This window comes from Apodemus sylvaticus, chromosome 7 (genome assembly GCF_947179515.1).
Source record: "Apodemus sylvaticus chromosome 7, mApoSyl1.1, whole genome shotgun sequence".
Lineage (NCBI taxonomy): Eukaryota > Metazoa > Chordata > Mammalia > Rodentia > Muridae > Apodemus > Apodemus sylvaticus.
This window is the reverse complement of record NC_067478.1, coordinates 45,113,576-45,184,944: the sequence shown is the minus strand read 5'-3', so window position 1 is coordinate 45,184,944 and position 71,369 is coordinate 45,113,576. Positions and strand designations below refer to the sequence as shown.

The window sequence follows — 71,369 nt, the reverse complement described above, 5'->3', positions numbered from 1 at the left end:
CTGCCATGTTCCTACCTTGATGATAATGGACTGAATCTCTGAACCTATAAGCCAGCCCCAATTAAAAGTTGTCCTTAAAAGAGTTGCCTTGGTCATGGTATCTGTTAAGAGCAGTAGAATCCTAACTAAGACAGGGCCATATCTCAGGAGGTTGACTGCTGGGTGCTTCTAATAGGGACACTTTCAGGGCCTTAGTGCCTAGGTTGAGTAAAGAGCATGTAGTAGGTGTAGAGTCAACAGACTTCCCCCACTTTGGGAATCCTAGAGCAATGTGGACTGAGTACTCATGTCCTAAGAAACTTGGCCTTTAGAAAATGTCTCAGTTAGGGTTTGACTGCTGTGAACAGACACCATGACCAAAGAAACTCTTATAAAGGACAACATTTAATTTGGACTGGCTTACAGGTTTGAGATTCAGTCCATTATCATCAAGGTAGGGAGCATGGCAGTATCCAGGCAGGCATGGTATAGGAGGAGCTGAGAGTTCTACATCTTTATCTGAAGGCTGCTAGTGGAAGACTGACTTTAGGCAGCTGGCTGAGAGTCTTAAACCCATGCCCACAGTGACACACCTACTCCAACAAGGCCACATCTCCTGATAGTGCCACTCTCTAGGCCAAGCATATACAAATCATCCCAGGAAGCAGACAAGCATAGAAGGGGTTCTGATAAACACTCATTGAATGGTGATTGACCTTAAGAGTTAAGATTTGAACTTGTGCTTCCTACAGGAGTCAAATGCAGGAACTTAGCAAAACTAGAACTTCATTTTAGTACATCTTAGTACCACACTATTAGTTTAAAATAATCGTGGCTTTAAGGAGAACTAGATATCTCATGATACACAACAGGAAGGGAGAAAAATCTACAGAATCATAATATGATTTTGGAGAAAAAATATTAATTCTTTCTCTTTTTATTCACTCTTCCTTCTCGGTTTATGTATGTTTGGTGGTGATGGTGGTGGTGGTGATGGATGGTGGTGGTAGTGGTGGTGGTGGTGGTGGTGGTGGTGGTGGTGATAGTGGTGGTGATGGTGATGGTGGTGGTGGTGGTGGTGGTGGTGGTGGTGAGGGGTGGTATATATATGTGTGGAGTTTTTTGTGCATGGCCAAAGTTAATGCTGTCTTTCTTCCTCAATCACTATTCACCTTATTTTCTTGAGTCAGGATTGGTCTCTGAACCTGGAATTTGCCAATTTGGCTGAACTGGCTGGTAGACAGGTAAGCCCCAGAGATCCATCTATCTCTGTTTCCCAGTGTTGAAATTACAGGCCTGGGTCTCCACAACTGGCTGTTTATGAGAGTGATGGGAATCCAGACTTAGGACCTCTTACTGGTGTGACAAGCACTTTACTGACTAAGCCACCACACCACATTACACCACACCACACCACACCACACCACTTTCTCCTCCTCTTACCCCTTGTGGTAGTTAAATAGGTAAGTCCCACATAGACCCATATGTTTGAAAGCTTGGCCAATAGGGAGTGGTGCTATTAGGGGTATCCTTGTTGGAGTAGATATGACCTTGTTGGTGGAAGTGTGTCACTGTGGGGGTGGGTACATCCAGTATGGTAGACAACCTTCTTCTGTTTTCTATGGATGAAGACGTAAAATCCTCCAGCACCACATTTGCCTGATGCTGTCCTGCTTCCTGCCATGATGATATGGGATGAACTTCTAAAACTGTAAGCCAGCCCCAATTAAATGTTTTTTTTTTTCTTTATAAGAGTTTCTTTGTCTCTTCACAGCAATAAAACCCTAACTAAGACACGCCCTTGCCTCACCTTTTCTTGCCTTGGAATATATGTCATATTTGACAAGGAGCTTCTGCTCACAGGACATGTTCAGGCCCTAAAGGACTTCCTATAGCCCCAGCAGACAAAGATACTGAACTAGACACTATGTCACCTGTCATCATCTTGTGACAAACACTCTTGAATTGAGTAAGTACACCATAAAACTGCTTCATCAGCTGGATCTGAAGTTGCTGGTTGTTGGTGTGAATCTCTTTTCCTTACAAAATATCATTTCCTGCTCATTCTCAACTTCAGATTTGAAAAGAGGAGCCCCAAACAGTTCACATTTTTTTTTTAAGTTCTAGAGCTGGAAGTTTCTTTGAGAAGAGTTTTAAGTGTTTCTACCACCAAGAAGAATATCCACATAGGATCCCCCCTCATGCCAAGACCAAACCCTAATCTCTATATGTTCTCTTGTCTGTTGTTTATAATTCTTTAAAAAATGCATTTGTATGTATTTTGTTTGTATGAAGCGGTGGCTGGGTCCATATACCAGACAGTGCCTGTGGAAGTCAGAGAACAACTTGGTAGATTCAAGTTATTTTCTTCCACCAAGTGGCCGCACTCAGTGTACTCCGTGGGTCTTGCCTCAGTACATGTCTTGCTTCAGCACGCATGTCTGTCTCAGCTGACATCGCTCTGCCAGTCAACCAGAGTCCGAGGAAGTGGCAAGAAACTGCAGCACACCACCAAGTTTTTTGGTGTGTTTCTCTCTATGGAGTCCTGACAAATGCGTTCAACTATGAAATATAAGGCAGATCAATACATGTGTGTCGTTAGCAAAAAATCCCTCATCATGTGTCCTTTCATGTGCTTGGTTTAGCAGAACATCCTCTCTCCTGTGTCTGCTTCAGCCAAACGTTTCTTCACAAGTCTGATTTAGCCTTCTAAGGTACTTCAGCTACATGTTTCTTTACGTGTTTGTATCAGCAAAACACCACCCAACACAACTGACTTTCCAAAGAACCCTTAAGTTTCCACTTCAATAGTTGAATAGACTTAATAAATCTAGAAAGATTTCCCATAGTCAAGTGCTAAAGAAAATCGGCAGCTTGCTTGACATAGTTTAGGCCAGTGTTTCTCAACCTAAATCTAAGAGCCCTTTAGAGATGGAAAGTCCCTTTCCCTGGGGTCACCTAAGACCACAGGAAAACACAAATATTTACATCCTGATTCATAACAGCAGCAAAATTACAGTTATGAAATAGCAACAAAGATAATTTTATGGTAGGGGTCACCACAACATGAGGAACTGTATTAAAGGGTCACAGCATTAGGAAGGTTGAGAGCCATTGCTTTAGAGCAAAACCATAAAAAAAAAAAAAGTGGAAAAAACAAACAATTCCTAAAAAGGAAGAAATAAGATATAGTGGAGAGAGGCACTGGGGGTGGTGAAGAATGAGATCAGTGAAGTCAAAATATCAAACACCCTATGTGCTATTCTGCCTTACATACACAAATGCCCTATCATCTTTGGAAGTACAGGAAAAACCTCCCCATTCTGTTTATGCTTCAAACTGTCTTATAAAAGGAGAAAGTTTCCCTCAAAGGGTTGTCATCAGGATTAAGTGTGACTACACCAGCCGAGTGCCTCTTCTAGTTTCTGACACTCATTAAACATTTGACAAATTATTTTTAACTTCAGAAGCCCTTGGATCTTCCTGTGTGGGTTGTAGCTCACAGTTACACTAAATGTCAAATTTTTCTGGGTTTGTATTTCCTGATATTTTGTATTTGTATAGGAAAAAAAAAATCTGTTTTCTAAATATCCCCGATTTCTTCGGGGTTTTATTTGATGACTATGTGGACTACAGCCGCCTCCTTCTGTTGTGCTTGGAAGGCAGCAGGGCCCTGAACAGCTGTTGGTGACATTTTTTTTTTTCCTCAGCAGAATGGCCCAGCATGGCTCCCATTAGATGGCAAAGCCTGAACAACCCAGGAGAAGCGGGAGAGCATTCGCATGGCAGTTCTGCACATGGTGTGACTCCTGAGTCCTCCAGGGAGAAGGATGCAGAAAAGGTTATCTGTAGGAAAAGCCATGGAGGCAGGAGATACAGGGAGACTGCAGAGGCCCTGGGGGCCAGTTAACGAGGCCAGGCAATGTGGCAGATCTCCTCTGAGTCCTTTGTACACGTTTTCTTTCTCGGTTTATTCTCATAATGGCTATGTGAGAATCGTTTGCCATCCTTGTTAACTGATGAGGAAGATGCATCTCAGTGACGTTAATTGCCTTGCCCAGGATGTGCAGAAAAGCCTTGCATCTGTGTCTTCCTCATTCTGGAGCTCAGTCTCCTGGGAAGAACAAAGCTTCAAGGAAGCTAGGCCTGACTCTCTAACAACCTCTGTGTTCAGGCCTAGCTCTCCTCCCTTGCCGCATTCTGAAGGAAGAGAATATAGTCCCCACACTCCCTTCTACTTCTTGTGTATTGCCTTGTCCCATGGGGTGGGGAGAGCTCTGTTTCATTTTTCAGAAAAGAAAAAAAAATGAACAGACTGTTTAGGTGACTCTCAACCTGTAAGTCACAACCAATTTGTGGTTGAACAGCCCTTTCATGGGGGTCTCCAAAGACCATCTGCATATCAGATATATATATCACAACCATAACAGTAGCAAGGACAGTAATTTTATGGTCAGGGGTCACCACAACATGAAAAACTATATTAACGGGTAAGCAGCATTGGGAACGCTGAGAACCACTGATCTGTTTGTTAGGGACCAGATAGTATCTCTGAATCTATTTTGTATGTGAATTTTCACCAAGCATTTGATTATGAAAACATCACTTTGATTCAATAACCATTAATAATACTTTGCCATTTTTTGATTCTTTGGTATGTATGCATTAACAAGTAGGTTCATTTTTTTTTTACATTAAGTAGTAGACACCACCCTGCAAATTCCATCATGAATTGTAATAGACACTAATAAGCTGCTTTTGCTATAAGCCATGGACGCCTCCCTTGGGCTCACGCAGTCACTAAAGCATGCGAACACCTGGCGTGGATGTCTTCATTTCTGTGTCTTCATTGTTTCAGGCTCCTGCTTCACTTTGAACAGGCTTGTCAATCACCAACGTGTGTCCGTTTTAAAACACGTAATACCTACCTTGTGTCGTTTCTCTTAGGCACTGACATTGTCAAGTTAAGAGTCATTGTTCTAAACCTACACACACCTTAGAGTACAAAAACGCCAAAGCTTTGCAATACAGATCACCCCTAAAAATGAGTTAGATTTTCTCTGACGGAGAGGCAGAACCCTAGAGCTGAAGTGTCATCTCACAGGAACCAGATTGCCCTTCCTGCTAATTCACCCGGTGAGAAAAAGATCACTACTACAATTTTGAACCATATTTGGGGCAAGCTCTGACCAAGTCCATCCCAGAAAATGGCAACAAATCACATTTTGCTGAGGCTTACAAAGGCAAACCCATAAGGCCACATATTTCCCACCAAGTCCAATCAGTGGCAAGCATCTGTGCTGACGTACTTCCTGCCTACACACGGCCCCTCTACACGGGATCAAGCACATCCAGTATAGGTCGGTCAAACAAACTTGTTCCCGGGAGCTGAATATGCATCGCTTGTTATCTTCCATAATTGCCTCCAGCATCTCAGGAAGTATTTGTCCCCGGGCAAGGGGCTTACAGGTTAAAGCATTTTGTTTTACGGATCCCTTAGGCACAGTAATTAAAACTTAAAATATAACTGTAGCTCTGACACTCCCAAGGGAGGACAATGATAACACCTTCTTTGGACCACTTTGATGACCAAACCCAGAGATAACCAGATGTGTTTTAATTAAGGCTGCTTGTCTTTACATACCTTGTGCCCAGACACATCATCTTTAAATCTAAAGCCTATGTCAGTAGCTCACAGATGACAGAATCTCCTTACCTGTCCTTCTTGAGTTTGCATAGATTAGACCTAGAAAACACTATAATTCTTCCATCATTAAACCACTGTTTTGTTTTGTTTTATCACATTTATGTGTATTTTTAACAGTGCATGCCGGTCTTTTGGTTACTGTGTCAGGGCTCAACAGTTCTGTACTCTTGCTAATCTCTGAACAAAGCAGTTCAGCCTGTATCACTTTGCTGTGGGCCTTTTGCATTTATTTCTTCCCCTCTTGTCCTCTCAGACATCTGAGGTTTGGACTCCAGCTAAGGCTTTCCAGATGGGCTGAGCAGGAAATGCCAGGCACACCAGCCCCACTTACCCTTGGAGGAGATAAAGGCAGAAAGGACCCTCCGGGCTGCTGCTTCCCCCTCCCCCCTCCCCCCCTCCTATCAGACCATTTTTAACCTTAGGGCGGACCCTGTTAAAATGGACAGATTAGAGGTGGAACTTTGGTGCAGCCTCCAGTGGGTACAAGTGGGAAGTACTTTCCTCTTAGGTGATCTTCAAGTTACAGTTTGGGCTTTATGGAAAGTGAGGAAGGATGATTATGTCGCACGATGAAGGTGAAACTCCCATTTTCAAAGGAAATGCTTTTTATTTCTCAGAGGAGTATTCGGCGCATGCTTATCAGAGTGCTCTCCGATGACTTTTCCATGTTTCTCTCCAAAGCCCGCAGCACACAACTCCCCACCCCCACCCCCGCTTTCCTCTTCCTGTCTTTGGGTTTCTTTTTTTTTTTTTTTCTTTTTTTAAATGGGGAAGTATGATTTTTTGTTTGTTTGTTTGTTTTATTAGAGTGAAAGAAATTGAAGTTTGGTGAGTCTATAATAACTTTCTCAAATTCATAGTCACAGAGCTTGTAAGCAAAGACACTTGCAAAAGATTTAAGCAAAGCAACAAACGCAGCCGAACTCAGAGATTGTACTGCTTTTAAAGAGGAGCGTTGTGCTTCCGCCATGCTCTGGCTTGGCTGTGGGTTCTCCTTCAAGGGTCCGTGTGCTGGTATTCAGGGTGGGCAAGCTGAGAGATAGACTGTCAGGAGACTGGGCTGGGGATGCGGCTCAGTGGTAGACTGAGAAACTCCGGTCTCTCTGGGACCCGTTTTATCTTGCATTCTCTTGTTCTCGGGTGTTCGTGTGCTACCGTGGCGCACCATGAGGCCTTTTCTGAACTGGTGCAATTGCCCTGGACCCTCTAGACCCGTGAGCTGAATATCCCTCGTCCTCCTAGTTATACAGCCTCGGGATTTCACAGTAGACACAAAACAACGGACTAATGGAACGTCGATCACTAACTCATCTTAGACGCTCAGTGTAATGGGTGGAGTCGTGTCCCTGTCCCCCAATTTACAAGTTAAATTTCTAACTTTCGAGCACCTTCGCTGAGACCACCTTCGCTGAGACCGTATTTCGAGACCAGGCTGTTGAAGTGCAGATTAAATTAAGTACATGCAGATGTGGGCCAGAGGTCCAGCCTTGGAGGGAACTTCTCAGGAGGTTTGTTTTTTTACTTTTTTGTGTTTTGAGAAAAGGTTTCTCACTGACTGGCCTGGAGACAGGCTAAACGGGCTTCCCAGGGAATCTCAGGAATCCATCTGTCGCTGCCTCCTCCAGCACTAGGCAGACAAGTCTCTCGGACCCTCAGGCCTATCTGTTACCTGAACTTCCTCTCACTCCTTTTCTCTACTGGCAAAAGAAAAAGAAGAGGAAGAGAAAGGAGCAAGAGAAGGAGCAGGGAAGAGGAGGAGCAGGGAGGAGGAAGAAGAGGTGTGCTGGTGGTCATTCTTTGGGCGGCTAGTGGACCCCTACATCTCTGTAAGGTCAAAGTGATAGAATCTCATCATGAAGCGGGAAACAGGCCTTCCACCACTGGACACGGAGGCTGCTGGTGCTTTAATTGGGACCTTCCAGCCTGCAGAACTATGAGAAATAAGTTCCTCCTTCTTGGACACGTGGGTCTTGTTTTTTATTTTTTTAAATAATAATTAGATGTCACTACTGTTGCTGGAAGCTTGTCAGGTTTAGCCAGGTCAAAACCTGACCTGAAGCATAGGTGGACGGGGAACAGAGAGGCCTGTCTTTAAGACAGGTGCTCAGGACTGAAAAATGCCATCTCCCTGGCACTGGCCATCTCCTGAATTTGACTCCCTGGCAGACAGGCAGGCAGGCAGGCACACACACACACACACACACACACACACACACACATCCCTAAGCTACTCCTAACAAAAACAAAGGCAAAATGCAGCAAACAGTCGGAAGCAAACACTGGGATGTTTTAACCATCCAAACTATGACTTTTCTATTGGTAACTTTGTTCATACCACAACCATTTTTTTCAAGAAACTCACCTATAGCTTTCTCTTTAGATAAGAACACAGAAACATTATTAACATTTTCCTGGACTTGAAAATTATTAAAAATTGCTGAAGAGAGGGGAGTTTGATGGGTTACTAATGGGGAGCAAGTCTTCAGCAAATAATCTAAACAAAATCAAACAGGCTGATCTGTTTCCAGCAAATGTACACCTTGAACAAGATGACAAACCACTTATTTTACTATGTTGTTCTCTGAAGAAGAATTTAATGAATTTTTCAAACATGTCAGGTTTACAACAAGAGAGAGATTAACACCAGATGGCCTGCCCTCCATTAATGAGTACTTTACCTTGTCAAGGACTTAGTGAGATCAGAGGCTCAGAACACAGGTAAGCTACACTCATAGAGAAACCTTCCTCAGACTTCATTGTTAAAGGAATTCCACATGATGCAGGAGCTCTGGCTGCAATTTAGGAGTGTTGGGCGCTGCACTCTGATTAGACAGGTAGATACCAAGGGCTGGGACGGAATGATGAGTTCCTGTCAAGTTGTTCTTTGTTCTAATTTACCCTTCGCTTTTGCTTTTAGGAAAGAGTTGAGGAATTAAAAGAAGACTGTTATTCTTTCCAAAACCATATGTCTTCTGGTATTAAAAATCAGGAAAAATCCAGGCATGGTGGTACATGTCAGAAATAGGAAGATCAGTTTGAAGCCAGCCCAGGCTATATGAGACTGTCTTTAACAACAACAACAAATGTACTAACACCAAATGTTCATACTTTTCATTTAGCAGGTCTTTCAAAGCTTCAGATAAAACAATAAAAATATAATTGCCGCAACAATTTGATTTTCTATAATTATGCCTCTATATAAACATCTTCTTACACTTTTGCTGTTGCAATTGTCATAAATGGCCTTTATAAGCTTGGCATAATGAGAAATTAAATTGAATTCTGAAAAGTCATTAGGAATGTATTTCAGAGGAATAGAAAATAGTTTCTGAATTCAACTAGAACCTAAATGTAAAATGTTATGTTTATTGTAACATGGGAATTGTTTACAAGACTAGTAACTAAAATTTAGAGTATTTGAAATTTCTATAATCTGCGTCACCTAGAACTACTTAAGCAATAACCAATTTTAAGAGACTATTTTTATGTCTAGTTATGTGTATCTGTATGTCTGTGTGTGGGCGTGTGCATATGTGCCTAATGAAGACAGAGGATGGAGTTACAGACAGATGGTTTAGTCTCTGTGCATCAGCAAAGATCAAGATGACTTTGAAAAATCAGAATATTTCAAAGGAGTAGGTAAAGTAGATGCTCTGTACAGCCCATTCTGCTCCTCACACGGGAGGGCAGCAATGCTGTATGAATATATATGCGTTGAGCCCTGCCTCGCCTGCCCTGTTCATGTCACTGGCAGAATCCCGAAGGAGCCTTACTAATTGTGCATGCTCTCTCCTGGATGACCTGCTTTGTTTCAGGTGGAGGGACCTCCTTACACCAGTGTAAGAAAAAGGAGAGGGATTAGAAAGCGGCAGCTCCTGGGTAGGGACTGACAGACGTGGATCCGTGAAAATAAAGACTGGGAGTGAGGCCAGGGCAGCAGTCCGTCCCTTAGCTCGCATTTCTCTGTCATGGCATCTCCTACCCTATGCCAGCTCCCTCTCCTTGCCCATGTTTTAAATCTCTTATTACCCCAACGTACACAAGGCTTCTCTCTCTCTCTCTCCTCACAGCATCCCAGCATCCTCTATCCGGTTTCCACTACCTTTTCAGGATCACTACCGTAACATCCCGAATGAGGAACTTGGTGGATCGCGATGGCGGTCCAGCTCTGCCATCCATGACATCCATGCCATAAACTGCGATAGGCCATGTGGGACCAAGACAGAGGTGGGGCCCAAACATTTCTGACTACACAGATTAAGAGGCTCAAGTGTGAAGTGAAGTGACCTGATCAGACCAAATCAGCAGCAAACAAGCGCAGGTTTATTGATACAGCTCTGGGGCGATGTTCACCCGTTCCAGGGCATGGGGACTTGGGGGCCAGAGAAATTTCAAGAAGGACCCAAGATGGCTGGTTCTTATAGTCCCAGGCAAGTGGAAGAGTGACGTGTCAGGCAAGAGCTGGCTGTTTTCCAATATAAGGTCCTTGCTTGAGTGGTTGTTCAGGAGGGGCTGGTGCTACTGGAACTCTTGGGTTAGAGGCTTTACAATGTGGGCGGGGCTTTAGAGAGCAGCCGGGCTTTCCAGCTCTTAGCTCAACCCCGAGGAATAGCTTAGTATAGGTTGCTTTTAGCGTTTGACTATCCCTTAGCTATGATCACCTTTCTGAAACCTAAACCTTTTGGGTCTAGTGTTATTATGCCAGCTTCCTCTTCTTCTATGCTGTTGTGATTGTGCCCCGCCCCATCCTTTTTCAACGCCTTGTTCTTTTTCCAATTCTCTTGTCTCCTTGTATGCTTTCTTCCTTTGCCTCATCATAGGCTTCTACATATTTGGATACAGCCAGATGCCAGGACTGCTCAACCTAGGATTCCTGGAGCCTCTTCCCGTCCCAGCCTAAGGGCCTTATAGGTGGAAGTTAGAAGGTCCATGAACAGGACTGAAAGAAAGGCTTCCATCTTTGCTTTGTCATTGAATACTAACTAAAGGACACCAGTGCCTTGTCTTAAGCATCTGAGCAGACTGCGGTAGCAACACTTGTGGTTTTCTTACCAAGAGAAGTCGCATTATTTTCATGATTTCAGATCGTTGCAAATGTCTTAAGTGTTTCCCCATTATTACTTCAAACCCACGATGGCTACCTGATCTGTCAGCAGAACTTCTTCCTGAACGCAGTAAGAAGGAAGCATACACCTGAACCAATGTGTGCTTAAGATTGTGACAGCCTTTTGTGATAGTAGCCGTTCCACTGTATTCTGAGTTTGGTTTCTAAAACACCATTAAGAACATTTCTTTTTGTGAAAGGATCGAGGGACCCCTGGTTTTCTCCTTGAAATGCTAAAGATCTTGGCAGATGATCTAGCATGAGTTCTGGGGGAGATCAAGGCCAATGTGACACCGTTGCAGCTCTGACATATTTGGTTTCTTGAGTCTTGTCATCAAACACCTGCCTGCTCTCTCCAGAGATCAGACTCTAAGGAGCTCCAAGGTTCCTCTCCAATCTGTTTTCTAATTCTGGGTCTCTACTTTCCTCACTTGGTTCCTGGATTGAGAACATATTTAGTGTTGCATGTAATCTCTAGAGATCATTTTTTAAGCCGAGGTAGAAAAAAAGAAAACAAAACCAGCTAGTATCTCAATGATCTTTAAATCATCCTTAGACTGTTACAGACTAAGTATGTAATTGTTTGGGTTCTTTGTGCAAAACAAAAGCCGCTTTTGATGGCTTAAGTAAGTCAGAGAATTTATGATATAGACAGAGGTGTGTCACCAGTCTGTGATAACAAAACAGGCTAAACCAGAAATGGATTGGCAAGCTTTCTTTATAAAGGGCGAGTAGTGAAAGCAACAGACCAGGAGGACCATGGAGTCTTTTCCTATTCCATAAGCAATATGGAATGTGTGCCAATAAAACTTTATTTGTAAGAATGGGCAGAGGGCCAACTTGACGGGTTGTAGGTTGAGAACCCCCGTAACTCACAGCACTGCCAGGGTTGCTGTTGGTGCAGCTGTCAGTCTCTGTCTGCTTTATTGTCCTCCTCTTATTGGCTTGATCCTTTAGAACCTCTGGCCCTTATGAAGCAGGCAACCAGACATGGCTTCAGTTACAGCTAGGACTATGAACATCTCCCAACAGCTCATGTGTTGAAGCCTTGGTTTCCAGTCGGTGGGGACTCTACTTGGATGCAGTGGGACTTTTAGAAGATGAGGCTTAGTGGAGGGAAAGCTAAGCCACTATGGACATGACCTTGGAGGCACATTGAGATCACTTTCCTTTTCTCTTCCTTTGCTTTCTGGTGCTATGAAGCATGCGCTCTCACCTCCTCCAGTCTTGGTCTCCCAAGTGGTGGGACTGCAGGCCTATGCTACCACACCTGGCTGACCTTTCTCCTCTTTAAGTTATCCCAGGTTGTTGAGAGCTTTTGGTGCCACTTCTAGGAATTGGGCATTTGTCACTAGACTTGGACAAGGAAGTAGGCCTAGATAAGAACAACGGCGACCATGGGCTTTGCTTACTATTTTGATGAATTATTTCCTTAATGCGATCTACTTGCTCACTACTCTGCTTAATTACTTTCTTGTGTGATCTCTTGATTACTTTTCTTTGATCTAAGAGCTGACCATGTGTTTTGGATGTACCTAGGATGATATATAAGCAGGCTGGGGAGAACTAAAACTGCTTCAGCCTCCGTCCTCCGGACTGGAATCATGTTATAATTTTGTCTAATTGTTTTTCTTGTTTTTTTTCAATCCTCACTCCCTTGCTTGAGATCCTGTTGCCTGACTGAGCTGGCTTGGTCACCAGGTAATTTGTCACAGCAACAGGAAGATGACTAACACAGTTCCTCAGAGCTGTGTGTTCTATGTCACAGCTTCCCGCTGCCTGACTTCCCCAGTCCCAATTCCAATTTGCTGACTGAGGAAATGACTTAGTCAATTTCTTTTATCCATTTTGCTCAGAGTGCTTCTGAGTTCTGCTGTTAAGCTGTTTATCTTCATTGCTACATTAATTCTATACTGCAGAGAAATGGCTCCCTTTGTAAAGATCCATGTTTATACAGGAAATAATATATCTCCTTCTGTGGAAATTATTTCACATTTTATATGCCTTCATTTCCATGTTTGTGATAGCAAAAGCTAAAGAACATTTACAGAGTGTTATAGCTACAACAGAACTTATAATTAAGTTTTTACCATTAAAAAGAAATAAAGACACACTAGGATTATATACTCTTATGCTACTAAGTTTAAAGAGGTCTAGGACAGAAATAGATTAAGCAATGAAGGGGCTGGGTGAGATGGCTCAGTGGGTAAAGATACTTGCTGCTAATCCTGGCCCACCAGGTGGTAGGAGAAACTCCTACAAGTTACTTACCTCCTGACCTCCACAAGTATGCTGTGCTGAATGGATCTACACAAACAAAATATAGATACATACATACATACGTACATACATATAAATAAAACTATTTAAAACATAAGCCACAGGAAAGGTTGGCAACTTGAAATATCAGTAAGCCTAAAAAAAACAAAATCCTTCAAGCAACCATTTGTGCCAGAAACTTGCAAACATGGGAGACTTCATCACGCAATTTCCTTCTCTCTAGAATTAATTAGCAGCGTTCCCAGAACGCTGCTAAAGTCCCTTGCTGAAATGAAGAAAGTAAATACAGTACTGTGAGGAAAACTGGTTTACTTCCACCAAACTATGAGCGGCTTGAGCCTTAGCCAAGTCAATACAATCTGCTAAAGCACTGTTCGTAACCTATTAGCCACTTCGTGAAAGCTTTCTCTTTAATGGTATCCTCCTGGGATACCGCGCTGGAATGCACAGCGAGTTCGAAAAAGGCACAGATTTGGCTCAACTGTAAATATCAGTAGGTGCACAGAGGCAAAGGCATTGTGTGGGGTTGGGGGTGGAGTGGGTGGGTTCTGATTCCCAGTGTTGATAGGAGGATTTTCATTTCTATCGGTACTTATTTTTTTCTACTACAATTACAGGTTTATAAAGAAAAAAATAAAATATCGGTCTTGTTCTCATTTGGGTTTTAAATTTTCAGTGTCTTTAAAGGTTTCATTTAACTAACAGATTCCCTTTGCAAATTAGGCATGGTGATGCATGCTAGTAATTCCTACTAGGGAGGCTGAAGGAAGAAAGTGAGTTCCAGGCCAGCCTGGGCTACACAATAAAACCGCTTCCAGAAAAAAAACAAAAACAACAAAAACCCTCTTTCCCACAGTTTTTCAGGGTTGCAGGAAAAACCAAAAGCTCAACCAAATGCCACGCCCGTCCAGCCCCAGAGCTGCCAAGGTCTCTGTGGGTCTCCGTAGCTCCAAGACTGTTTCTGATGGAGGATGCTCCACCCATCTCCACCGCAAACAAAACTCAAGCTTGGACTATGTACCACCCAGCCCTTTGTCTAGTTTACTGTTTCCTCGTAAGTTGGCTTCCCGCCACATAGCTTCTCCTGCTTCCGGATCCTTCCTAAGCCACCTGCGTGTACGATTAATTCACTTGAAGCAGGCGCGGGATGGAAGAAGCGCAGTGCCTGGTCACTCTAGGCGCTATGGAAACTACAACTCCCGTCAGTCCCCGCGGCCGCCTGGCCCCACCTGCCTCCCGCTCAGCCCGCGGCGGAGGCGCTGGGCTTTCATCCGCGGAGCGGCGGGAGCCTGACGCGTTGCTTGGGTCGTCTCCGACGGTCGCGCGGGAGTCGGCAGCAGCCTCAGTCGCGTTCAGCTTCTGTGACCGTGTCAGCGGCGATCCCTGACGCAGCGAGAGGATGGTGGTCCGCGTGTTCGTCGCCTCAAGCTCAGGCTTCGTGGCGGTGAGCCGAGCGGGCGGGATCGCGGGAGACGCGCGGCGCGTGCGCCTGTAGGAGACGCGCGGGCAGGTGACCGCCGGGTTCGGACCCGGTGGACGCGCAGGGGTCACACTTCCCGCACTGGAAGCTGGCGAGGGGAGCCAGGGGAGCCAGTCCCCTGCCGCAGCTGTCGGCTCCTGGGGCCCTTTGCTGAGTTTAGAGGTTCCGGACTTGGGACACCCCGTCGGCTTATGTTTTCTATGGGAGTTTAGACTACTTTGATTTGCTGGGAAACACATTTTTTAAAATTGCTCTTCATCCTCTGGTCCCCAGCAAGTCCTTTTTAGTTTTACACCTGAGCAAAGAGAACAGTAAATCATACTTGTCCTGTTAAGTCGGAGTGAATTTGTTTTCTTTGTAGCTTTACATTTTTCCTTTCCCTAGTTCCTTCAGTGCTGTGGTAAATTTCATTTAAGAATAAATTGTGTTTTCTATTTTTAGCTATCCTGTTTGTTGAGTGTTGGCTTCTTTTAGGAATATTATTCTTTAAAAGAAGTTAAATAACTAGAGATGTCACACTTTAAGAAATAATGCACATGTATGCTGGAAAGTCCACTAAGACATATAATGCACATGTAGTGTGTCAGTCATGTTTTATGTGATTATTAAGACTTGGTTTCCTTAGTTAAGAGTTAAACTACATCTCCAAAAGTCTGCTTTGCCAGATACTTAATCAGATCTAGAAGAAAGTACAAGAATGATTGTGTTAAAGTTTAGTCTGGCTGGTTGCCTGCCCAGTAGGCAGATTGTCTTAAGTGGGTGGGGTAGAGGGTGGAATAAAATACTTGGAAAATCCCCGTAAACTACTGAAACGCTTAACCCAATCTTTTTTGCTACAAGGACTCTCCTTTTTACCAGACACACTAGTTGGGGAAATGCTGGCTTACCTGTATGTGCAGGCATATTGTGGTTCTCAGACTCCTTGCTTTTGCTATTGCTTAGTCATAGGTGCCTTGTAAGGATTTTCCCCTGTTAAAGCTGAGCCCCTTGAAATGTGCTATCTCCTAGGTAGATTTATTTAAATGGCTTCCTTCCTGTAGAGCCTTTGGTCTTATGATGAACTTAGCTGCTTCACTAATTATTTCAAAGGCAGCTTATTGATTTCTGAAGCGATAAGCTCTAGTGTTGTGCTGGGAAAGTCACAGGTAAATTACTTGTCTTCTCCATCAGGTATCCAGACCTGCGCCCTGTAACCTGGTTTCATCATTTCCGTAAACACGTGTGTATTTAGTGCCTACCTACTGTCTGACTTGAGTCTTGGGTTTAGTGTTTGGTACATGAACCTAAGTTCTAGTGTGCATTCCAATATGGGGACCAGCAGTGCCCTAGCCCCGCCCTTCTCTCTCTCCTGGACCACGAAGGCTTTGTGCTGTGAGCTTCCGTCAGTTGAGGAAATGTGGGTGAAGCCCATACCAGCTTATTTCATTTGAACTGTAGACTGGTTAACTTCAAAGTGCACTTTTTCCACTTTGGTTTTTTAACTGAGTCTCAGATCCCCATGGTCTGATGTGGTTTCATTTGATTGGAAGGTTACCCTCAGTTACCACATAGACATAGCTTGTAAACACTAATTATTCACTTGGTCTGCTGTTTGAAAATGTACACTTTTCAGATCTTAGAAACGCCCATCAAGTCTTCTCGTTTTGTAATATAATCTCCTATTTCATGTACAGTTATTCTGTACAGCAATATTGATATTTTACGTTATATAAAGTTTATGCTTATCTGCCTTCAGAACATTGACTTCTTAGCTATAATGAAGGTATGTAGGTGAACTCTTGGTTGGAGAGGCTAATGGTACTTACAACATTAAGCCATATTAAGGTTTTGTGGGGATGCTATGATTTTCTTCTGCTGGTGTTGGGTTGACTGGTGGCACTTTTTTTTTTTTTTTTTTTATTGTGTACCCATCTGAGACCAGCAGGTATATAGAAGAACAAACAGCGTTAATTCCCACCTCAGTTTGGTTTTTGCTAAAGTGTATTAAACTATAAGGAAGGAATGTGACGGGAATAAGACATTGCTAAGTAAATCCAGGCAGCAGGGCATTTACGCAGAGTCTTTAGAGAAAATCCTCTTCCCCTCTGGTTCCCTTGGGCTGTGGAGCTTCCACCGTCGGAGTGACTAATATGAAGGGGTGGGTGCCTCTTCATCATCTCCAGCTTCAGGCCGAAGCCTGCTTGTACTGGGAAATAAAAATTATACCACATTATACCATGGGCATGTTACTGTTATAGTGAGGACATTTTATTCACCTCTAAAAAAATAGAAAGGTCATTTAATATATTCATTTATTATGTATGTGTACCTGACAGAGGAGGTCTTGGTAACTTTGTCTAGGAAATATATTAATGCGACTTTTAAAAAAGGTTTTTTTCCACTCTTGAACTAAATAGAATTTACTTTGGTCTGCCGCTACCTTGATCTTGGCAGGGAGGGAAGCCTAGGAGATTATAGGGTGTGGTTTCTGTTCTTGAGGAATCCACAGACCAGGCGAGGACGGCTGCTAGAAAAGGTGCAACCTTCAGTAATAACTCTAGGCTCAAGGATATGCCTCTTATGGGAACATTCTTACAAGGCAGAAATGCTACAGGATGCATCGTTGGATGGAAGATTCGGAGAGAATATGCCAGGATCATAAAGTATGCATGTGGAGGCAGCCTGTGGGGAGAGGAGTGTGGGAGAGAGCTCCTCAGCCCATTCTCTTAGGCTGGGTGTGGAGGAGCATGGGGAGGAGGGGTGAGCAGCAGATGCCCCTGTGGACATCTTCGGATGACTAGGTGGACTCTTCAAGTTCCCAAAGGAAGCCTGTGAATTCAGACTCCACAATGCTCAGCACCTTGGAGATGTTTTTAGCATATGCAGCCTGTCTGCTGCTTGGAGCCTTTTAGGTAGAAGGCTCCTTTCCTGCTTGCCTTGCACTAAAATGTATCAAAAGCAAATAAAGTCGTCATTGAAGCAAGATGTATGCTTTTTGCATGGACATCTTTTTACCATTTAATAAAGTTCTGTGGCTCAGTTGAGAGTTGGCAAGAAACCTAAATCTACAAAAGTGAAATTCAACCGCACAGTTTCACACAGAAGGAAACTTCAGCACAGAGTTGAAGTGATTTGCCCTAATGTCATTTATGAAGTCAGTGCACAGTGACATGCAAGTGGAAGTCAGATTCCTGCACTGATTGGTTGATTGATGCGTGTGCTTATTTTAAGCATTGAAACCTCAGTACTGGGCTCTCTCTCACTGTGTGTGTGTGTGTGTGTGTGTGTGTGTGTGTCTGTCTGTCTGTCTGTCTGTCTGTCTGTCTCTGTGTGTACATGTGTGCTGCTTTATGTGCCAGCCTGCACAGGCCAGAGGTGGATATCAGGTTTATCTGATTGTTCTGTTTTATCATTCTCCACCTTATTTGTTTGGGACAGGGTCTTTTCCTCAGACCTGGAGCTAGGCTGGTGGCTAGCAACCCTCCTATCTCTAGCGCCCATAGCACTGGGGTTACAGGTATCTGCATGGCTTCCTTCCTTGGCTTTTTAGGTAGGTGTTGAAATTCAAACCCAAGTCCTCACGGTTGTCCAGCAAGTACTCCTACCCACTTCCCTAACCCTAGTACCAAGTCAGGGGGTGTTAGGTGCTGTATACTAGGATGGTTGGAAGAATAGACCCGGCCCACATCATTGCTGTCTTCATCAAGCTCAGAGACTTGGCACGCAAGGGGTGGCTTAAGGGATGCTTTCATGAGTCGGGGAGATGGGCTAGGTGGCAGTATACTGTACATCTCTGAATGTTGGAGAGTCACCATTTGGGAACAAAAGAGAAGACACTGGAAAGGAAACTTGGAAGTGGAGAGCTTGCTGTAGCCTCATATTAAGGTGAAGTGGGTATGAAGGGGAAGGACAGACAGACACCGTTCAGAGTTGCCAAGTTCTTTGCAGTTGTGCAACATACTCTTGTTTCTGTGTACAGCTGATTATTATCTTAAGCATGCAATTAGCAGTTCAAGCTGTTGCTTCCCTGTAGAGTGTGTTCACTGAAGCTTTTCAGTAAGAAAGTCTCAGAAAGAGTTCTAAAGAAGTCAAGGTGAGATCAGGTTCTGCCCCATAACAGGCTCTAGGCTAATTTGCCTGACTCTCATAGGCGCTAACAAGAAGATACTTGGGCTCTCCAGGACCTTTACCTTTTTAGATCTTCACTGTCCTATGGCAAGATAGTTATTGACTTGTCATAGATAAAGAGGCTGAAGAGAACTGACTTAAACCAGATCATGTTCAGTTGCTGTCCTGACCTGGAGTCAAACCCTTGTTGACATCTAGTTTGAGAGCAGAAAGTTTCCCTGTGGTCTCTGTCCTCGTGTGCATTGTAACATTGGAGGGGGGGGGGGGGGAAGGGAGGGAGGGAGGGAGGGATGGATGTTGACATCCTGCAGTTTTCAGGTCAGTCTGCACCAAGAACTGCCCTATGGTCAGTGGCTCCCTGGCCAGAAAGGATGCCGCAGGGCACTGGTGGAGGAGTGAGGAGCAGGCTTCAGGATGAGGTTGTACAAGAAGTGGTCAAAAGAGGCAGGAATAACTTGAGGGCCCAGGGGCGTGGAGGTAAGGAGAGACTGCACTTGGTTCCTCGGGCTGGGGCTTGATTTTCTCGGAAATAGGTTTCATTCTTCTTGCTGCTGGAGTTTGGAGATCCAAGTGTTGATCTTCTGAAAACTGTAAGGAAGAATCTGCTCGGATCTGCTGGCAACTGTTGGCATGTCCTGGCTTGTAGCCATATCACATATCACCCGGATGGACGGCCTTTTTAGGTATTTCTGTGCTTATGTGCATTGTCGCTGTGTGCATGCCTATGTCTTGGTGTTCAAACCCCTTTATTTTCCCCCTTCCTTTTTTTTTTTTTTTAAGTTAGCTATGTTGCAGTAGGGCCTACTCTAATGACCTCATCCTAAGGCCCTCATCTGCAAAGATCCTACTTCCAAATTAAGTCACATTTACAGGTATGGGAAGTTGATACTTCAGTATCTTTGAGGTGCATTTAATTCAATCTAGAGCCATATCCAGTCTGAGGGTTGAGCTATACCGCCTGATAGTAGGATTGTTCTCTTTCACTGGAAAGATTCTGGGCAGGCTTCTTACACTGTAAAGTTAGCAGCTAGATAGCAACTTGCATGGACATGTAGTCTCTGTGTGAGGTTTGCAGCTTGGAATGGAGATGTATTGCCATCGAAAGGGAGCTCCTGGCCTCAGGTTTTCTGTACATTTTAATGCTTCCCGATTTTGACCATTCTACGAAAAGCATTTAAGTTTGTCCAAATGAGTATAACCAAGAGCATGGATTCCTTTGTGTTTTTTTTGTTTTTTTGGGTTTTTTTTATTTGAATTTTTTTTCGATACAGGGTTTCTCTGTATAGCCCTGACTGTCCTGGAACTCACTCTGTAGACCAGGCTGGCCTCAAACTCAGAAATCCGCCAGCCTCTGCCTCCCAGAGTGCTGGGATTACAGGCGTATCCCACCACCGCCCGGCTATGGATTCCTTTGTGAAATTAGGGACTTTTAAATCTACTTGCGTTTCGATACTTAAAGAGTCAGCATTTCAAACCATCTGGGGAAGCTATATTTTGACCAGTATCTGTCATCTGAAGTTCAGGTTGGTTTCTGCACTCCAGGCAGAATGTAAGACTACATCATTCTTGTTCTCTTTTTCAATTTTTTAAAACTAAAACACGGCTGGAAAGATGGCTCATCGGTCTGTTCTTCCAGAGGTCTTGAGTTCAATTCCCAGCAACCACATGGTAGTTTATAACCATCTATACTGGAATCTGATGTCCCTCTTCTGGCATGCAGGTACACATGTGCAGATGGAGTACTCATATAAATAAAATAAAGAAATCTTAAAAACAAAACACAAACAAGGAGAGCTAGTGTGAAAAAGACTCAAAAGTTCAGTGGGAGCTTCTAAGAAAATGGGACTTCCTTGTGTGGATGGTGTGTGTGTGTGTGTGTGTGTGTGTGTGTGTGCATGTGTGGGCTCACATGCCCAGAGTGCACAGGAGTTCACACACATGAATGTGGAGGCCCCAAGGCATCCTTGGGTGTCTGCCTTTATCACACCCATCTTACTTTTTGAGAGAGGATCTCACTGTGAGCCTGGCCAGGGAGGGTCAGGGTCCCCTGTCCTCTCTGGACTCCCATGCATTGCTTTAGGATTACAGATAGTAGTCAGATTACCTGACTTTTTTGATTTTGTCTTTAAACACAAGTGCTGAAGATACAAACTTGAGTCCTCATATGTGCCCAATGAGAACTTTGTCCACTGAGTAATCTCTGTAGCACAGTTGGTTTTCTTTTTTAATAATTTGTTTATAAAAAAAGTTTTGAAATTAATTATAGTTTTCTCAGATTAAAACAGCACGGCAGAATAGAAAGTCTATATTTATCAAGAGGTTTGGCTGCTTAAAATGAAAATTGGCCTGATTTACCGATCAGAAATGTTAAGTATTATATTTTGAAATGCAGATTTTAAAAATGAGATCAAGAAGTTAGTCACCTGCCAAAAGTCAGTTTATAAAACCTCCGCAGACTATTGGGGAGAGGAAGCCATTCTCTTCAGTGGTCTAGCTACTGGTTAGAGGCCCGTGCTTCAGTAAATAATCTCCTCCAGATCATTCAAGAAACTCCCATTAAATCCAGTGGAACAGGCAGACAGACAGACACACATGCACACGTATGTATATACACATGTATATCTGTATATACACTTTGCTCTCACAATGGGAAGTAGAAATATATATGCAAAAGAGTAAATTAACACTTAAGGGAAAATTTCTGCTTCTAATTGTGGACATTGCCTTGGGGATGGGGGTCTTCTTCCCAGTTGTAGCTTGACAACCTGCCACTAAGTTTGTAGAAGTGGTTTTTGATCAGTGATCACTGTGTGCCCAGGCCTGGGTTTTAGGGATGCCTGGTGTTTGGAGGAAGGGAGGAGTCCTAAGCTATCTCACTGTCTACTGAGTAATCTGTGTTCCTACAGCTCCTCTCCTTCTCCTCCTGTAACAGGCTTATCTGCTGGTACTGGCTGCTGACTTAAGAGCTGGCTATCATTTGAAGGATTAGAAGTGTTATCTCTTGTATTTTAGTTTATTTCCCCCCCCCAAACGCTGCAAAAGAAGTCAGACTAGGAAAAGCATGCAATTGAATGTTTCCTTTCTGGACTCATGACACCTTTTGTACTAGGACCCAAAACTGGAATTACCAGGTCCGTCTACCTCTATAAAGGCACTTTGAGAGTCTGTGTTGTCCTGTGATGTCACGTGCTGCCCCCCTCCCCCAAATCTGACAGTTTGGGTTGTCCATCTGTCACCACTGACAACAGCTATTCCTGAGGGAATCTGTTCAGGACTGGCTCAATGCCTGGCAGACATTAAGGAGGGGTTTCCTGGAACTGATCCCCATACCTCCTACCCCACCCCCACTCAGGCACAGGGCGAGGTGTGCATCAGGGTGTGTCTGCATTGTTGTAGACCTTAGTGGCCCCTGGCCAGCACCACTTTGGATCTCCCAGAACAACAGCACAGTGTTGGCCATGACTGAAGCAGCCAGTCCTGACTGCGTAAGGATGTTTCCCACTGGGTGGTGGCCCAGTGCTTGGATTGGAAGTGGCGGGCTCTTCCCCCCACCCCCTCCCTTGGATGTGGTGAGCTGGAGTGAAGGGCTGAGAATAAAAGACCCAGTTAAGTAGCTTGCCTGACAAGTCAGGTCAGTGGTGTTTGGTAAATGTCATATGTAAGGCAGCAGCTACCACTGCATTCCAGCCGGAAATGAAAACAACAAAGCAAGGACAGCAACAGCAGTGTGCAGCCGGCATAGGGGTGGGATGCGGGCTGCTTAATTTGTGGCATCCCCTGTGGCCGACTGCTCAGTAGCTTCCTTGCTTTAATGCTTGTGTTCCTTGGAGTGAGAATTGACTCCTTCCCAAGCCTGGGACCCTGATTGGCAGGGGTCTGAGTTACTTGTGGTCAGGGAAGAGGAAGTATTATTATTCATATGGGTACATAGGTGTATGCCTGTGTATGTGGAGGCTAGAGATAAACCTGCAGTAACCCCTCCCCCAGGACCGTCAATCTCCACTCTATTTTTATTTAATTTTATTCTTTTTGTTTTTTTGTTTTCTGTGTCAGGGCTTCTATCTGTTTGGGACTCTGTGAGCAGGCTGGGCAGATTGGCCAACCTCAGGAATCTGCCTTTTTCTGCCATTCCAGGGCCAAGGCCTACAAGTATGCACCATTCGAACTGTTCACATGGATTCTAGGGATCAAACCCCAACTTTAGGTTTGTTTACACAAGGAACATTTTGCCAACTGAGTTACCGTGCCAGCCCTACACTTTCCTAATACTTATTATTTAGAAAAAGAGTAACTGCTTGTGTTGAGTCTGAGTCAACTTACTTAATTTTAGATTGGACTTATGTTCAAGCCCTACACACATCTACTGATCCGTGGGATAGGCTGTGCACTCTGTGGTTAAAGCAGTGGCTATCAGAATCATCAGCACCTCTGATGGAGGGTAAATATGCTGCTTCCTTTTGTCAGCTTGATACAGACAAGACTTTTGGGAAGAGGGAACTTCTCCTGAGGAATAGCTTCTGGAAGATTGGCTAGTGGAGCCTTTCCTAAATGGCTCGCTGCAGTAGGAGGGTCCAGCCTGCTCGGGAGTGTGGGCCTGGGCTGTGTAAGAGGAGCTGAGCCAGTCCGAGGAGGAAGCAAGACCATAAGCAGCACTCCTCAGTCCCTGCTTCATCGCTTCCTGTCTTGAGTGATAGCTGGTGACTCAGAGCTGTAAGATAAGAGAAGAAACAAACTAAACAAACCCCTTCCCTCCCCTTGTTTTTTGGGGGGGTTAAAGTTTTATCACAGCCATAGAAAGCAAACTAATGTAGCTGAGTGACCTCCACCGTTCATTTGTTAAGTGTGGGGTTTGTGACAAATTAGATTGCTGCCGTGAGAGTTACCCCACAGAGTGCCAGGATGACGCACAGTGCTGGTCACTGTCGTTCCCATTGTGTCGCCCTCAGAAGCAGTGGAATAGCGTAACAGGTGCAATAGAAAACCATGACCCTGAACCATGCGAGTTCCTTAATCATCCCCCAAACAGTGTACAGGGTATAGTAATGCTTGGCTGAGAGCGTGTTTGGAGGTAGTTTTAGGAAAGTTTTGTAGTAATTTAAGTGTAAAGGGTTTTCTGTTTGAACTTAATAAGAGCCAGCTCTGATTCCCAGTCTCAGACTTCATTTTGTAGTGTCTTTGAGAGTTGTGTGAACAGATGCAGAGGATTCCATGTCTATCAGTAACGGAAGAAAAACATGAGACCCAGGTAGAATGGATGGGTAAGTGGCCACAGTTCTTGTCTCAACCCCCTGCAGTGGCATTTTCCACAGATACCTCTGAAACTGAGATGTCTTTGTAATTGAGGGTGGATACTTTCAGCCCTATCAGGTGGGCAGGTAGGTAAAGGAGGTAGAGGGAGGGGAGCTTTGTGGAAAATACCACAGAAACAGTAGGAACAGACTCCTGGAATAGGTGTTGTCATATTCAGAGCCTGTAGTATTTAAAGGGTGGGTGAACAATTATTTTTCACCTGTACGTAGCAATGTGGTAGGCTTTTTTTCCCCTATTTAATCCTTGCAAGCTTCCTCTGTGTGGTCACATATGCTGAGGTCATTCAGCTCATAGGTGCTGAGCCTCGTTCACACAGTCTGTAAGGGTTGTCACAGGAGCAACAGTGAGATTGGTGCTAGTCAAGTGCTGGTCTCCCGGTCACACCAACAACAGAGCTGCTGCTCTGACAGACCCTCATCTGGGTTCCCACTGCAGCGCTACTGATAATTTGGACTGGGTAGCTCTTTCTCCTATGACAGCTGTCCTGTGTATTCTAGACAGAGCAATGTATGCAGATTCTATCTGCTAGGTCACCCTTGGTCCCAGGGCCTGACAGCTAACGTGTTTCCAGATGTACTGAAAGAAATGGAGATGGGAAGATGTCCTGGGAGGGAAAAGCACCTGCTTCCTGTTGAGAAGCACTGCTCTGCCCATAGGTCCAAGAGGACAGACGACATTGCAACCTAAGAGGACTCAGGCTACCTCAGAGGAGCAAGCTGGGCTCAGGGATGCACCTTGATACTCATATCCCAGGACCTCAGGGACAGGAGCAGGGGCAGGAGCAGGAGCAGGATCTTGAGTTTGAAAATAGCCCTGGTTACTACGAAGATGGAATCTCAAAAAGAAGAAAAAAAGAAAAAAGAAAAAAGGAAAGGGAAGAGAAATCTGAGGCGTGTGTGTGTGTGTGTGTGTGTGTGTGTGTGTGTGTGTGAGAGAGAGAGAGAGAGAGAGAGAGAGAGAGAGAGAGAGAGAGAGAGAGAGAGACTGTGAAGTACCAAGGCTGAAGTTGCACTGCTTTCCAGCTCATAACATTGTCATGGCTCTTGTAGAGGCGACTGCTGTAGGCTCCAGGGTGCAGCCGCACTGGTTTCCTTTAGTCAGCTCAGAGTCTTTTTTCTTTTCTGTTTTCTTTTTTTTTTAAATTAAACTAATAACATTTATTTTAAAATATACAACTCAGTATTGACTTTTTTTAAGGCATCAAAATAATTTTGTAATAGTTAAATGCCTCTTAAATATACATGATATCTTCTGAAGCTAAAACAAAGCACTCAACCAGTTTTTAAAATCTATTTGGAACATTAAACATGATAAAAGTAGGGGGAAAAATCTCTTATGAAGTCCTCTCTAAAAGGAAATTGTGACAAGTTCCTGATTAGACGGAAACAGTTCCATCTCCAAGGGAGAATGCTCAGCATAACTGTGGCTTCTTAGAATGAATTGTGAAGTGTTCCTTCTGTTTCTATTTTGTGTAATAGTTTGAGGAGTATTGATATTAGGTCTGATAGAATTCTGCACTAAACTCATCTGGTCCTGGGCTTTTTTTTTGGTTAGGAGACTTTGAATTACTGTTTCTATTTCTCTAGGGGTTATGGGACTGTTTAGATGATTTGTCTGATCCTGATTTAACTTTGGTATTTGGTATCTGTCTAGAAAATTGTCCATTTCATTAAGATTTTCCAGTTTTGTTGAATAGATTTTTGTAGTAAGATCTGATTTTTTTTTTTTAAATTTCCTCAGTTTCTATTTTTCTATCTCCCTTTTCATTTTTGATTTTGTTATTTTGGATACTCTTTCTGTACCCTCTGGTTAGTCTGGCTAAGGATTTATCTATCTTGTTGATTTTCTCAAAGAATCAGCTCCTTGTTTTGTTGATTCTTTGTATAGTTCTTTTTGTTTCTACTTGGTTGAGTTTAGCTCTGAGTTTGATTAATTCTTGCTGTCTAATCCTGTTGGCTGTATTTACTTTTTTTTGTTCTAGAGCTTTCAGGTGTGCTGTTAAGCTGTTAGTGTATGCTCTCTCCAGGTTCTTTTTGGAGGCACTCAGAGCTATGAGTTTTCCTCTTAGCACTGCTTTTATTGTGTCCCATAAGTTCAGGTATGTTGTACCTTCATTTTCATTAAATTCTAAAGTCCTTAATCTCTCTCCCTCCCTCTTTTCCTCCCTCCCTCCCTTCCTTCCTTCATCAACTTATCATTGAGTGGGGCTTTGTTCAGCTTCCATGTGTGTGTGGACTTTCTGTTGTTTTTGTTGCTTTTGAAGACCAGCCTTAGTACATGGTGATCTGATAGGATGCATGGGATTATTTCAGTCTTCTGTCTGTTGAGGCCTGTTTTGTGACTGATTATATGGTTAATTTTGGAGAAGATACTATGAGGTGCTGAGAAGGTATATTCTTTTAGGATGAAATATTCTACAGATATCTGTTAAATCCATTTGGTCCATAACTTCTGTTAGTTTCACTGTATCTCTGTTTAGTTTGTGTTTCCATGATCTGTCCATTGATGAGAGTGGGGTGTTGAAGTCTCCCACTACTATTGTATGAGGTACAATGTGTGCTTTGAGCTTTGGTAAAGTTTTTTTTATGAATGTGGGTGCCCTTGTATTTGGGGCATAGATGTTCAGAATTGAAAGTTCTTCTTGGTAGATTTTTCCTTTGATGAGTATAAAGTGTCCTTCCTTATCCTTTTTTATAACTTTTGGTTGAAAATTAGTTGATTTTATTTGATATTAGAATGGCTACTCCAGCTTGTTTCTTAGGACCATTTGCTTGAAAAATTGTTTTCCAGTCCTTTACTCTGAGGTAGTGTCTTTCTTTGATACTGAGGTGTGTTTCCTGTATGCAGTAAAATGCTGGGTCCTGTTTACATATCCAGTTTGTTATTCTATGTCTTTTTATTGGGGAATTGAGTCCATGTTAAGAGATATTAAGGAATAGCATTGTTGTTTCCTGTTATTTTTGATGGTTTTATGTTTGTGTGTCTATCTTCTTCTGTGTTTGTTGAAAGAAGATTACTTTCTTACTTTTTCTAGGGTTTAGTTTCCCTCCCTGTGGTAGCATTTTCCAGCTATTATCCTTTGTAGGGCTGGATTTGTGGGAAGATATTGTGTAAATTTGGTTTTGTCGTGGAATGTCTTGGTTTCTCCATCTATGGTGATTGAGAGTTTTGCTGGGAATAGTAGTTTTGGCTGGCATTTGTGTTCTCTTAGAGTCTGCATGAGATCTGCCCAGGATCTTCAAGCTTTCATAGTCTCTGGTGAGAAGTCTGGTGTAATTCTGATAGGTCTGCCTTTATAAGTTACTTGAACTTTTTCCCTTACTGCTTTTAATATTCTTTCTTTGTTTTGTGCATTTGGTGTTTTGACTATTATGTGTCGGGAGGAATTTCTTTTCTGATCCAATCTATTTGGAGTTTTGTAGGCTTCTGGTATTTTTATGAGCATTTCTTTCTTTAGGGAAGTTTCTTCTATAATTTTGTTGAAGATATTTACTGGCCCTTTAAGTTAGGAATCTTCATTCTCTACTATACCTATAATCCTTAGGTTTGGTCTTCTCATTTTGTCCTGGATTTCCTGGATGTTTTGGGTTAGGAACTTACTGCATTTTGCATTTTCTTTGACTGTTGTGTCAATGTTTTCTATGGTATCTTCTGCACTTGAGATTCTTTCTTCTATCTTATATTCTATTGATGCTTGCATCTATGACTCCTGATTTCTTTCCTAGGTTTTCTATCTCCAAGGTTGTCTCTCTTTGTGATTTCTTTATTGTTTCTATTTCCATTTTTAGATCCTGGATGGCTTTGTTCATTTCCTTCACCTATTTGGTTGTGTTTTCCTGTAATTCTTCAAGGGATTTTTGTGTTCCCCTTTTCAGGACTTCTAGCTGTTTACATGTGCTCTCCTGTATTTCTTTAAGGGAGTTATTTATGTCCTTCTTAAAGTCCTCTGTCTTGCTTTTCTAGTGTGTTGGGGTATCCAGGGCTTGTTGTGGTGGGAGAACTGGGTTTTGATGATGCCTAGCAGCCTTGGTTTCTGTTGCGTATGTTCTTGCCCTTGCCTCTTGCCATTTGGCTATCTCTGGTGTTAGCTGGTCTTGCTGTCTCTGACTGTAGATTGCCCCTCCTGCAAGCCTGTGTGTCAGTACTCCTGGGAGACCAGTTCTCTCCGGGAGGAACTTGGGTATGGAGAGCTGAGGCACAGGATCAGCTCCAGGGTAAACTGCAAGGATCCTGCCCCGCTTCTCCTCAGTTCCTGTGTCCTGAGGGCTTTGGGCGTGTCCCTCTAGCAGAAGTGGTGGTCTTACCTGAGCTTACAGATGTGTCTATACTCCTGGAAGACCAATTCTTTCCCAGAGGTATTTGTATATGGAGTGCTGTGGCGCAGGATCAGCTCCAGGCATAGAAGGAAACTGGAAACTTAGCTCTGAGTCTTGAACGAGATACTCCTCAGAGCTTAGACTTCCTGTTGTGTTATTGTTTGTTTTTATTTAATTGAAGTGTAATGCAAATTCTGCAAAATTCACCTTTTAATTTTGTACATTTAAGTGGTTGGAAATGTGTTCACTCTGTTGTTCAACTATTTCATTCCAGAACATTTTATCACTTAAGAAAGACAGCTTGTGTCCCTTACAGTCACTCTCCTCTCCCTCCTCCTTGCCACTGACAACCACTGACCTGCTTTCTAGCTCCCTGTCTGCCTTTGCTGGCATTTTGTGGGGGTACAGTCGTGAGTATGAACCCTGTATGTCTGGTCTTTTTCACTTAGCACAGTGTGTTCAAAGTTTGCCCACGTTGTAGAATAAGCCAGCTAACTAGCTAGCTAGCTAGCTTGCTTGCTTTCCTTCTTTCTCTCTCTCTCTCTCTTTCTTTCTTTCTTTCTTTCTTTCTTTCCTCCCTCCCTCCCTCCCTCCCTCCCTCCCTCCCTCCTTCCTTCCTTCCTTCCTTCCTTCCTTCCTTCCTTTCTTTGTTCCCCGAGACAGGGTTTCTCTGTGTAGCCCTGTCCTGGAACTCACTTCGTAGACCAGGATGGCCTCAACTCAGAAATCCACCTGCCTCTCTGGTGCTGCGATTAAAGGCATGTGCCACCACTGCCCGACCAGCATTCTTTCGATGGCTGATGTTCTCTTACTGTATATAAAACATTGTGTCTGTCCATTCAGCAGTTGATGAATATTTAGGCTGTTTTCACTTTTTGGCTAACATGAATAATGCTTCTATGAACATTTTTAAGTTCTTGTGTGCATATGTTTGTAGTATACTGAGGTGTAGACTCGCTGAGTCCTAAGATGCGTCACAACCATATTGTTTTCAAAGTTATTCCATTTTAAATTTCCATTGGCAAGTGTAGGGGGTCCCCGTCTCTCTATCCTTGCCAACCCCAGCTCTCAGTTACCTGTTTGTCCCTGCGTAGCCCAAATTGGCTTTGAGCCACCAGTCACGCCCACCTTTTGGTCCTGTGCGAGGCAAGCATGGTAACCGCTGCCCTGCAGCAACACCTGCCCTTTTGATTCTGTGACATGAGGTTGTCCTCTACAGAGTTCATGCTTAAGAACCATAGAACCAAATTTAAAACAGGAAAATCACGAACTGCTCTGTTCTAAGTAAACAATGATTTGGGGTTGGGCTTATTCATAGCTGCCCCAGGGCATGTGGCCCTGGAGGCACTGGCTCAGCAGGCCTGTAGACCGCGTTGGTGAAGGTGGTCTCAAACTCCTAATCTTCCTGCTCCCACCTCCCAGAGGCTGAGATCACAGGCTTGCGCCACCAAACTTGGCTCCATCTGTCTAATTTTAGCCCTGTTGGCCGTTGAGGAGGACCATACCAGTGTGACTTTGAAGTTGAATTTTCCTAATGATCAATAAAGTTGGTTTTTGTTGGCTTGTTTTTGTTTTTAGAAGTGCCTTTGCTTGTTCTGTTTTTTTTTTTTTTTTTTTTTTTTTGAAAAGTCCTCTTGTAGCTCTGAGTTTTCAAATTCTTCCATTTCACACAAACCATTGTCAGTAATGAATCAAGCCTGTAAGAGGTTCATATTTTGGAAGTTATTTGAGTTGGTGTGTTTATGGGCACTCTTATTTCCTAGTGTTCGTGTTTAGGATTATACTGGCTGGTTTTGTGTGTCAACTTGACACAGGCTGGAGTTATCACAGAGAAAGGAGCTTCAGTTGGGGAAGTGCCTCCATGAGATCCAGCTGTGGGGCATTTTCTCAATTAGTGATCAAGGGGGGAGGGCCCCTTGTGGGTGGTACTACCTCTGGGCTGGTATTTTTGGGTTCTATAAGAGAGCAGGCTGAGCAAGCTAGGGGAAGCAAGCCAGTAAGGAACATCCCTCCATGGCCTCTGCATCAGCTCCTGCTTCCTGACCTGCTTGAGTTCCAGTCCTGACTTCCTTTTGTGATGAACAGCAATGCAGAACTGTAAGCTGAATAAACCCTTTCCTCCCCAACTTGCTTCCTGGTCATGATGTTTGTGTAGGAATAGAAACCCTAACTAAGACAAGGATACAGAGTAAGTTGAGGCCATGATCCTTCCCCCCTGAACAACTCATGGTCTGACTGTGAAAGAGGAAGCCAAGAGTCAGAGGCAACAAGGGGTCACGTGGGAAGCTAAGCATAAGCTTACCTGCCCTCTAGGTGAGTCACAAGGCCAGATGTGTGCAGTGGAGTGAGAGCCACGTAGAACTTTAGTCTCTTAAGACCCCAGCTGTTTTTAAGATTCTAGAATTGTTTAAATAAAAGCTTCTAGTGAACAACTAAAAGACATTTTCTCCGCCAAACATTTTATATAAGCTTGTGAACTAGAGTGGATGCTCTGGGGTTTGTTCTTTCTGCCACAGAGATGGCGTGACCTGCCTGCCTCCGCGCCCTTTGCTGGAGGCCTGAGATGCCCTTTTCAGCTTACATTCTGTATGTTAACAGCAAGGCGGATGGACACTGCATGCTCAGTCCCATGGTGACCTTTTACTAGTGAGTACCTGGTTCTAAGAGATAATTAACAGAGGTGAGTTGATTAATAATTTACCCTTTGAATTCTGTTTCCATTTAAAAGAAAAAAAAAAGTCATTCTGTTAATGAGATGAAGTCTCTCTATTAAGTTCAGACAGCCTGGCAGAGTCCCAATGGTCCTCAGTGGCTAACACCCAAATGTCTGGATGCTTGGCCTGGCACTTGGGCAGTCTGACCTGTTTCTGGGCTGTCTGTGCAGCTTTCTCTCACCATAAATACACCAGGCTCCTCCTCCACGCTGGCAGATCCTGGGGTCCTCTCCACCTCGTCTGAGAACTCCCTATGTGACACGCAGTCCCATTTCCTCCTCTCTTCAAAGCATGGCACAGGGCTGTTTCCCCATGGTCCCTTTGCCTCTCTCCCTTCTTGCTGTCCAAAGTGTGTGTGGGGGGGGGGTGAGGGGGGGTTCTTCGCTTTCAACCCACCGTGCCACCTGTAGGGCGACTCTCACTCCGGTCCTTCTGCCTGTGGTTTATTGGAATTCTAATTTCTTCTGGGTCAGGGACTGGCCTGTGTGTCTTTTGCTCCTGCAGATTTTCTATTAGAGAACTTGGCATTTGAGTGGATACATTGAAATTGTTTTTGAAACACTGTACATATGTATATAAAAAAACTAATCATGAGTTTATGAACACTCCAAAGAACAACAGGAATGAATTTGCAAATAGTCTGCTTTAAAACGTAAAAACTTTGGGGACACAATTTGTTTCACTGCTTCTTAAATAAATGGCTTGAAGAATCTGTGTGAGGAAGACAATTTATTGCATTATTACTTCTATTTGAGTATCACTTTTAGAACCCCCATGTGGGGTGAAGTTGGAGTCCTGGGAGGGAGGCACAGTTGGCTTCACTGCCCTTAGGCCTGCCTGTTCAGCTGCTCAGGAGGCTGCCCTGGCTGACACTGCAATGACAGGCAGAGTGTTCGGAACTACCTCCGAGTTAGTCACTGAGTCCCGGCAGCTGCCTTCTTAAGGGCAGACCTGTAGAATTCTAGGGCCTGGTTTTAGGCTAGGGTGGATAGCAAGGCAACAGATTTTTACCCAAAACGACCTCTGAGAATGTCAGCATGCCCCATCAAAGTATATAAAAGAAAATCCTACTTGTTCCAGAGCAGACTCAGTTGGGTTGGGTATATTTGGGTTCAGCATACTTGACTCAATAATAGAGAACATGTGGTGTATTTCAGAAAGATGAGGGTGTAAAGTAAAATAGAACAATACGATGCCTTCCGTTGTGGTTAGATGAGTAAGCGTGATGATGGGAGAAAGCCTCTCGCTCTCTCCTGGAGAAAGCTGCAGGCTGCTCCTTGACTAAAACACCGGTCCCTTCAACCTGTAAGGCACTCCCTTTTTGTCTGGAGGCAGTTCATTCAAACCTCCTCTTGTGTTTCTGATGCTGGGCTTGGGTTCTTTGCCCCCTCATCACTAGCTTCAGGAACTTTCCTCACAAGGTTACGTGCCTTTTGGCTGCCTTGGCCTTACAGCCCAGTGAGCCTTGTGCCAGACCTGATTAGAGAGGCCTTGGCTTTGCACTTGAGTTCTTTTTTATTTCCTAGGGCGACAAATAGAACATCCTAGGAGCTTATCAAGAACCATGGGTGTCTGAAGACCGGGAGTTTTTCTTCCTTTCCCCCTTCCCCACTATCTCTCTCTCTCTTTCTTTTGTTAGTTTTAATTTTTCTACTGTTTTGAGTCAAAATGAGATGAAGAATTCTGAGGCTGAAGACATGGAGAAGGTCTACGTAGAGACCAGAACTAAGAAGCACTCGTAAATCAAAGATGGTTATTATATCTCCCTGGGATGCGGAGAATAGCCCGTGGGCAGAGCGGGTTCCTGCCAGGTTCAAGCTGGCCGTCAGAGCTCCTGGAGGCACTTTGGTTGGGAAAGAAACATCCGGTGTCCAGCTGAAGCTGATGGTTGTCATTTCCCCTTGAGAAGTAATACTAGTTGGTATGGTGGCGCTGGCCTCTGAGGCTTCCTCTCAGAAGACCTGATCAGCTGATGGTGGCCAACCCACGACAGAAGCCTGGTCTATACAGCGAGGGTTAGAGCATCTACACTCCAGTGCGTTAATTTATGCCCTCTGTGGCAATGTGAGCAGATCACAGCCTGTAATTACTGTACATAAAATATAATTATGGAAATGGCCTGCTGTCCCCCGCGTGATCTTTCAGCTGTAAATAGTTGTTAATCCACTCTTCGGTCACTCCTCGTAGTTACCAGTTGACTGATAGAGAGGTGGGAACTGCGAACTCCAGAAACAGGGATGCAGAGCCACACCTCAAGCCTTTGAAGGTGCTGCTTCAGGCAGCAGTCTTAGAGCATGCTGTGGAAAATACCTTCGTCAGCAGGATTTCCTCCCGATGGCAGCGTTTTGACGATTCTAGCAGATTTTGCTGGAACAGCTCTCCCACACAGTGTCCTCTAATTAACAGGAAGCACATGTATGAGTTGTATATAATTTGCGGAGAGAATCTCGCCAAATAGTGGCATCGTAAATTCATATTTTATGCATGGCTGACTTTTTTTTCTTTGGGAAGTAAACATGTAATCTTGATGGAGAACATAACGACAGTAAAGGCCAACCACCCACACCTTTCTTCCCATTTCTGCTAAATCTCTTCCCCAAGTGATCCAGGTTTCAGAGAAAGCGAGGAATAGGCACGGAGATCAGGGTTAGAGCTAGCACACTGCAGCCCAGAGGTGAGAGAGGAGACACCCAGATGTGAGGTATGTGGTAGGCAGTGATACGAAAGTCATCATCAAGAGAAGTTTATGGTTAAATTGGTGGAATGGACCAGGAGCATCCCTGTGTCACTCAGCAGTCAGACCATATGTCACTAAATGCCAGGTCGTGGTCCCTGTGGTTGTCATAGGAGTTTGATGAAGGAGATGATCTAGTGGGTCGAGGGTTTCACCCTCAGCACTGCTGAACTTTAGGTCAGGGAGTTCTTACAGGGACTAGACCATGCATGCTGACAAGTTATGACAGCCAAAAATTCCTTTGGACATGACATGTCTCTTTGAGACTAAGGTTACCAGGGTCCATGCAGTGGAGCCACCTGAGGGACCTTGTGCATTTGGGACTACGCCATGAGGAATAAGTAAATAGTAATAAAAGAGTAGGAAGGCTAAGTGATGGGGGAGGGGTGCTGTGGGGAAGAACCACCCCAGGGAAGACACAGGATGTCTGACCAGCCCCCAGGAAGTGTGGATGAAGGTAAGTATGGGAACTGGGGAGAATCACTTGGAAACTGTAGCAACTCTACAGGGTAATTCTGTGTTTCTCAACTGGAGTAGTGGAAACTGGGAGCTTCTGTGGGTGTTCTTTGTTACAATGTATTTCTAGGTTTTCTCCTTTTATAAAAGTATCATTGTGTGATGGATGGGGGTCTTCAAGCTGTAAGCACCACCAATGAGACTATGAGTGTTTGCTGGGCTGGATCTTGGGTCCTTGGGAGGGAGGGAGGGAAGGAAGGAAGGAAGGAAGGAAGGAAGGAAGGAAGGAAGGAAGGAAGGAAGAGGGGGTGAGGGGTGAGGTCTGGAACCGGGGGACCCGGAAGCTGGAGTCATTCCAGCCTGGAAGTATGGGATGTCAGAGATCGTTCAAGGGCTTGGCACATTTTATGCCACATGTTTACTGAATCTTTTCAGGATGAGTGAATGGGAAACCTCCAGGCAGAGGAGGATGGACCTAGGATGATGGAAGGGTAGTTTAGCGACAGTTTGACAGTGGGACTAACTTCTAAAAAGGTTCATGATGTCATTAGTCTCTGGTTTTAGGCCATCTTGATTCTTCCACATAAAACCTTTTTGTTTTCTGTTTCTCCACTTCCAGTCCTCAGTGCTGGAATTTGAACCCAGGGCCTTGTGTAAGCTAGCCGAGTACCTCACCACTGATCCAAGTCTCCCGCCCTTTGGGTAGTTTGTTTGTTTTATGTGTGTTTGCTTCATATGTGCATGTACGCTTATGTATGCAAGTACATTCACAGGGCCAAAGGAGGACCTGGAGCAGGCTCATGCTCTCTCTCTCTCTCTCTTTCTCTTTCTTTCCCCCCCCCCCCATTTCCTGGAGACGGGGTCTCTCATTGAATCGGGTTTGCTGTTTAGGGATAAGTTGGTGGCCAGCAGGCTCCAAGGACCCTCCTGCTTTTATCGACCACTGTCTTTCTATGCTGTTGTGGTGGATCTGAACTCGGTTCCTCGTGGGCACAGGTACCCACTGACCCTTCTCCTTGGAAACACTGTCTAGTTGCTGGAAACACTGTCTAGTTGCTGTCTCTTTAACTGTAAGTCTCAGCTTGGAATAACTGCCCATTCGAAACTGATTTATACAATTTAGAGTGTAGGTATCAGTTTGTGCAGGGTGTCCTTTCTCCTTGAGGTTGTAAACACTTTTTATTTGGTACACAGTAACGTTGGGAAGGCCTGCAGCTGCTTTTATAAAAACAAAGAACGTTTTTGTTTGTCTTCTCTCTCCGGGGACAGGGTGATTTTAATTTTTCCTTCACTCCTGGGCTGGCAGGTCATTGGACTGATTAGTCTGTGGCCACAAACCTGCGCCACTCTCTGGGGCACTTAATGTTGGGAAGGTTCCACCTGTGACCTCGTTGCCACTTTCTCCCCCTGCCACTTTTTCTTCTGGAACAAAATGCTCAGATACCAGAGTTTTGTACGGGAATCAAATCAGAGCTGAACAGAACAGAATACTTTAGAAACAATCACAAGACAGGCATGGTGACATTTTCCTGTATTGCCAGTCAGCACACTACGGAGTTTGGGAGAGCCTAGGCTTCAAAACTAGACCTTTAACAAAACTCTGCAAACCGAAGAACAAAGTAAGGACAGCACGTGATAGATTCAGTTTTATTTCAAAGGAAAACAAAAATAAAGAGAGCAGTGGCTTCAAACACTGGAGAGCACAGCAGGTACAGTTTTTAGTATGCAACACGATCTTCCAGGCATAAGAGAGACCGTGTGACTCATGGCCAAGGTCAAAATATGAGGCCGGAGATTTAGGTCAGTGGTAGAGCACCTGTCCAGCCATACTCAAAGCCCTGGGTTTGATCCCAACACACAGAGGGGAGAGAGTGAGCAAGAAGGAGAAGGGACATGAGCAGTGACATCACCGAGGTAATGAAACTGAAGGGACTTAATTATTATTTGGGCCAGCCGTGTGATGTTCTAGGACTGCACATGGGGCTCTGGTGAACAGTGTCACTAGCCCTGCTCGCCACCGTGCAATAGAAGCCAGAACATATTTATCTCTCTATCACCTCCTAGGGCACTTGTTTCCCAGCCTTCGCCCGGCCCTCTCACACAGCCTACCCTGCTTCCGACATTAGTTTTCTGCTCTCAGCTTGTGTGCAGTCAACTTTTTATCTCGTGAGACCACATGGTACTTGCTTTTCTGTGCCTTGTGCTTGTTCACTTAGCACAGTGACCTCCACCGAGGCTTGTTGTTGAAATGACAGGATTGCATCCTTCCTGCAGCACAGCCGTAGTCTATGGGTCTATATACCACATTCCCATCGTTCATTCACCCACAGCTGTGTCCTTTGTTAGAAAACAGAGTGGTGTGTAGGAGCGGACAGGAAGTACAGTCCACAGCAAGCTTCACTCCAGGGGAAAGCGCCCCCCCCCCAGCCCCTAGGACTGGTGAGATGGGCACCAGAGGCAATGGTGTGTGTGTGGGGGGGGGGTGCAAAAGGGAAAGAGAACAGCCCTCAGGAAATCCTATGAGCAGAGGGGAAGATTCTTGTGTTCATAAGTTTTGGCAGGGTTCTGGTGGAAAGTTCCTCACTACATGATTTAGTCTGATATAGCCTATGCAGCAAAGGCCAGACATTGTGCAGGGATGTACACTTTCCTTGCAGCTTCAAAGATGAGGTGCAAGGCCACAGCACAGCAGTGTCTGTTAACTATGAGAGAGAGAAAGAGAGAGAGAGAGAATATGAATATGAATGAGGATGAATGAGAAAACACTGCAAGGCGTGTGGCCTTATTCCTCTGTCAGAGCTGGTCTCTTAAGTAACTTGCGCCTTAAAGGTGCAGGTCCATGGTCTAACATACTTAGTCTGTTTCCATTTCTTGGCTGTTGTGAGCAGTGCAGCCGTGCACATGGGCCATGCCTGTGCATGCCTGTGTCTAGCACGTGATTTCATTTCCTTAGGATACCCAAAGGGGTAAGCCAGCCATGGTGATTTGATTTTTTTCTTGTTGATGCTGTCTTCCATGGTGGCCTGACTCAGCCCTGTCATGAGTTTTTGAGGGTCTCCCCTTTGACACATTTTCACCAGTATTTGACTCTTGTCTTTTGTGTCTACTGTGGTTGACACTCTCCCCTGGACTGTGATTCTGGACTAGGAAGGAGACGTGACTGAGAGCCAATGGTGTTTTTGTGTGTATGTGTTGGTGTAGTATTCCGCAGTTCAGTCTGCTTTTCAGTTGATCGCCCGTAGTCACGTTCCTCCCACTTCCTTTGGTCTCGTATCAAACATGCTTACTTTTTTTTTTGGTTTTTCGAGACAGGGTTTCTCTTTGTAGTCCTGGCTGTCCTGGCACTCACTCTGTAGACCAGGCTGGCCTCGAACTCAGAAATCCGCCTGCCTCTGCCTCCCAAGTGCTGGGATTAAAGGCTTGCGCCACCACAGCCCAGCAACATGCTTACTTTTTATATCGTCCACGTTCCCCATTCCTCCCTGTTTCCTCAGAGCTCTGTGTAATGATGCCCAGTGTATTTCCTGAATTCACTTCCTCCTTGCTACTAGTGCTTTAGGCTTTATATCTTCTCATAGCACCAAGAACACAGGCCACAAGTGCTCTTTAGGACTGCAAATACCAGGCTTGCCAGTGTTCTATGGGCCAAAGAAAGCCATGTGATCAACACAAGATAAGGGGAAGATAGACTCCACCTCATGGGAGGAGCTATGGTTTTTCATCTGTGTGCAGATACAGAGGAAGGAAGGTTTTATTGACTTTTTTTTTTAATTGCTGCAGTGTATAACAAATTTTTCATTATTTCAAATTAACTTAAACACTTTTGATAATGAAATCGTGGAAATGAAATTCATTTATTTATGAACTATGGCTGTGGAGTGAGTTGGCTCCTTGTGATTGATTACAGAGTGGTGTTTTGATTAAAAAAACAAATCTTCTTTGATTTCTGGCCCTCTCCGTGGACCGACAGCCGGTGAGATTTGTGTCAGGTTTTGTTTGACAGCCTGTCCACTGGGGCAGAGTTGAGAATCGTTATCTGTTTTAGTTTCTGCTAGTCCAGGAGCTAAGAACCTCCCCCACTCTGGAAACAGGTGCTCTCCCATCCCCCACCCTCCTTCACTCTATCATCACACAGCTATTTTCCCTATTTGTGTGCTCCACACCCCGATAAACTCCACACCATCACATCCGGGTCTCTCTCTCTTTATTATCCCCGCTCAGAGGCAGATTTTTGTATGCTCGCTTCCCCAGTAAATCTCTATGCATTGAGGTCTATTGCACGGTGTGATTTTTGTGGCATTCCATGAGCCTCTAATCACCAGGGTACCCGTTTGCCATAAACCCTTCCAGTTCCTGTTGTGTGCCTTTTTTCTTATGTCTCTGCACCATTGCAAAGACACACCAGTGGGTGTACCTCCAGATATGGCCTACTGCCCTTATTCCAACTTGAGATACATGCAAAGCCTTAATCAGTCAAGCATCCACTCCTGGTTAGGGGAAAGGAAACCATGTGTCTCAACTGTAGAAGTAGGTGAAAGAAAGACCTGTTGCATCAAATACCTGCATCCTTTGAAGCCACCTAGTGAAGCATCAGCCTGTCTCCACCTTACGCTTACAAGCGATTTTACAGTAAAGAAAAACTGGGCGTATTCCTGTTTATGATTAAACCTGTTTCTCAAGGATAGGGCTATTCCCCACCTGAACCTTAAGTACAAACGGTTCTTTCAGTGCTGCCTGGGTCTGTGCCAGGAATAGCAGTCATGTCTTTGTTTCAGGAAGTTGTTTATAACCATCTTGCAACTGCAACCCTGCCTTTGTTTCACACGGTTGTATGACCACCCATGACTGACCGCCTTGTTCTGCCCATCCTGCAGCCCTGTCTCTGTTTCAGGAGGTCTGTTCCTATAACCCCACCCATTTGGGCTGCTAAATCCCCCATTTGGAAGTCCTCTACCCCTGACCTATAAAAGCCCATCTTTCCCACACCCAGTGCTGACCTCTCAAATCCCACCATATAGTGAGGCCGCCTGTGCCGTGAATAAAAAGCTTTCTTTAATTAATCACTTGCTTTAATTAATTTGTCCATGATGATTTGGGTCAGTGATCGTCTCCCATCTTTGGGATTAACACTAGAAGTCACTTGACGGTTTTGCATAAAGTCACATCTTGGGCAAAGAGAGAAAAGCAAGCACGCTTGAATGAAAGAAACAGTCCAGCATAATCCTAACTGTATCCCCCTTCCTCGGTGCCCAGGACCTTCGGTGCCCAGTGAACCCGTAGACAGAGGTCCTGGGTTCATCTCACACTTTAGGCAACTGAGGCTGGGAGAGATGCTAACTAATTTTCATAAGACTCTGACCTTGTAGGACTCTGATTACAGCTAAGCCAGTGTGCTCCTGCGCTGCCACCCCAGGCTTCTTCCCTGTCCTCTGTGTGCGCGTAATTAATGTCTGTAATTGAACTCGCTTGCCACAATTGTACATATTAAATCTCAACTTAAAAAAACAAAACAAAAACCACATCTTAAATTGATTATGCCTTGCTATTTACAAGTGAGACCAGAAGTCCCATGGAGCCACATAAACTATGCACATTTGGAACTTAAACAAAAAATGACATGTCTGGAAGTGCATGGATGGACTCTGACAGAACTGCTTAATCATATAGATTAACTGGCACCCTCCTGGGAAAGAACTAATCCTACAAGAGAATGGAGTTTATTGGAGGCCACCGTCGCAACTAGACGCTAAGCCTGAGTCCAGCGCAGTGCATTTGTTTAGCCTGTCTTCTGATCCGCTCCGTTTAGGTTTCTGGGGCCTGTGAAAACCACAAGCATCTTTACTTCCATTTACACGGGTCACAGAGTGACCATGGCTCATCAGCAAAGCCTGCAATACAAGTCCAGACAGCTCACTGCTGAGGTGCCCAGGGGTGTGTCACTAACACTGGGGTGCAGGCATGGGGAGCTCTTTCAGATCCTGGGGGGGCTCATAACTCTAAGAGAAAGGTTTGCCATGCAGTGGTCAGGAAGGTTGCTTGCTGTCAGACATGTCTTAGGAGATTGCTGTAGAGTCTAGAAGCATTTGGTGAAGTGGTTATAATAGCATCCCAGGGTAGCAATGAGAAGCCAGTACAACAAAACAGCATACTTCCTTGGTATTCCGCTAGCATCAGTTTGCAAATCCAGCCACAAATTAGTAAAAACAAAGCACTAAGTTAAGTTCTTGTTTTTAAAAATGTAATTAATAATCGAACTTAAACAGGAAATGTTTAAATACGAGTGTTATGTAGTTAGGACTGACTTTTTCAGAAACTGTCAGTTAGAAGCAGTGTGTTCTCTCACAGGCAGGGTCCAGAAATCCCTGAATCCATTGCAGCTGTTTGTAGTTAGGTAGAAGACGCCAAATACACTGCCTTTAAATTCACAAAGTCTTAAAGTTGAGAATCAAAGTGTCTGAACCATAGTTTACTGTGCTGGCTTTCAGTTAATTAGATTGCTGTTTTGCTTTAAAGGGCTGCTCTGCTGTACAGAGCTTCAGTGGGAGATCTGCAAACTTTCTATCAGTAGTTCTCATCGAGGACGGGGCTGTGGGGACAGTCCCTGGGTTTGTAGACTCCATACTACGAAGAGAGGTCAGGCCAGCAGTCAGGAAACATAGATAAAAGGTTGGCGCATATAGGTTATGAAGTGTAGCAGTGTAGGTTATGATGTCTGGACACGGTTAGAGAGCGCTGAGTGCAAGGAGCATGTGCTGCTATGTAAGTAGTTGCTTCTAGCTACCCGTGAAAACTGTGTTTATTAACAAATATGCATGGTGTGTCTGCTGTATGTAATGCACCGTGTACCATGCTGGGGACAGAACAGGCAAAACTGCCTGTCCTTGGTGAGTTTATCTCCCATGTGAACGGGCAGATGTGCAGACATAAAACAAGTGCTGGCTGTGGGGAAAATGGAGAACTTAAAAGGGAATAGAAAGTTCTAGAATGGCTGCTTAAAAACTCCAGTGGATGAGAAGGGCTCACTGGTGGAATGATCCAGAACAATAGTGGCCAGGCTAGAATTTTCTGTGTAGACCAGACTAGCCTCAAACTCAATACAGTTTCTTGCCCTCTGTCAGTCAAATACTGAGTGGCGTTATTTGTCTAATGGGGAAAGTTCAGGGTAAAGCAAAGGTTGGGGTGGCAGCTGTATGATGTCAGCAGGGACCGAGGCTCCTGCTTTCCCTTTCAGTCCCTAGCAGATGGTGTTTGTGTTCACATTTGTGAAGTGTTTTCTGTATCTCCAGGTAACCGTTTTTTTGCTATTAGGCAAGGAAGAAGGCAATGGGGAGGGCATCCCACAGTGGAGCCCAGGCTGGCATCCCACAGTGGAGCCCAGGCTGGCATCCCACAGTGGAGCCCAGGCTGGTCTTGACTGCTCAGTCCTCCTTTCTAAGCCCCCCCGCGTGCTGAGCTGGCAGCCATGGCCACACCTAGCTGGGATTCCAGAACTGTGTTGGGGATCACTTCCTGCTCCAAAGACTCTGGGGCTGGTTGTTCTCTGTGGTGGCCCTGCCCCCCATGCAAGCCAGGGCTTCACAGCACCACACTACCTCTGCTGCTTATAAACAGTCAGTGTAGTGTTACTCATCTTCCTTCCTGCATCCAGAGTCACAACATCCTCTAGGATACCTGGTCCTTTGGTTAGATTTTTCCCCTACCCTGAATATTTGGTTGATTGCCTGAGCAGTGTTGGCTAATCTTCTACAGTCTCACCCCCCTCCCCCAACCCCTATTTCTTTATTCATGTTACTGAAAGTAGCCAGGAGGTGAATGACAAAATGCTTTGAGATATCTTCCTACTAGTTGGGAAAACTTTACTGCTCTTTCCCTCCCCCTCCCCCCTCCCCCCTCCCCCCTCTCCCCTCCTTCCACCTTCCCCTCCCCTTCCCCCTCAGGCAATTCTCTGTGAGATTCTAGTCAGTCCCTGGGACTGTCTCTTAAAATTAGTTTCTTCTCCTTAACATTTTGAATAGTCACACATTGGTAATGTCCAGAAGAGTTTAAAGTCCTGGCTCCCATTGTCCTCCCTCGCCAGCTCCTCCCAGCTCCACATTGTCACTTGCTTTGTCCACAGTTCCCCAGCCCCTCTGTTAGTTTTTTACATGACCTGCAGGAGTTTTTCTTTTCAATAGAACAAATATGTTCCCAGTTTTCTTCATTGCTTTTCTAAAAAAGAAAAAGAAAAGAGCCAAGTCTACAGGTTTTAAACCTATTGATCAGTCTTGTAGATCTTTCCAGAATGGTGTTAAGGGTTTACAACAGGGCTGCTTCTGCTTCTGCTTACGCTTCTGCTTCGTTCTTGAGCCGGACAGTACGAAAACTCCTTGAAGCACAGACCTGGCTGTGCCTCTTTTTAAAATATAGATCACCTCTGTACTGGGTAGTTTTATTTCAACTTGACACAGCTAGAGCCATCTGAGAGGAGGGAGCTTCCCTTGAGAAAATGCCTCCATAACATCAGACCATAGGCAAGTCTGTAGGGCACTTTTTAAAATTAGTGATTGATGGGGAAGGGCCCAGTCCATTGTGGGCGGGGCCACCCCCAGGCTGGTGGTCCTGGGTTCTATAGGAAAGCATGGTGAACAAGCCAGTAAGCAGCCTCCTTCCATGGCCTCTGCATCAGCCCTGGCCTTCGGGTTCCTGTCCTGACTGAGTTCCTCTGCCCGATGCATTTGATGAGACTGTTATAGAACTGTAAATGAAATATACCCTTTTCTCCCCAAGTTGCTTTTGCATTCATCACCGTAATAGTAGCTATAACCGAGGCCATCTCTCTTACCTTTACTCTATACAGTACTTCATTAGGCATCTCTGTTGTCTGGGGCCTATCCCTTCATTTCTGAGCATTTTGTCAGTGTAAGTGTCTTTGAATTTTAGTGTTCTGGATCCTTTTTTACACAGCTTTGAGGTCTTGGCCATAAGGAGGGAAGGTGTTGAAAGCTGGACACTCTGGGGACACTGCTTATGGTCCTATGGACTGCTGTAACCTTGGTGAAAACAGATTAGCACAGGTCCATTGGGAGCCTGAAAAGTATCTGCGCAGTTTGACAGTAGAATGTTACTCATAGTGCCTGTTGTGGTAGCACATGGCAGTTAGATGTGCCAAGGGGGCAGAGGCAGAGGAATCGTGAGCTCCACTTGTAGGGTTTTTAACCTAGAGTAGTATTGGGACATACACCGGGAGCATTTGTGAAGATGCTGCTGTGGACTGTTTTGTCCCCTCAGGTGTGTGTGTTTAAATCTGGTGTCTAATGTGATGGAATCGGGAGGGAGCTGTTGGGAGGCGAGGAATGAGAAGAGTGTCTGTAGGATGAGGCCCCAGGAAGCTGCCTTGTCTCTTCTACCAAGCGGAGTCGTAGAGAAGGGTTCCTTCCATCCGTGACCCAGGAAATGGCCAGAGCCCTCTTTTACTACCGCTTTGATCCTGGGCTTCCCAGCTTCCAGAATGACGAGAAACAGACTTCCCTGTTTCATAGGTCACCCGGCCTGTCCTGTTCCCATGCAGCCACCACTACAGACTGAGACAAGATTCCGTTGTTCATCAGGTGGTGCTGTTCTAGTAGCAGAATATACAAATACACCGAGTAACTCACAAGGCAGTATGCCTATTACATGTACAAAATATAATAAGCTGCAGCTCGCATTGCACAGGTGCTGTGATGAGAACACTGTGTTCGGAACCTGGATGCAGTGACATCATGCCATACCTCATGGGTGAATGCTGCCACCTCGGGCTCATTATATGTTGAGTTTTGGATTAATATTTGACCTGTTGTGAATTCAAAACCTGTTACTGGTTTTTGCCACCCCGACCCCCTGAGAGGTATGGACCCCATATAAGGGTTAGGGCACTTTTAAGAAGCTGAGCTCAGTTTCTACTCCAGGATTTTGACATATGTTGCCTGTGTTAGTGGGACTGTAGGCCACTGCTTTCTGATCTCAAAATTCGGGGCTTTTTATATTCAGGAAGTGGATCGTGAAAGACCCGCCCAGAAGTGTGCATGGTCCCTCGGGGCAGAGAAAGGTAACAAAAGGCAGACATAAGGCAGGAGAGTGGTGCTGCTGCATGTTTTAACAGCACACCAGCTGTCAGACCTTGATCAAACACTGGGGAGCCACTCTTGACCTTGGTTTTCTTAACTGTAAGACAGAAGCAATAAAATAACTTTTTTAGTTTTCAAGCTGAGTGAATTTTTTTTTTTTGCCCTTAGGTTAAAATTTCAAAACAATAATCACATTTCTGAAATGATGTATCCCCACGTGAGGGAAAACAGTCATCTTTTTCAGAAATGAAAGATGGCTTCATTATCTATTTGGATGTATAACACTACACAATAATCTCAGATTGATGTATGTGAGCTTATTGATGTGTTGTTTGGCAGCATTTTAGCTGTGTCTGGATAACTACCCCGTCCCCTTAGTCATTCAGGGACCCAGTGATCAGAGCCGTTTGCTTATAGCACATTACAGAATATTACAGATTTCTAACCTCAGAGTCACATACTGTGGGGTGGTTTCTAAGAGGATCTGTGGATGGAGGTAGACAAAATCTGAGAGTTTGTTCTTCAAACTTTGGGCTGTTTGTTCATTTGTTACATTTTAAAAAATGCCTCTTCTTCAGTCCGTTAGAAGAGGCAGCCATGTTTTATGTTGACTGTGTTTAAGACATGCTTCCCACATTGACCCCTAGTGACCCGAGAGGGAACCTTGGAGGATCAGGGGCATACTAAGGGTTAAGACAGAGTTGGCTGAAAGATGTTTTGGGGCTCAGTCTCACCCGGAAGTGAGGAGGAGTGTTTCCTCTTATGAACTGATGAAAGAATTATTTCCTGGTCGTGATTAGAACTGTGGAATGAATATCCAAGAGAAATATCAGGGCGGCTGCTCTTGTTGGTCCCCGAAGTGTCCATCTCAGATGGGACATGCGTGGCTTTCAAATGATACTAGGCCCTCGCCTGATGGTAAATGTCAGCTTCCAGCAGGCTGGGAGGTGGGGAGTGGCCATCTCACCTCACCTCACCTGTCCCCTCATCCTGTCCTGGCAGGCATTGGGGTTGAGCCTCAGCCTTCTGGGATGCCTGGGTGTGGGAGTCATGGCATTAGAGCTGGCTCAGTCCCGGCCTAGACAGATATTGAGGGCAGCGGGCATCTCCTGCCTGACCACTGGGGACTGTAGAATAGGCTGATCTGCAAATGCGTGCATCAGGTAAGCATCTGTCTTTGTTCATCGTTGTTTATCTATCTCTAGATCAAGAAGAAGCAGCAGGATGTGGTTGGATTTCTGGAGGCCAACAAGATCGAGTTCGAGGAGGTAGACATCACCATGTCGGAAGAACAGAGGCAGTGGATGTACAAAAACATCCCCCCTGAGAAGAAGCCTGCACAGGGCAACCCTCTGCCGCCGCAGATATTCAATGGGGATCGATACTGTGGAGTAAGTGGCTGCTCTTTCCCTTTGTTACCCATCATGCTCTGGGTGTGTAACCCAGGGTACATTTGGATCCTTGACCGTAAAGGCAGTAGCTTCGGGAAGCACCCGTTCAGGGCTGTAGGCTCAGCAGAGAGTGGAGCTCAGAGCAGTTGCAAATTCAGCAGCACAGGCAGGGTCTGTTAGGGAATTGTGTGGTCTGTACTGGAGTTCAGGGGGGTCTGTCAGTCTTCCGTCCTGTCCCTCTCTTCGCTTTGGAAGGGAAGTGGAGAACACGTGCTTATTGTGTTCTGACTTTTCAAGCGTGTCTCTTCATTAAAACATTTGGGGGCCAGACTGAAGAGGTAATTATTCTTGAATCATTATTCCCCACTGGTAGCTGATTAGAAAACAGAATTCATATTCAAAAAAGATTATCGGCAGAGGGATTGCTGTGAATATCTAAAATCTGTTTTGGTGCCTTCCTGCTGGGTGCTATATGAGAAAGTGAAGTCAGTTTGTCTAGTTATCCACCTCGATTATTCCTTAGGTTAAGAAACCAAATCTTCCTGCTGAGTCGGTTCGGATTTGACTTTTACCACAGCTTTAAATGCCACACACAAGTGTTTATTTTGGGACTGCAATCCCCTTAAAGAGCAACAATGCAGAGAACCACAGATGCTGAGTGTGGCTGGGTTGTCATTAGGGTGGAGAAGTGGTAATAGTATGTTTTGGCGGGGGTAGAGGCAGAGAAGAGAGTGAGAAGTCAGACAGGAAGGCAGAGGACCACCTGGGCATAGCTGCCACCGTCCTGTGATGTGCAGAGTCCTGTGGCCATGACACTTGTCTGCTCCATGTTGTCCACGCTGCCTGGGAAAAGCCTTAAGCTCAACTCTGTGATCCTTAAACTCACTACATTCGGAACCCCTCATCTCGTCCACCTCCAGGGCGGTGGGATTGCAGGTGTGCGCCGCCGGCCTGAGCTTTATACCCCTGTCTGCAGGTGCGCCACTCGGAGCCACACGTCAGCTCCAGTTTTCAGCTCTTTGAGTAAGGATTGTGACTGTTTCCAAAGCTTTTCTTATATAAGTCATCACATGAAGATAAAGGCTAGGAGTTTTGCATCATGTGTTTATTGGACTTTGTTAAAGAGGGGTATAGAAATGAAGGGTACATACTGTTCATGACGGCCCGTGCTCATGTTCTGCGTGCGTGGCTCAGTGACCAGTATGGGGGACTAGAAGAAATGCTTATAAACTGCAGATCAAAATAAAGCTACAGGGATTGGGTTGGCCCAAAAGGAATTGCAGGCTAGGGCATAAATTAGAAGTCATATTGACTAGGCTCAAGTATCTTTAGTAATCAAAATTAAAACCACCCTAATTGGCTTGGGTTTTTTTTTTTTTTGCCTATAAGAAATGTTCACTTCCTCCTGTAGTGTAAAAACTCTGTGCCTCGGGATTTAGTGAATTTTCAGAAAACTTTCCTTATCCTGCTGCCCAGGGAAATTAAAAGTATTTTTCCTGTAAAAAAGCCATCAAGAGCCTTGAAGAAGCAAGAGTAGAGAGTCAAGTTAATAGGATGGATGGGGCCAAACTGCATAGCCCAGTTAGATCAGCTTCTGAAGCGAGGTGGTGTGACAGGAGGCGGGACATTGCTGGGGGGAACTGGATCCTTTCTGTGGACAGCATGGGAAGCCTTCAGCTTGCCCTGCTGTGTCTCATCCATGTGAGGAGCTTCCTTTCAGGTAGAAGGGTCCCACCGTGTTCCACCGGAGTGGGTCAGCCAGGCAGAGACCACCGGTGACCTGGGGGCTTCTCAGTCCAAATGCTAAGCTGGCTGTCATCAACTGTTGGTCACACATCACAGTCCAGCCTGTTGTTACTTTATAGAATTAAGAGAGGGCAGTGGCTCAAAAAAAATGACCCCCACATCAGTTCATGTGGCACTCACCCACTTAGCAAGCTTTTTCACATTTCCAGTTAGCTTCCAGTTAGCTTCCATGCCAAATGGCCACCATTTGGTCCATGTTGACTTTCTTTGTGACGATAAGAGGATGGGCTTTAGCAAGTGCTCTCAACTTGTCATTGGCTGTTGCTGTGGCCACCATATGCTCCCCATCTTCAAGGTTCTGGTGTCCTTTGCAAAGTTTGTTGAAACGTTACCTATCCATATATTTGTTAGCAGTTCCAAAACAAATGTGTTCTTGTGTTCACAGTTGGCTCTACTCCTTAGCTATCCATTTTGAACTCACATAAGAAATCCCCTGCAGTTGCTTTTTGTGTTTAACATCATTTCCATGTTATATAATACATGTAAAATAGACACGTGCTAATAAATCATTAGCAAAGAAAAGGATGAGAGAAATGGGTGTTAAACTTATGTCTAACATAACCACATTTATTTAAAAATGTACTCCAGTATAAAATGAGAAATTGCAGCAATGGAAAAACCACAGTGATTTTTCACACCAGCCTAATAAAATAATAAGTCAGAAAGCACAACACAAAAGCTAGTGCTTTCTCCGTGAGACATTGCTGGTGTGAAACGGCCTCTGTGTTGTTTATGGAGTCCTTTCTAGGCTTGCAATTCTAGGCTTGGACCATTCTCATCTGGTCCAGGGATGGATGCAGATGTCGAGTGCCAGTTCTGTGGTCCTCTGGGTGTTTGTCAGTTTCTGCTGTGCAGAATTGGAAGGTTTGTTGCATACATGTGTACTCCAGTATGGAGTAATTTTTTAAAGTTCCTTGGTGAGTGCTCGGGAAATTGTAAGCACGCTTTGTACACACTCTTTGGTGCTACCTTGAAAGCATCCTCCTTGCCCTGTCTTCTGGAGTGCCCATTAAGATGGATATTGGCCTTGAAGACTGGTTTTGTCCCACGTTTATCTTTTCCTCCTACTGCCTGCCTCCCTGACATTTTGTTTTCTGGGGAGGTTTCTTGAATTTGTGTCTTAATCTTTGTAGGGTATATTATGTCACAGACACATACCCTATTTCTTGTTCGTTTCTTTCCCGTTTAAGTGTTTTTTTTTTTTTTTTTTATGGTATGATGCAAGGTCCTAATTTAGTGAGGACACTCAATGGAATTTCTTTGACGTTTTCTTCTGTAGCAACTCTTGAACTCATCCACACTGACTTTTCTCTGCCCCACCCCCCCACTCTCCCCTTCCTCTTTCCTATTTTTCTCCCCCCCTCCCTTTTCTCCTCTCCCTTCCCCCACTATTTCTCTTCTTTCTCCTTCTCTTCCTCTCTCCTGTATTGGTGCTGGGATTGAGCTGAGGGCACTGTACCTCCCGGGTCAGTGACTGAGGTGCCCCAGGCCCCCAGATTGTTTGACTGACTTTTTTCCCCAATGCTTAGGTCATGCGCAAATCTTTCTGTTCATGTATAGAAAGCCACACTTGTGTCTTCATGTGAATGCAGCTTCTGGGCAGGAAGTGATGCAGAATGACCAAGCAGCCTGTTAGCCTACTTCCTGTGGGTCCTATGCAGCATCTGTAGGTCTTTTCTCAAGTGACATCCTAACTCATCAAAGAATGAGCTCTCAGTCTCTCGTTTTTTGGGGAGCACCATCCTACCCACAATGCTTTAGCACTGGCAGGGTGAGGGGGTGGGAAGGCCTTTGTCATGCGTGCTGCGTCACATCTCTTTCCACCCATGCTCTTCACTGTCCGCATTTGTCAAGCCTTTGCTTGCAGGAGGCGTGTCTGTCCATTATACCTCTAAACGCCTTAGGGGAGAGGGCAGCACCTTGGGAACTAGACTGTTATATAGTCTTCCCACCTCTGCACCCCAGGCCCTCCACAGTAGCCAGGGTTTCCATTGACCGTGGCCTGCACGCCATAGTTCACTTCCACTTCCAGTGTTGCTGTGCTTGCATTGCAATTCTGCTCTGTAACATCGGCCACCGCCTCCCCACTCGCTGCCTGCTGGTGTTGAGGTTTAGGCTGTTGATGCTTCCAACAGTGTCAGAAATGAGCTTCAATTTCTGTTTGTTTGTTTGTTTGTTTGTTTGTTGTGTTTCTGGTTTGGTTTTTCAAGACAGGGTTTCTCTGTCACCCTGGCAATTCTGTAACTTGTTCTGTAGACCAGGCCAGCCTCAAACTAACAGAGATCCTTCTGCTTCTGCCTCCTGAGTGCTAGGATTAAAGGCATGCCCCACAGTGCTTGGCTCTCTTTCTAGTTTTAATCTCCCTGTGTTGTTGACCTTTTGAGAGAAAGGTGCTAGAGATGTAGTTGTTTCTGTCTCGGTAGAGCAATCTGCAAAGGGATTTGAGTCGGGTGAATAAAAGACGGTAATGTTGTAAAATAAGGTTGATTTGTCTTCTTCTTACCTCTTTCTGACCTCTAAGCCTTTCTGGTCCTTTGCTCCACAGACTGGGTGGGACTTCTTCAGGTAGACCGTGTAGGAGTTGGCTTTCATATTGATTAAACTGTGCCAGATCAATGGTGGCTCTTCTGCCTCAGCAGCCAAAGTCCCAGGTGGACGTGGCAGCAGCTGCTGCCTGGTGTCCTGTCCTCCATTTGCTAGGACAGGAGTGTTCAAGACAGTGTCTGCTCCTTTCTGGGTCAAATATTGATGACCTTCAAAGAGCATCTGCAGGGCAACTAGCAGTAGGTTTCCTCTCTCTACCTGCTTTTGTGGGCCTTGCTTCCCAGTGCTGGTTAACGAGGCTCTCATTTGATTGGCTAATTTGTGGACACAGTTATGCTGCAAGTGACAGGACTCAAACAGTCTGCACAGCGTGCTGTACAGGATTCCCTAGAAATGTCTTACTTGGTTTTAAGTGGATGAGACCTAGAGTAAGCCCCGCTAAGCTCCCTGGTGACCAGTGTGGGCATGTGACTCTGCTCTGTTTAGGATGTGGTTGTCCTGTCCCCTCAGCTTGAACAAGCTCCCCTGACAGTCACTTCCTCCCTCCCTGGAATTGAGGGACCGATGGAGAAACGGGTGCTGTCGAAGGCTCATTGTAATAGTGCCTGTGCCCACGAGAGGGGTGGGGCCTCCTGAGCTGGGGCTTTGATAGCAGACCCTGGGGCGTGGCCTGAAGATGTTCTTGCCTACTGGAGCAACAGGACTTCCTCCTGGGTTTTAAACTGTTTGTCCAGCTGTGATGGTTTTCTTTCTCACCCGGTGCTACACCTCCGTCAATTCCTTCCAGCAGCCAGAAGCCTTGTCCAGACTGGTGTGATTGCTAGCCAGCTAACCCCACTGCTCTTGATGCACTCACTGAGCACTCTGTGTGAGCAGGAATCTGGGGACGGGACCTGGTCCTCCTGAGCCCCCAGCATTGAGGCCCTTTGCTACATTTTAATGCCTAATTTGGATTCTGGAAAGCTTAGCCCTCGCATTTGAGGTTTTAAGCCTTTCTCTCTCTCTGGGCTGATGTGTGTGGAATGTGCTGAACACGAGCATGCCTCTCCACAGAGAGAAAACATCCCCCTCCCTTCATCTCTTTCCTCCCGGGTAGTGCACAGGTGGTTTGGATCACCACATATGTTTATTTCTTGTTAAAAACTATTTTTGTGTAACGAAACACTTAAAATTTACCACCTCAGCCATTTTCAGGTATGCAGTCCATTATGAATTTACTCACGTTGTTCTGAAGCATTGTGCCTTGCAGAATTGGATTTTTCAGTCCCTTAGGCAGTGACTCCTCTCTGCACCCACCTCTAGGCCCTCCTAACTACCATTCTTCTCTACCTATGAATTTGACTATGTTGTAAAACTCACGTGCACAGGATTATGTGGTATTTGTTTTCATCTGAGTGGCTTCTTTCATTTAGCTGGTGTTCATTGTGCTGTGCTAGTCTGTCTAAGGCTGCATAGCATTTCACTGTGCTTATGTCCTGACTTCGTTTATTCATTCACTCATCATTAGTCTCTAGATTGCTTTTATTCCTGTCCTTCTGAATAGTACTGCTATGAGCACAGGCACGCAGATGCTCTTTTAAGAGTCTGCTTTCAGCTGCTTTGGTTTATAACTAGAAGTGGGGTTGCTAGATCACAAGGTAGCTTTGGATTTATTTATCTAAATAAACAACCAAATCCAGGCAGATCTGTCTATCTAGGGAAATAGCCAAGCAGCCATTTCCATCCTGTTAACACCAACAGTGCCAGGAAGGTCCAGCTTTTCGATATTCTTACCAACGTGCCTTTTAGTGTATGTGTGTGTGTGTGTGTGTGTGTGTGTGTGTGTGTGTGTGTGTGTGTGTGTGAACAATGAACATTCTCATGGGTACGAGGTGATCCTCACTGTGGACTTGATTTGTATAACTGATGAGGAAATTGCTGCCCGGTGATGTCGTCTGCTGTCTGTTTGCAGGTTATCTTTGAGGAACACCTGCTCAGTGCCTTGTCCCTCTCAGTCCTTACTCAGGTTTGCTGCCGAGTTAGCGGTATCCGTTACGGGTTCTGGGTCACAATCCTTCGGTGGCATCTGCTCTGCTGGCCTCCACTTCGCCTTTTCATGTTTCCATGATTATGCTTTTGGGCAAGAGAAAGTTTCCCAGTTTGATGGACCAGTTGTCTGGCTTTTGCATCCGTCATCTGTATATATACACAGCTTCTCCCTGGGCTTTCTTTCAGAAACCATAAAGTTTTGGGGCATAGATTTTTATGGCCTTTAATCTTCTAAGCTAATGTGTGTCTGTACTGGAAGGCTGGGGTCTAACTTTATTTTTGTTGCACAAGGACATCCAGTCTTTCCAGTTCTGTTTATTTAGGAGACCATCCTTTCCCTACTGAGTGGCGTGTGTTGTCATTAGAGCATATATCTCTTTTGGGCCTCCCTGATCTGTGTCACTAGTTAATTTATTTTTCTTTCCACCAATGACATACCGTTTTGATTACCATGGCTTTGCAAAATAATTTGCTGAGAAAGTATTGTTTTCTGAATGGGTTGGCTGGTTGGGCTCCTTTCTCATTCCTTGGGAATTTGGTGGCTTTTTGCTTTTTGCTTTTTTGTTTTTGTTTTTGTTTCTAGGGAGAAGAAAAAAGTATTCTTGGAATTTTAGTAGGAATTTACTCCATTGGTAGTTGTCAATAGGTAGTAGTCATACCTTAACAAAATTAAGTGTTCCAGCCTGTGAACATAGAATTTACAGCTACAGTGTCTCTGGTTGCTGTCATCGAATGTTATAATTTTCAGTGTACAGGTCTTCATCTTCCAGGCTAGGTGTACTTGGAAACACTGCATTCTTCTGAAGCTGTTCTCAGAGAGCCTTCCTTTCCAGCCCTCCATTTTTCCTGTGTAGAAATGCAGCTGGCTGTTCCTGCATACAAATGCAGCTGGCTGTTCCTGCATACAAATGCAGCTAACCTGTTCCTGTGTACAAATAACTGGCTCTTCTTCTGTGCAAATGCATTGGACTCTTCCTATGTGCAAATGCAGCTGGCTGTTCCTCTGTGCAAAAGCAGCCCGCTGTTCTTGTGCCCAGTGGTACACACAGCTGACTGTTAGTGTATAGAAATACAACTGACGGCTCCTGTGTGCAAATGCAGCTGACTGTATACACAGGTGCAGGTGACTGTTCCTGTGTGCAAATGCAGCTGACCATATACACAGGTGTCGATGACTGTTAGTGTATACAGATGCAGCCGACTATGCACAGGTGCAGCTGATTGTATGTGTATACAGACACAGCTGACTGTATGCACGGGTGCAGATGACTGTTAGTGTATACAGACGCAGCTGACTGTATGCATGGCTGCAGAAGACTGTTAGTGTATACAGATGCAGCTGACTATGCACAGGTGCAGCTGACTATATGTGTATACAGACGCAGCTGACTGTATGCATGGCTGCAGAAGACTGTTAGTGTATACAGACGCAGCTGACTATGCACAGGTGCAGCTGACTGTATGTGTATACAGACACAGCTGACTGTCTGCACGGGTGCAGATGACTGTTAGTGTATACAGACGCAGCTGACTGTATGCATGGGTGCAGAAGACTGTTAGTGTATACAGACGCAGCTGACTATGCACAGGTGCAGCTGACTGTATGTGTATACAGACACAGCTGACTGTCTGCACGGGTGCAGATGACTGTTAGTGTATACAGATGCAGCTGACTGTATGCATGGGTGCAGAAGACTGTTAGTGTATACAGACGCAGCTGACTATGCACAGGTGCAGCTGACTGTATGTGTATACAGACACAGCTGACTGTATGCACAGCTGCAGATGATTGTTAGTGTATACAGATGCAGCTCACCTTTTTGTGCTGATTTTGTGTCTTGCACCTTTGCTGAATTCGTTTTTCCCTTTCTAACAAACTAGCACTTAGAAATTCATTCAGGATTAAAATCACAGCAATCAGTTTACGGCTTACCCATCAAGGAATAAGGCAGGACAGCATTCAGTAGTGAAGACATATCCATGAGAGTCTGGCTGCAGATGTCCTGCTCGGTCAGGCATCTGTTGACAATGGGAATGTGGAGTGGGTGTAAAATACTGCTAGTTTCTCAAGAGTAAAGCCCTTTATTCAGGTCGGATCTTAATGTCAAAGGACCGGCGACCTGAGGGAGATACAGACAAGCTGGACTTTCCCATTCGACAGTTTAAAGGTTATTTATTTCTTTATTTATTTACATTCTAGCGTTGCCCTCCTCTCAGTCCCCCTCCCACAGTTCCTCATCTGATTCCTCCTCCCCCTGCCTCTGCTCCCCCATTAATGTTAAAAATTGTTTGCCTTTTTTTTTTTTTTTTACATTTTATAGATGTTGTTTATAATGTCAAGTATAGGCATAAGCATTGGGCACATTGCTAACCAATCAGGGATGACAAGCTATTGCCCAGTCTGTTTCAGTGACTTGGGACCTGCTGTGGCTTCCTTCCCACATACTGCCTTGGGTATTGAGGTGACTGTGATCGGTACTGAGGTTGATTGAGCTGGGCTACTGTCCAGCAGTGGGTGGGGTGTTACCCCCTTCTTCTCCCTATAAAAGGAGGTGAGCCTACACTGAGCACAGTGGTGCACACCTGTGTCCGCAGCTACAGTGCTTCTCAAATACAGTGTCTGCAAGATCGGGTTGCGTTTCCACCCAAATGCATTAAAAGCAAGTTGACTGAAGCTGCTTGTAAACTTTCACGGTGAAATCCAATAAAATCGCCACCGTTAGAAGCTCACCTATCTCACACATACTTTCCTGGCAAACTTTATATTTTAAATCCTGCTGTATTTCAGCACCATCTATGAAAGCCCAGTTATCTCACCGAGGAGGGTCTCCTCCGTCAGCCGCTTGGCTGCACGTGTTCATAGGTGGCACCCTTCCGCATTCTGTGGGGGACTGTGGAGCAGCAGGGCTCTGTTTCGATTCTCACTGCAGCCTGTCGCCGGCTCAGCAGCCAGTATTGGTATTCCTTGCAGCTTTCTCTTCTCTTAGCATAGTTTTTATTCCGCTCTCTATAAATGTTTAATCTCCCATTTTCACCTCACTGCAATGTTTGCCTCAAAACCCATGCGGTGATGAATCCCTGGGATGTGACTGTCATGAAGATGCTGAATCGGGCCGTGACAGCCAGGAGCCTCCGTCCTGAAAGTTTAAGGCCACCCGTGTTGGCTGGCACTCATCTGAACTCGTGTCCAGACAAGCAGTTTCCTTTCTGTTCACATAATTCTTCTGAGCCATCTGCAACTAAAGGCAGGGAAGACAGAACTGTGCAGACAGCAAGGTCACATTAACATCAGTGTTGAGACATCCAAGCCTGCCTTGGAGAGGACAGAGAGGAAAGTTCCTTCCCCGCCCCCGCCCCATAGGCGCCCTCCAGGCCAGAGCCCAGATGCTCATCACCTCCTCAGGAAGCTTTGCCTCCCTGTTTTCTGCTTTTTCTACCTGTGCTTCATATACTAATCTATATCCTTTGATTTTAAGATTTGGATGGTATTTCTTTTTCTTTGAAAGAGGGGAACTTGGCTCTCTTGCGGTTTCTCCTTCCTTCTCCATCGATACGTAAACACACGTTCGTACACGATGCTGCTCAAGTTGGTCACACGCTCTTCCTAGCTGCAGCACACATGGGTCTTGCATTGATGCAGTTCTGTAAATACTGTTTTACAAAGCTGTTTAGCAGTATGAACAGGACGTATAATCAGTCTTACCTTACTAAGTCCTCAAAGCTCACAGAGAATGACATGGATGTCAACATCAAGGCATTCTCATTGTAAAGCTGAACAAGACCCGCTCCACTTTGTGAAGATGCGAGGAAGGTACTTTTTCTTATATTTCCTTATATTTGCTTAAACTTCTGTCTGGGGAAAAAAAACATTCTCATAGCACGATACACCGATCTTGTAAACATTCTAAGTGCCTTTTTTTTTTTAACTTTCCTTTTTACTGGATAGTTACATTGGCCTCAGAATTCTAGATTTAAAACTATATTCTATCAGGACAGGCAACTTCATTGTCTGTATTTCCTGCTCCGATAGAAGAACCCGCGTGTGCTGCAGTAGACTCTCGGGTTGGTCTGCCTCTCTCGGAGACTTTCAGGTTTGGGTCTTTGTTGATTTTCTTTCTCTCTTGACCTCTGAGGTGTTCTCATCTGCTGGGCTAGGCTCCTTAGCTTGGCTTAGTTCTGTCAGTGGCAGCTTTTCCCTTGAGGTTTTTTGCTTGTTTGTTTCCTGAGTTGTGGAATCAGCGCCTGAGAACCTTTTGCTGAGCATTTGGTGGGACTTTGACTCTTCATTCTTCTTTTGTTTGCCTGCAGGATTTAGTTTTATTTGTTCAGTGGTCTTATCTTAAAAAAAAAAAAAGAAGAAGAAGAAGAAGAAGAAGAAGAAAGATTCAGGAAGGAAGGAAAGAAAGAAAGATTTAGAAAGAGAGAGAGAAAAAAAAGAAAGCTAGCTATTAGTTGCACCTCTTAATCTTGATGCTGTTTCGTGCATGCAAGCGGCATTCTTGAGTTTATTTTCTAGGTCACTAGCTGGATGGAATTTTGGGGTTTTTTTTCTTTTTTTTGCATCTCTACATTATTCTGTTTTTACAATTTGTATTTAGCAATCAGATTTCATTTCTAGTAACCCCTTTGTATTGTTTTATTTCTCCTTTAAAAATAAAGTCTTGTTCCTCTTATGTGGATGTAGCATCTTAAATCTTTCCAAGCATACTGATTCAAAGTACTCGGCATAAGGATTGTTTTCCCGGGGCCTGTGCATCTCCAGCATCGATTCTGTTGGTTTTTGACATTTTCTTTTAGGAGCCAGGATGATGCCTCCCCCTCTCTCCCCAACCCTGGGACTTTCACAGACCTGTTTGTTTTGGGTAGGAGAGCAAAGGAAATTGTATAAGGGGTTGGACCCTCTGGACTGCTGACAAAAGCAAGAGTTACAAAGGCATGAAGGCCAGAGGTGCCCTTCCAGTTCAAGCCTTTCCATCTGTCTGTGTCCTGTGTGCAGAGTGACCAGCTGGCCTTTCCCGCTTCTGGAGCTTACTATGCATTCTTCAGAGAATCACAGTCTTACCAGCAGCCCCAGGATAGGCGGGATGCCCCCCAGCCTTTGCAAGTACACCTCGTGCTGCTTTGGTCTTTTCCACCCCCTCTTCCCCCAGCACTGTGTTAGCTTCTGAGGCTCACAGTTTCTGCAAGAGGCTGCTCTGCACCTTTGTTCTTTGGGATTGAGTTTTCCCCCAATGTTTTCTCTACAGTTATATTTGCTATACATTCTAGGAGGTGATTAAATTTTATTGCTGGTTGCCTTCCTAAGCATAACTGTCCTGTTGCCCCAGCCCCTCCTCATTTCAGATGGCATCCAGACAAGACAGTTGGTGACTCACATGTCCGCACTGTATCCTGAACCAGCGTGGTCAGAAATACTAAACATGATTTCAGAATTGAACATCCTTAACATCCAGCGTAAGAATTGCTGACTGAAGCTGTTTTGAGATGGCTGTAACTTACCTATCTACCCTGCTAGGATTGGGTCTGCCAACTTTTTTTTTTTTCAACATCAAAGTTTCGTAAAATAGAATATAGCATTAACAGCCCTTATTCCGAAATTCCGCTTGGATGCTGCCCTCAGGCTAGACAGGAAAATTTAAGCAGGATCCTCAGTCTGTCTTAAACAGCAGCAATTGCAGCGGCCTTCAGAAGGTGGGATTTTAAAGAATCTCTTCTGTTTGGAGAAGCCCATTTTCCTTTGACTTATGTAGATTGACTCAGTTCCTTTCCCATGCGTTGTGTTTCCAGCAACCCTCTGTTTGCCTATGCCCTTGGCATGTAGAAAAATACGGCTGTATCGCTCACTTGCCATTGCTAAGGGGAAGGCCACTGCGGGGTTTTCCTAACCACTCTCCTAGGGAACACTGAAAAGGCAAAGAATTTGAAGATCTTTGTCTCCAGTGCCTACATAGTCCATAATAGTGCAGCCAGAGCAGGAGGGCAGTATCCTTTCCTGGGCTTTGAGGAAGAATGAGGCTGTTGTTAATGTTACCTGCTGCAGATTTTATCACGGGCCTATAAACGTCGCCAACATTGGTTTTCACTTGACCGCAAACAGAATTACAGGCTACCTGAGTCTTTGTTCTTCACCCCTGCACTTCTTTACAGTCCTCCACGGCTCTTTAGCCTTATTCTTCTTAAAGGCATGTAGGACCGTCCCCTCCCCTCCCCTCCCCTCCCCTCCCCTCCCCTCCCCTCCCCTCGGTGGGTGAGAAGCGTCCAGTTATGCTCTATCTATGAGGCTCAGGCTTTTCTCCCTTCTCCAGCTGTCGCCATGAGAAGCGGTGACTTTTCTTCCATCCTTTGTCTTAACTGTAATGAAAATGTAGCTGCTGTTGAAACCAGGCACGTTCACTTTGAATATGATTTCTACGTTTGTGCCCTTTGCAGAGTCAGTATTAACTGATCTTTATAGCCCAAAGTCACAGAGCAGATTATGCTGCAACGCAGTGCAGTCTGCAGAGCGTATTTACAGACAGCAGCTTTAAAGGGTGCCTTTAACTAGGGAATTCAGTGGGTCTGTTTTAGAAGCCTTGTGTGAATTCGTAAACCATATACTTTTCACCTTTGGGAGGAATTCTAACACACACACACACACACACACACACACACACATATATTTAAAATTCGACAAGTGAAACACATTTGATAAGAACGCATTAACTGTTTTTCTCATTAAACACATGGCCTAAGATCATACTATAAGAAAATATATTTTAAAAGGAAATTATTTTTAAAATTCTGACTGTGTTACTCTTAAATGATTTTATATCATACTGTTTAAGTGTGAAAGGAATATTAAATAATTAAAATGTTTTAGTTTTTAAATTTTCAATAATTCACTTTATTCAAACATGACCAAAAACCATGTTTATTTTTGCATACTTTAGGATTTGCAGGACTCTCAAAAGCCTTTGGATGTCAGAAAGTAAATGTTTGTATACTGTTTCAGAACAGGCAAAATGATAACACATGACATACTAGTCAATAATTAACAAACACAATTGATACGCTGATTTAACATAGGTTTTAAGAATTACTTTCTGGACGGGCTGGATGGCTAGGCAGGTCTAGAAAGCCTGGTGACCGTGCAGGCCTGACACCTGGCTTTCAGTACCGCAAGCTGTGCCTACGTGTTGTCCTCTCTCTGGCTTTCCTTGGGTACCCTGGCCACGCCTCCTCCACTTCCACACATGTCATACACACAGTAGTCATAAATAGAGCTTGTAAATGACTCTAAATGATTCTACTTTAAGTTAACAACTAACCTGGATATTTGTCACTTTCTCTTAGGGGGTTAGTATCTTAATGAGATCTTCTAAGTTCTACTACGCGGTCTAAGTTCAGTGCTCTTCAGTCCAGGAGCCTCCGAGCCACAGCTGCTTGGCATTGAGCTAAGAGGTGATTAAATGAGAATTGTGCTTATCACTTTTGTGAGGACATATTATATAATTTAGGAGATTTTTTTTCTTTTTATAAATTAGAAACATCCTGAGATTTCTAAATATCTGACGTTTGCAAATACCTTTGTTGGTGACTAATACTTGTAAGGACAGTCATTCCAATGTGAATAAATGGGATATTGAAAATGTTGCATGCTTTTCCTACCTCTAAATATTTTTAGCTGTTTTTGAAAGTTGCATGTAAGTTTGTTTTACGTTTAAATTTGTGGTTAGGGGAAATATGATCGTTTTGAGGTTTTTCAAGATGACAACTGGAAGTATAAACATTAGATTCCCCTTGCCAGTCTCTTTACTCTTTTATGTAATGTTTCCATGTTGCCACCAACCTCTTTTGAAAGCAGAAAGAAGGAAGCGGCCAACTATTCCAGGAGACATATGCATCCACAGCACCCCCAGGCAGAGCCTTGCCTCAGTCGGCCTCCAGTAGCTCCTGCTCCATTATTTCCTAGGAATCTCTAATTCCAGTGGGCAGCAGTAGCATGCAGTGTAGGGAAGAAAGCTGGAGAGGCGTAAAGGGCCTGTGACCTGACAGGTTGCTCTATGCCCAACATTGTCCATGACTGGGCCTCTTAGAAATGAATCTGGGAATAGCAGCCCACCTGCTGAAAGGTTAGGCAGCATCACAATATGTATGTGTGGCCTTCAAGGCCATGCTAAGTTTCTCAGGCATACTATATGAGCACCAGAAGGCTTCAAGAAGAGATGTGACCATGGGCCATGGGCGGTAGGGTCAACTTGATTTATAATATTTTTCTGCCAGTGTGTCCCTTGGCAGAATATGACATTGGGTAGAAATGGGCGGGATTAGGCAAGGGCTGATAATGAGGCACTGTGGCTGACATCCAGCTGGGGTTAGGCCACCGAAGGCAAATACAGAAAACCGAGGAGGCTTAAGGGATGTGTCAGGTGATGGCGGGAAGAGAAAAGGCCTGCAGTGTTCACGTGTGTGATGAGCAGTGGTCGTTAGCGAGGTGCTGTTTTCTGAGAGGTGCAGGTTGGAGACTGGAGACTGGGAGCTAAGGTTCCCCCATGCTGAGCAGCTTCGTGCGTCCACGGACCTAGAATGTAGCAGAGATCAGAGCCGGAAGTGGGTTCCAGTGGAGGAGATGCCCTCAGAAAAGAATGGACAAAGAGCAGAGGCAGAACATGGAGAAAGGGCCAGATCACGGTCACTTCAGTAGTGACCTACTGACTGGGTGGGTTATATCCAGCTGCGATGTCGCCCTCACCCTCCTGCCTTGTCACCCTCCTTCCATCCCCTGCCAGCTCCCTGCCTGCCTTCCCAGGCTGCCCTTGCCCAAGTCCTTACACCAGCCATTTGCACGGCAAGCTCTGTTGATCCTGGAGGCTTCTGCTTAGCATATGGAGCCATTCTCTTCAGATATGTGACTCCTCAGTGACCGAAGGAGTAGCCACTGTAAAACCAGGGTGACTGCAGGTTGGAGTCAGAGCTACATCTACCATGAGACTCACTGGGAGGGGCTGTGCACAGAATCAAAGATGATTATCTAGACATTTTTCATCAAATGAAGCTTTCTGAGGACAAAACTTCTACAAGTTATGGATTCATTTAGATTTCAGGGGCTCTTAAAAGCCCCATAATAACCTTGGCCCAGCTCCTGCCCAGTGGCTAGGATGCATGTGGCCTTGGCCAGTTTCCTCCTGGGCTGATGCCGTCCAGAGTACGAAGAGCACGGAGGACAAGAGCAGTGCAGCAGACAGATGTCAGGTCCCCCATCTGTGGCTGTCCCGCTTGGTCACTGTTTCTTTTCTCAGAGCTTGTCCACAGGAAACTGCAAAAGCAGAGCAGTAGCCTTCCACCAAGACTGACCCCTGCGGCCCTTGTGACTTTTCTGGTGACCCGTGATTTATTTTATTTTATTTATTTTATTTTTTTTATGTCTTAGCAAAGTATCAAGCATGGCATTGGAATGTGGCTTTCTTTATTAGTGCCTAGGGTATAATCTAAGGTCAGGGTGAGTCCATACAGATAAATTCTAGTTTGACACACGAGGAAAAGGGATTGTTTGCCCCTTTATTTCTGTTGCCAAATCCTTTCCTAATTCTGGATTTAAGGAAAAAAAGACTTGTTACAACGGGCCCTTTCCACTCTAACACATTGAATCCCGTGGGTGCATGTAGACAGACCCTCCCTGGCCTTGACAGAGCAATGGTTCATTGTTTTCTTCCATGCAGGATTTTTTGAAAGCATCAACTATAAAAGTGTTTGCCTGCCAGTGCTCACTGGCTTTATTTCCCTTCCCTCTCTTTCTAGGACTATGACAGCTTCTTTGAATCGAAGGAAAGCAACACAGTCTTTTCCTTCTTAGGCCTGAAGCCACGGCCAGCATCCACGGTAGGTTAACCTTGTGTGTTCAAGGTAGGCTAACCTCTGTACTGGGCTTCTGTACTCTTGTTTCAGAGTTTACCGTGCTGGAGTTGACCTTAGGGCCCAAGGCTGAGTGGGTGAGAGGCGTGTATATCCACCCTGCTGAACTTTCAGTCTCTTGGGGAAATACAGACTGTGGTGTTACACTCAAAATTTTTAACTTCTTTAAATCGAAATATTAGTTTACTTTTACTCCATAGCCCTGTTCTTTGAAGAGGAATTTAAGGTAGCAAAATAAGTAGCTAGTTTTTATTTAAATTATAAATTCACATTATACATTACCCCTGTGTCTGTACCTTTCTCATTTATAATTTGTTTGGTCACAGATTGAATATATTTTGGAAAAAAAAATCACATCTCTACTGATCATGCACAGCCTTCTCCTGTCCTTATTTCTGTGTTTGTTTGGGGTTTTTTGTTTGTTTGTTTGTTTGTTTGTTTGTTTGTTTTGGGGGGTTATGGTTTTTTTGATTTTTTTGTTTGTTTGTTTGTTTGGTTTTGGTTTTTTTCTCGAGACAGGGTTTTTCTGTGTAGCCCTGGCTGTCCTGGAGCTCGCTCACTCTGTAGACTGGGCTGGCCTCGAACTCAGAAATCTGCTGGCCTCTGCCTCCCAGAGTGCTGGGATTACAGGCGTGCGCCACCACCGCCCGGCTTCTGTGTTTGTTTTTTGAGACATTTCTGAGACGTTTCTGAGTCTGTTTTTGAGACGGTTTCTCTGTGTCATTCTGGCTGCCCTGCACTTTCTTAGACCAGGATAGCCTGGAACTCAGAGATCTACCAGTCTCTGCATGCTGAATGCTGGGATTAAAGCCACCAAGCCTGGCTTTGCTTCTTCTGAGACAGTGCCTTTCTATGCCTGACTGTCTTAGAACTTACTATGTCTATTGGGCTAGCCTTGAACTCACAGAGATCTTCCTTGCCTTTGCCAAGTAAGATAGCATAACACCTGTTTGCATAGATGTCCTGTTTAAAGCATCTCAGTCACCTGGAGATGCTTTGAGCCATGTTGGGGCAGGGAGCCTATGCACAGAAGTGCAGGTGCTGCGTACTGGAGAGACGAGAGAATCCTGGGGCCCTGGCGAGGACTTGGGATGGATCCCCCACAATGCCAAGGGGCAGCAGCTTTATGAAATGGCAGAAGCAGAGCCACACTTGAGAGGCCTCTCCAGAATCAGACCTGAAAGAGATGTCGCCCTTCCTAATCCGGTCTGAATATTTTTTAAAAAACCTCTTTATCAAGTCATATCTTTTGGAAAATGTGAAGAACCTAAGTCTGTTTTTTGCAAAGACTTAGGAATAATGAATATTTTCACAGCCATATAAAGCACAAGATTTACTTTAAAAATAAAAAGAGACATATAAAGTAAGTTAATAGTTCAGTTATTTCATTTTAAAAAGACTGGATTTGTGACTAGAAAAGTAAGTTAGGCTCATTTTTTAAAATTGTAAAGAAGTAAATATGTGTAAAGTAGAATATTAAAATCACTACCCAGAGCCAACCATGTTGACACTTTTCCAGTGTGCCTTACAATCCTCATATACATAGTAATTGAGGTTTGACTCAAGCTCAAGTTGGGGCTGAATTCTAAAGTGTCTATTTGAATGCAGCTGGACCTGCACTGCATTCTGGAGACCTCATCTAAGTAGCAGGTCCTTTGAGGCTGCCTGGGACAGGTACCATCTGAAGCCCTGTGGGAGGAGGCAGAGGCTCTCAATAATAGAAGCCCAGCTTCAGCGCCTGCAGCAGAGGCCCCGCCGTGCAAACACGCTTTGTTTTACATCAGCAAGTCTGCAGATGGCTTGTGGGTGGTTCCTATGCACACGGTTTTTAGCAGAGGCACACCCACACAGAAAGTATTTACAGGTTTTTCAAACTATTTTTATACAAGTCAGACATTTGAATATTTGTTAGGAAAATTAGTATTTGTATAAAATATTTCACCCAAAGATATTAAACAATTCAGATTTGTCTTCAGAGAACTGTGTGGTAGGGAAAGCCTGGGGCAAGGATTACCTCACAGAGGCAGAAACCAGTAAGCTGTGTCAAAACCTCATAGAAAATACTGTGCACACAGCATCTCTGTTCTTATATTCTCCAAAGGCACAGATTCTTTAGAGATTTCAGCAGGCTGGTATGGAAAGTTTTGCTTCTAGGTCACTATGATTAGGGGGTGATTTTCAGAATCCATGATGGCTGATTGCACTGCACACTCTTTGACCATATTTGGAGCAAATTGCATTGGCTTCTTGGTGACACTTGTTTAATTGGGTCATGGGGACAGGCAGAGTGGCACTTGGACAATATGGGTGGTGATACGTTATGAATGATGTGGCCATTCTGATGATGTCATTCATCCAGGATCACCCTTAACCAGTACCTCTTCATGCTCCTGAGAGGTCACAGCCACCTGCTGAGAGCTAGTAGCACAGCAGTGTTCAAAGGAGACTCAGTGGCTACTGAAAAATGGAGCCTCTGTTTGCAGGTTGGGTGGGTCTGACTGAATTTAAGGCTCTGGCTTAACAGCCGGGACTCACTCCTATCAGTAACGGTGTCATTATAAAATCCCTCATATCCAAACACACACACACACACACACACACACACACAAAGAAGCCACTGCCAAAGGCAAATGTTCTTGTAGAGGCAGCATAATAACTGTTCCTTTCCCCTCCTCTGTTTAATAGGCTGAACCCTAGAGGTAAGGAGCAGAAGGTGATGAAGTTGCGTTTTTGGAGCACCCCCTGGGACTCAGCACTCACCTGCTTACCTGATGCATCACTGTGACAAAGCCACACACACAATCAGTTACTTCGCTTGACCTGGAGAAGGTGTCTTTGGAGGACATGGGAATAATGGGGACTGCATGATTGCTCTGAGCCAATCAGGATGGTGGTGGTGGATTCTCTTATTTTCTGATTCGTCTGTAGTTGCCTCACATATGTGAAAGTACTCTCCCCCGTGATAGGTCAGCTTCCTTAACGACTGACAGATAATTGGGCAGCACCGTCAGGGTAAAACGTTGGACATGTTTTATTAGAAACCAGTTTTGCAGAAACCCATTCCTCTCTAAGCTGCCTGCCTCCCATCCTTGAAACGATTTTGCCAGGATGGTAACATCATTGAATCTGAAAGAAGAAAGCAATGCCAGGTGACAAAGGACTCTGAGGGTTCTTGTTGTAGAGTGACAAATGTCACCACTCTGGTACTTTGTAATAACACCTGCTGGAAAAGTGAGATGCCCTAAACTCGTTCTGTGATGGAAACCCTCACTCCTATAAATTCTCCAGGTGCTTCCCAAGCCACCATTACAATATCAAATGATCATGGCCAAGTTATGGGGCAGAAAAGAATTGCTGTTTTGGAAAATGTCTCCTTTATCTCTTGCAAGGGGGATGTTTCACTATATGCATAAGACTAATTGAGAAATGTATTTTAAGAAGTGCTCCGCTTACATATAGTGAGTTAATAGAGTTTGCTCTGTCAGTACGCACAGGCGTTTGTAGCTCTTGTAGTTTGCTTACACACACATGCACATATATTTTTAAATGCAGCTCCCCAAAGTAACAGCTGCTTGTTCTATTTTGTGAAGGGAATATATTTTTGGAGAAAGAAAATGCTTGGTTAGATATATTTTGTGAGCCATTGGCACCAGTCCTGCTGGGGCGGGGGCTGGGGCTGGGGCTCAGTGGTAGGACGTCTGCATAGCACACACAGGTTCTGCACTCAGCTCCAGTACACTGGAAAGGAAAAAGGAGACACCAGGATTGCTGCCTAGTGTGACTTCCCATGTCACCCACCTTCATCTCTACTTTCCTAGTTCATATTTCAGACACTTCCCAGCCTTAGGGTTTTTAGAATAACACAGACACACACTCTTGCTTGATATAGGAGCACAAGTGAGATTTCAGAGCAGCACAGTCAGGAAAGGGCTGTCAAGAGCATGGTACTGAATGGTCCTCAGGAAGCAAAGTGCCTGCTCCCTCTGGGTGAACACTGGAGTTTCATATCACCGGAGCAGAGATTAACTTTCCTGTATCCTGGCATATTTAGAGTTAATTTCATACATAGGGATAGGCTTGACTAGGATAAAGAGCTGACTGAAATCTCTTAGCCCTATAGGCATGATGCTGGGCCTTTCACTCTGATTCTGAGAAGGAAATGTTTGAGAAATTAAGAGATGAAACAGGCAGCCCTCTCTGCCACTCCCACCGAGCTTGGCTAACTGGGCTGTTCTGCAGTAGTTTTTAAATGCTGAAGCTGAGATCTTGTTGCGGTCCTGTGGCAACAAGGAGAGAGGCGGACAGCTTTCTTTATGAATGGACCAAATGACTGATACACAATTTTCTTTCCAAGGAAAGGTTGCCGGGGTGTGGGTATTAGTGGCTAGTTGGCATTAAACAAGATCCAGGTAAAATTCCACTTGATAAATCCCAGGGAGTTTCCAGAGTTTCGTGTTTTGTGTTTTGTTTTGTTTTTCCTCCTCCAACTGGATATTGTGCTTGAATTTGTGAGTCTTCTGACAAGACACACTTCTCTTCAAAACAGAGCAATTTTTAAATTGTCGTTGTGTAATCAACCCAGGTTTCGTTGATCTACTTACTTACATCGAGTCTACTCTTGCCAGTGAGTGCCAAGAACCAGTTTGGCAAAGTGAAATCTTAGCATGTTTTGTATTGTAGGAGCAATAACCTTACACTGTTGAGGAGACAGAGGAAGCTACCAAGATTTGTCATCTATCTTTTTAATTGTCCATATCATACCTACTATGACTGTGTTTAACACGCTGAATAGATGGTGGTTGTACAATCGCTATCGCAGTTGCATATCATTTCCTTGCCATGATCCTTCTGGGGAACATTGGGGAGTCAGTCAAGAAAAATGAGATTAGAGGTTGTGACTTGTTTTGGTGACCAGAAACCCAATTTGGAGTCACCTGCAGTTCCCAGACAACAGTGTGTGCAGAGCACGCAGGCCCTTGTATGATTTCCAGTCTGCCTGTCTCACTGACTTCTTTCCTTCCCTTCTTTCCCCTTTTCCTGCTTGTTGTTTTTTTAGACAGTCTTGCTATGTAGACCTGGAACTCGCTTCTGCTTCTGCTTCTGCCTCCCAAAGGCTAGGATCACGTACTTGCTGAAATAGTGTTCTGATTCCCTTTCATTAGCTTGCCTTTAGATTGGCTCACCACTATCTTCAGAGCCTAGGAAAGAAATGCAGGTATGGACATGGTGCCAGCAACTCTCAAGGCATAGTGTTGACTTCCTGTCCACTTGTGGGACGAAGGAAGTGTGCTGATGACCAGACCGTGCCATTTGACCATTAGGTGAGCGTGAAGCGCCATACTGCTAGGTGTCTGCAGACCAGAAGACAATTTAGTTCAGGAAATATTTTGCCAAATTCTGGGGGGGTTTATGAAAATCAAAGAGGAAAAAAGGAAATATTTTGCCCTTAGATGCTAATATATTTTAGGCTTTCTTTTTCTGCTTTATAAAGTTAACCCAATATTTACATTTTCATATTGTGTGAATTTAACCATCTAAATATGTTTTTCTTTTGTTATTGAAGGTACCAAAGGCTTTTTATGTTTTGTTTGGTTTGTTTGAGTTTATTGTGGGGGGTTGTTTTTTTTTTTTCTAGAAATACCTTTTATATAGACTTGTCCCCAAGTGTCTGGGTCTGCTTCAGTCTGTGTAATTGTTTTTTACCTCAGTTTGTTTGTGTTTGTCTCTCAAGGCATTGGTGAATCTCAGATTTTATATTCTGCATTAAAGGAGAATAAATTACAGAAAACATGCGTTATAAAACTGGAGTTGTTTCTTCCCATTCTCTCATTTTCCAACTTTTATTCTAGAGTTAGCTTGGATCCTTCCTGTTGCTTTAGGAAGCTTGAATTTTCGCTCACATCCATGTTACAGTTACAGAGCTCCCACAGCGACTGACTTAAGAATGCCTGTGGTTTTGTCTGGGAACACTGGGAGGAGAACAGAGCCCTCTCTGGCCGCCCAGGACTAAGGTGGGGGTCACTCAGCAGCTGGTCTAGGTGTATCATGTACTCTTCCAAGTACACCGAGGCCCCTAATGATTTGTCCTATCCCGGCTGCAGAACACACTGGAGGTGGCCACAACTCCTCTCACTTGGGCTTCTTATGATCCACGTTTGGAAACAGAAGCAAACACTTCTGAAGGCAGGGGCTGAGGTTGGGTTCACCTAGAAACAGTTGCAGAACTTAAACTCCAAGCCAGATGGAGGTTGGAGGAGGGGTCAGAAGCAACAAGCTATAAGCTGGCAGAGCTGTGTCTGCACATGAAACCAAATCAGCAGACAGCCCTGCCTGCTTGTGACCCAGATTCCAAAGCGAGGGCTTCCTAGTTCTAGACGCACAGGCCAGATTAGCATGGCTGTCTTTCCTGCCAGCATGAATTAAGTCCTCACAATGTGATGGGTCCTGTCTGAGCAGCCCAGTAGGACGAGACCAGCAAATGAGAGCAGCAGGTCCAGCCGCAGTCTCAGTGACAGGCCAGGTAAGCTGTTAGCACTGGTACAGCTGAGTCAGAAAGGTTAACGGCTTTTTCTTACTAAAACCATGCTGACTTTCTAGATCTTATACATGCAATGGACTGTATGTATATATACATCTGTATCTACTGAAGTATAAAGAGTAATAATAAACCCCACCCGTATACCCCATGTGCCTCCTGACCTTCTCTGGCTCCCAGTATTTGTGTGGATCGACGCCTTCCTGCCCTTTAGCGTTTTTGTCTCCATGTATGTATTCTTAAAGAAAAATAAAGAGAATTAAACCAGATACAGTTTTTGCTTCTTGCAATGGGAACTTTCATTGTTAAGCATTATTCCACTATGGGAATATATAACTTGTTTTTTCTCCAGTTGTTGACAGCTGAACATTGCTGCGAGTAGTCATTCTTTCATTTGACTTCTGGTGCAAGTATGAGACTTCTTACACACGAGTGGGCCCCACCTTAAGGAGTATTGCTGGCTATACAGAAAGAGCACGGATTGGCCTTAAGGACAGAGACAGATGGCTTTCTCGAGCTATGGTACTGGTTTATAGCTCCCACCAGAATGCTAATTTTAGAACTACTAATCATGAACAACCTGTGTGGTTGCTAGACAAATTTGTTCCAAGCATGGGATGTAAGATGGTATCTTGTGGTTTCATTTGGCTTTTTTTTTTTAAATCATTAGTAAATTGAACATGTTTATTATGGGATTCCTGTGTCAAACTTGCCACTCGGATATTTGTATATGTTATTAGTCATTGAATGTTTTGTTTGTGTTGCTGGGGATTGGACCCAGGGCCTTGCACATACTAAGTAAACATTTTACCTCCGAGACATACTTTGAGCCCATGAGTTAGTTCTTAAAGTGGAGAGAAACCAGGAATATACAGTCCTCTGAAGCTTCTTCTGGAAATGTGAGATGCACATGAATGTTTATTTCGTTTTTAGGAAATAAAGGTAAGTATGTTGATTGGCAGCCTGTCTGTCAGCCGTGAGATGTGCTCAGGGACGTCTCCAGGAAGCTTTCGTCTCTGAAGGGGTCTTAAGGTTCATCCCTTTGTTGTTCGTCAGGAAATCAATGGAATTTATGCTCGGATCCAGTTTGCTTTACCAAACTCTTTATGCAGGCTTTATGCTCATGTGTTACTGTTTGCTTAGGATGTCAACATCAACAGTGGGCTTGGCGCCGTGGGCCAGACATGGTGTGACACTTAAAAGACTAACAGAAAAATCTTTGCTAAGTGACAGGTTGTGTTGAGCTTGAGCTCAGCCTTGGATGGTCCCCAGGCTCAGTAAATATCCAGGCGGTTCTGAGCATAACCCAGTGAATGGCGGTGGCCAGTTTCCATGTGTGTAGACTTACAAGGAACTGGAATGCAGGTCTCTCTTCTTTCTAAGGAACAGTTTCAGTAGACTGGACACTGGCATTTTAAAGTGAATTAGCAAAAACCTGTTATCATGGATAGAATAAAAATTGAGAACTTATAAAATAGATCTCTATGCTATTAGTAATAATAAGAGTCATTATATCCAACCCTTCCCCTGCAGAAGCTTTAAAGCTAGTGTCGGTGTTCATCAGTGTTAAACAGAATGAAGCTCTGTAGTTCAGAATGGTGCTGTCTACCGTAGCAGCAAGCCCATGAGTCACCGAGCCCCTGGAATGAGTTTACTTGGGTTTGTGACATGGTTTGAGTGTAAAGATATTTCAGATTTTATATGTATTGCAAACATTCAAATGAGATCATGGATGATCTTGTATTGTTTACACATTAAAATATTCTGAACATTATGTCAAATATTAAAATGATCACATGTTCCCTTAAGCGTGGCCACTGGGATAGTTTAGGCTTCATCTGCGGTTTTCATTATTTCCCTGCTGGACAGAGCTACTCTTTATCACTCCTTTTGCTTGAATTTACAACAGAGAAATAAAAACATTAGAAGTGTTTTTAGGTCTAGATAAAATTCCTCCATTTTTAATACCAAACAAAACTGCAAACATCTTTGGGAGCATAATTTTCTGATTACAGCTGCCAAGAGGACTTTCTCAGTCTGCCCTTTGCCTCTGTAGCTTGGAGTGTTTTTTTTGTAGTGAAGGAAGTGTCTTCTCCTTGACCCTGGCAGTGCCGTGTGTTGTCAGAACATGTGACATCTCTCTCTGCAGCCTCCAGTTTCCAGTCATCTCACAGAGCTCATGTCTGGAGTTGCCCTGTGTCTGAATTAGATCACGGTGGAGTTTTGTATTTTCTGTTTTCAGGGGTTGGGGGGGATATAGTGAGTCACACAGGTGCCAGCTCTAATCTTCAGACCTGTGTGAATGTTCCTGGGGCGTAGCCCTCAATTCCTATTATTTACAAAGTTAAAGTATATGGATAATCTGCCTTTTAGATATTTCTTTCTTGTCAGAGTGCCAGAGATTAAAACAAACCTGCCCAGGGTTTTAAAGTACAGTTTGCTATTCTCTTAGAATACTAACTTTGAGGGAAACTTATAGTACTCTTGCCATTAAAATAGTTGAGTGATGATTTTTTTTTCTTTTCTTTTTATTTCTTTGGGAATCTTCCCTGTAGTGAGAGTGAAATAGCTGAATAGTTCTTGCAAGCCTGAGAGACACCAACCATCTGCATTCTATTGCTCTCCTAGTCCTGTTGCGTTGGGGCCCATAATCTGCCCTGTGAATGAACTGCGTACCTGTGTATGATGTCTTGGGTGGACAGAGCAACCTGTTCAAGATAAATATTCTTGTAAATCAGCTTTATGTTACTAATGTTATGACCCCACTTCTTTCATCTGCTTAAGTTCTCTGGGTTTTCTCCCTGCAGATCTGTTTCATGTCACGCACTAATGAAAATCACATTAGTAGATTTCAAAGATTGGAGATCTGGGGCAGTCCAAAACACAGCTCCATGGCAGATGC

The 71,369-nt window shown here is 44.5% G+C and overlaps 1 protein-coding gene across 1 annotated transcript; it reads left to right on the top strand.

Annotated features, from left to right (window-relative positions):
* The first annotated feature begins 14,312 nt into the window (after positions 1-14,312).
* Sh3bgrl2 (SH3 domain binding glutamate rich protein like 2) lies at positions 14,313-68,736 on the top strand. Its single transcript, XM_052187732.1, has 4 exons — positions 14,313-14,514; positions 45,478-45,663; positions 61,819-61,899; positions 64,618-68,736. The coding sequence occupies exons 1-4, from the start codon at positions 14,470-14,472 to the stop codon at positions 64,627-64,629; spliced, it is 324 nt and encodes a 107-aa protein (XP_052043692.1). The 5' UTR covers positions 14,313-14,469; the 3' UTR covers positions 64,630-68,736.
* Positions 68,737-71,369: the final 2,633 nt, after the last annotated feature.

What these genes read in the sequence shown, in the direction of transcription:
- Sh3bgrl2 (XM_052187732.1), top strand. Translation starts at nt 14,470, where the DNA reads ATGGTGGTCCGCGTGTTCGTCGCCTCAAGCTCAGGCTTCGTGGCG. An exon ending in CAAGCTCAGGCTTCGTGGCG is followed by an intron (nt 14,515 to 45,477) that starts GTGAGCCGAGCG and finishes ATCTATCTCTAG; the next exon opens with ATCAAGAAGAAGCAGCAGGA. An exon ending in ATGGGGATCGATACTGTGGA is followed by an intron (nt 45,664 to 61,818) that starts GTAAGTGGCTGC and finishes CTCTCTTTCTAG; the next exon opens with GACTATGACAGCTTCTTTGA.